The sequence below is a fragment of the Mesocricetus auratus genome, unplaced genomic scaffold, assembly GCF_017639785.1.
Source record: "Mesocricetus auratus isolate SY011 unplaced genomic scaffold, BCM_Maur_2.0 Super-Scaffold_100019, whole genome shotgun sequence".
Classification (NCBI taxonomy): Eukaryota; Metazoa; Chordata; class Mammalia; order Rodentia; family Cricetidae; genus Mesocricetus; species Mesocricetus auratus.
The window spans coordinates 23,349,623-23,421,711 of NW_024429200.1; the positions used below are offsets into that span (position 1 = coordinate 23,349,623).

The window sequence follows — 72,089 nt, forward strand, 5'->3', positions numbered from 1 at the left end:
GTTTTATCACCATTGGTTAATAAAGAACCAGCTCTAGCAGACAGAATAGAGCCAGGCAGGAAATCCAAACAGAGATACAGGGAGAAGAAGGGTGGAGTCAGGAAGACACCAGCACCTGTTGAGAAAGCAACACATGTAGAAAATGAGATAACACCACAGCAAAGTGGTGATACACAGATTAATGGAAATGGGTTCATTTAAATGTAAGAGCTAACCAATAATAAGCATGAACCATCAGCCAAACAATTGTAATTAATACTAAGCCTCTGAGTGATTATTTTTTAAATGACTGTGGACTAGGGTGGGACATATAAAAGCCTCCAGCTACACAGCCTGCTACATTGTCATATTCCTGCTGTGGTTAAACGTTTATTCCCTGCCCTGAGTTTGTATATTTTCTTTTAAATTACCTAAAGCAAATAAATTCTGTATATGCATTGGAGCTAGGCAATCTTACAGATAGATATTAGACAAACATCACAAGATATAAACGGAATTCCACTTTGGTGTTTTTACAGTCAAGAAGTAGTCAATTCAGTTTCTTCCTAAATGCGACTAAAAATGATAAAAATGTTCCTAAATAACTACCAAAACTTAATGAAGTTTTATAGAAAGTAAATATTATTCTCTTTTTAATCAGAGATTAGAAGAAGGGACCTGATAGATTATATCACTGCAACCCACAGGGACAAGTTAAATGGTACAGTTTATCATGTGACATTTTGCAATATCCGGAAGAAATGGATCATTTCCCATTGACTGCATACAATCTTTGCATCTATCAAGTTTAGTTTTTTCAAATCTGATGCCCTGACACCTAGTGTTAATTCCCAGTACTGCCAAATTTCCACATACGAATTTTCTGTATTAAAACCTCCAATTTAAAAAAATATTTTATTTATTTGTTATGTATACAATCTTCTGGCTACATGCCAGCAAAGAGCACCAGATCTCATTCAAGGTAGCTGTGAGCCACAATGTGGTTGCTGGGAATTGAACTCAAGACCTCTGGAAGAACAGTCAGTGTTCTTAACCACTGAGCCATCTCTCCAGTCCCCAAAACCTCCATTTTTTAAAAATTCTGTTGAGTTTCTTAAATTGTGAGATTTATTCTGGCTACGGTATGTTCTCAGCATAGATTTAGCTGACTTGTTGGTGTTCAAAATGAGCAATGGGACTTATAGTCAGGAACCTGGATTGTAGCCTCGTTGTTACTTTAAATCACCTGTGACCTTGTGCGAATTATTTTCTTCTCATTGTCTGGTGTCCTCGGGGGTAAAACGAAGTGCATGTTTATTAATTGCATGGCTGCTGTGACACTGAAGAGAACTTCCTTGCATTGCTACATGCTATAATACGGAGTGCAAACTGGACTTGGGAGGATTGAAGCAATGTCGCCTAACAGATCCTCTACTGTGCTGAAAATATTCCAAACTGAAGGACTAAAATTTAGTTGTATTTAATGTAAAGTGAACTTAAATATAAATAACTATGCATGAATAGTGGCTTCCATCTTAGAAAGTATAGTGTTTTGTTTGTTTTTGAGTATGGAATGGTGAGGTGTTCTCAATAAATGTGGGATTTATTTGCCAATATACCGGGTTTACTCTCCATACTGACTGACTTTGAGTCTGCCATTTCTGACTCATCACATTTTGGTGTGGATTCACCATGCAAGTATGTTAGGATTCATTCTATAGTTGTGTTCTTTCTCATGCATGGTCAACTAGGAGATATGATTCAACTAGAACGAGATAAAGATATTTTCTTTTCCTAGTTCATTAACAGGATTGAAATTGGAAAAACAAAACATTGAAAACTGCTGTCAATCTTGGTAGAGGTAAATTTCAAAGCCCAATTTCTAGTTGTTTTGTAAGGTAATATTCTACAGTTAAGAGATCAGGGTTTTAAAAGGTTATTATCCATGCAATGATATAAAGCTATGTTATTTTATTTGTTATGATACACAATATAGATTTCTATTGTTTTTATTTACTAAGTAACTCATAGAAGATAAAAAAAATACCTGGATAGTGTCATTACATTTTATGAAGCACTCTTACAAGCCAGACTTTCTGTCTGGCCAGAATACAAGGCATACTTGAGAACGATTACCCTATGAATTACCCAATGAATATATACGGATAGAAATATTTTCAAAAAAGTATATATAGATAACACTAAGGGATTTTGAATATGAATTTCATCTTTTGTCATTCATTCCTTATTATTTATCACTACATTATTTTATTTTGTGTTCTTGTGGCTGGAATTAAACCTACTCATCTAAATCTTTTCTTAGTATGCAATGTTATGATTTCTTTTGTTGGCTTTATCAAAGAGAATTAAACCATTGTCATTTTCCTAACATATATACATGCAAATTCACACACGCGCGCACACACACACACACACACACACACACACACACACTCCTCTAAGATTTGAGGTTCCTGGGAGTGACTTGTTACATGGGTGTTTAAAGTGCCTCTCTTAGCGAAATGGGAGTATTTTTATTAAAATAAGCAAATAAAATGTAATTTATATAATATATAATTAATATTATCTCTTTTACAGCCAGGCCTACTCCAAACTTCGCCTTATTATAAAATTATTGTAGGTCCCCAAAAGAATGGCAGGTCTATATGTGTTCCTAGCTACTTTGTACACTTTGGTGTGAAATATCCCTAGCTAGTTATTGGTACACTTGGAGTGAAATCTTTGTGATTTCCCATCTATTCAAACGACCACCCATTGTTATCTAGGGGAACAGTGCATGGAAAGGTCAGCTTGTGACAGTGATAGAAATATTCTAAATAATAAGTTTTAAAATGACCACAAGGTGTTGCAAGACCTCACAGTAGTTTCTGAAGTGAAGATGGGGTCTTTATTAGTAATCCAGTATGTGACTCAGCCCAAGTCCTTAGAAAACACCGAGTCCCCTTTACTGTACGTAATGGTCCCCAGGCTTACCAGGTATCCCTCCATAATGTGGGATTACAAAGAATACCATTCTGTTCTTATTCTGGGGAGAGGGAACGTTCCTAATATCTGTTTTTGATATATCACTCAAAGTTCTGAGACGTCTGTTCCTTGGGTATATCCAGGAATCACAATTTGAAAATCATTTTATTGTCGTAACTCTAGCGGCTCTGTACAAACATTGAAAGTGGAAATGTGCACTCCTTTGCAAATAATCATTTCAAACTGGAACATTGCTGTGTCTACATGTTCCTGTCTGTTCCCCTGTTCATATTTTTGCCTTTCTCATAACAGTGGTGATGCAGTACGCTTCCTCTTTGTTGCCCAGGGTCTTAGGGCGGCTCAGCAGTTAGTTTTCTGGTTGTCCAGTAGATGGCAGTCTACGCACTGGTTTTCATTGACCATCTTCCAAGCACGATTCAGCCTTAACCACAAAATAAAACATGTTCTTGTTATTTTGTGTCATTATTTTTGAAAAACATTTTAATACAATACAGTAAATAAAATATGTACTTAAAATACCCACAGATAATGGAATAATAAAAGCAGCAAGCAACTTTCCCCCCTGTAAGTTTTCTTGATTTGTTAGAGGTCCTTAAACATGACTATGAAATGCTAGATGATTTGTCCTCCTGGAAGCTTTTATTTATTTATTTTTTACATTGAAAGCACAGTTAGGGACAGATATGAAGAATGCCCCTACACGTCCCAGTTTCGGACTTTATCGCCAGCTTGGCACTGTTGGGGGGTGGGTAGTGAAACCTTTAATAGGGAGGGTGTAGCAGGGGGCATTCAAATCACGAGAGTGCCTAGGAAGGGCATTGTGGGATCTTTACTCCTTCGCTTACCCTGCCTGGCTGTTGTGAGAGTGGTCTTGTTCTTTGTGTCTTACGTTTCTGTCACATCGTGTTGTCACAAGCCGAAAGCCAGGGATCATCTGATCGCCCACTGAAATCTCTAAATCTGTGAGCCAAAAAGTTATTATTATGTAATAGTAAGAGGCGGCTCTTAAAAGGTGTCTAGAATGATTTGTCAAGTGAGACATCTGGGAAAAGGGAGAGACAGAGAAAGGGGGTGGGGAGATGGGGAGATAGGGAGGGCGGCAGGGAGGAAAGAAGAGAGGAAAAGAGGCACAGAGAGACAGAGAGGAGACAAGAGACACAGACACACGTGGACAAAGAGACATGGAGAAGGGGCGGACTGGAAGTGTTTCCCTAAGGAAGAGGAGGTATTCAGATTTTCACCTTTATGATGGAGCTCGTGTTTCTCAAAAGATTACACACTGATAATATAAGAGCAGAACTCTTCCTTGACCTAGAAGGACTAAGGAGGTGCCAGGCTCTGACTGTTGAAGATGAGCATGTGTTTGGGGTAGGAAAGCCTATAGTATTAAAACAGGGGAGGTGAGACCAGATTATCTGAACATTTCTTCACTTATTCAACTCTGAATGCTCGTTGTTACTGCACTTTTCACAAGGCCATTATCTTGTCGTGCTGTAGTCTCACTCTGGCAGAAAATATTTCTTTCATAGATAAACGAGGGCCTGATAATGCAGGAAAAATATTTCAAGCTTAAGAGTTTTCAGATACAGAGGAGGTGGCATCTACAGTGGCTGAGATAAAAGAGGGGGAAAGGCTTTTCTGCAAGAAGGTCGGTGAACGCCATCACTCTGAAAAGTGTGGAAGAGTCAAGGCTGGTCAGGAGAAGCCAAGGATGGCAGGAGGAAAGACTCTGAGGAAGGTGCTGCATGGGGCTCGGCGTGTGCCCAAAGAACCGATGTCAGCACAGTTGTGCTTCCGTGTTCACAGCAGCATTAGTTTTACTGAGACAACTGTATACCGATTACTGTGAACATGTTTCCCCCTGCCAGTTCCTCCCAGGATCTCCCAATTCTCTACCCACCCAACTTTATGCTTTTTATTTTTCAAAAACAAATAAAAACAAGAAAAAAAACCCCAGGAAACACAACCCTACACAAGAACACAAAAATGGAAAACAAAGCAAACAGCAAAGACCAACAAAGTAGAAAGTGCAAAACCAAAGCAAGATGGAAAAGAAGTCCACAAAAATGTCTTTGAGCTATTTTGGGTCTGCCAGCTGCTCCTGATCATGCGGCTGTCCCCGAGGTGTGGTTGATATATTCAGTGAGACCCCAGTGGAGGAAACTGATTGCCCATTTGCAAGATGGGTAACGATTGTAGATAACTTCTTGGTTTGGGATGGGACTCACAGTTCACTCCCCCATCTCAGTGCTTTGACCCTGCCCAGCTTCTGCAGGTTTTGTGTGCATCATAGCAACATTATTGGTAATAGCTGAAAGCAGCCCACATGAATGGGAAGATGCATGGATGGATGGATGGATGGATGGATGGATAGACAGATAGAGGGATAAGTAAAAGGATCAGTGGTAAGCCATGTGTACATATGAAGGAATGTTCAGCCTTAGGAAAGGACATTCTGACTGGGTGGTGATAGTTCATGCCTTTAATCCCAGGACTCTGAAAGCAGAGGCAGCTGGATCTCTGTGAGTTCTAGGTCAGCCTGGTCTACCAAGTGAGTTCTCCAGGACAGCCAGGTCTGTTACACAGAGAAACCCTGTCTTGAACAATCAAAAAAGGTGTGGGGGAAGGAGGTATTCTGGCATTATAACATGGCTAACTTTGAAGATGCAATGTTTAGTGACTAAACCATTCTCAAGAGAATAAAAACCATGTGATTACACTTCCATGAAGTACCCAAGTAGAACACCTACAGAAACAGAGAGCAGAATGGTGGTTCTCCAAAGAATAAATACCGTGATTCCTCTGCCATAAAGTACATAAACAGACAAGCCTACAGAGACAGAGAGCAGAGAAGTGGCTGTTCGGGACTGGTTGAGCAGAAATTAAACTGTCTAATGAAGATAGACTTTCAGTTCTGCAAGGTAGGAAAATTCTGATGATCAATTTTTAAACAGTATGAATGTACTCACAATTCTAGTCTGGAGAATATACTTAACACTACTAACTGTATACATAAAATGATATAGATAATAAAATTATGTATGTGTATCTTACTTCTATTAGCAAAAACGAAGGGAAAAGAAGGTGAATGGATTATGCTGGGAGTGCTTTGGATGTTACCCAGATCTTTCTTTCTCTTGGATCTGAGAGCATCACCTGTAGTTCAGCTTTGTTTAGATCCAAGGGATAGATTAATTTTAGTTATACTACCGGTGGTAGCTGGGTCTAGAACTTGTGGTATTGCCATCTTCCATCCCCCTTTGTTAAGGGCAGGTGAAAGGTGTGTGTGAGGAGGCCTACATCACGTAACAGACACTGACCTGATGCCTCTGAGACGGGGGTCCTGATTTGCCATCCCTGTCTCTTCTCTTATAACATATTTTGCCTCTGACCAGGGCCTAACCCAGGACTGAGGATCTCCCAAGCTAAAGCTTGGGATTCTAATAGGTACTGATTCCACCTGCTATGGAGGCGAAGACAGACATACTGAAGGATGGTAGGGCCTAAATGCAAGGATGGAAACAATGAAAATATCTCCTCTGATGTTGGTTATTCAAAAGGCTCTTGCTTCTTACCAACTACTGTCCATCAGTGACAGTCAAAGTTGACCGGGATTTGGTCATTGGTCCTTTTGCTGCTTTTAGACATCTTTTCCTAGTGTCAAGTCTTCTACTCACACTTGAGGCTGGATGTACCTGTTTCTGTACTTGTCCTTTGCACTGGGCTAGATCAGAATCAAGTGCTGGACACTTTCAGAACTCCTGTCTTATAAGTCATTTTGTCTTAGAATAGAATTGAATGAAGTAAAGCACCTCAAACAAAACAGGAATCCCCCTTTTCTTTTTCATCTAACTCTATGCTTTTGCCTTGTTGGAAAGAGCCAGAGTGATGGTCTTGATGTTTAGATTTTATATGTTGTGGTGACAGTGTCCCATCTTCTTGGGGGAAATAAATATTTCATATATATGTCTGGATGAGTTATTTTTAAGTCTGTATACCATAAGGTAGGCTATTCCTTTTGTATTTTCTCAAAGAGCATCAACCATATACGATGAAAGTAAGATATCCACGTTCGGGTGGGTTACGCAAAGTTCAATTGACACTGATGTTTAGAGAAGAGTTAGTGGGGAGCAGGCTTCCAGGAGAGAATTCACTCAGAGCTCCGAGTTTCAGTGCTTCCTGGGACATATACCTCCTATAATGTCCCTGGAAACAGGTCAACCTATAGACATGGAAACCAGTTTTACTGTAGCCTAACTTCAGGTAATTTGACTAAGACTCGAAGTCCTGCAAATGTAGGAGCTTCTCTCCCGCTTTGTGCTCAGCTGAAAAGACTTTATCATTTTCAGATTTCTTCTAACTATTCTCTACTATGAAGTTAGAACTTGAGTTGGTAGTTTCCTGGTGCTGGAAGACGTAAGTAAATTGGATGATCTTCTCGTACACACTTAATTGGTTAGAGAGGAATTATTTGAGTCCCTGTTTGTGGATGTGAAGTGGATGCAGCTTGGCCTCGGGACTAGGTGAAGCCCAGCATCATTGGTGCTGCCCCTTTCCCATCACTAAGTCAAGGACCAAAAAATCATGGGCACAGGCTATGATGACTACACCTGACTTCTCATCCCCTTGAAAGAATTCTGGTGTTGCACAGCTATTCCCATGTATTTACCCGTTGTCTCTGGCTGCTTCAGGGATAAAACGACAACATTTAGAAATGGTGACAAAAGGCCCTATGCCCTTTATAACTCCCAAAGACTATCTTGGCTCGGAAACCTCCCTAAGCTTGAAGAAAGTTATTTATAGAATTGGTTGGAAATTAGCCAATCTCTGTTGTGAAAATCCATGAGAGCCTGGCAAAGATTCTCAAGAATTTATTTAGCTACAAATAGGGTAAACACGCACTGTTACAGAACAGGTGAGATGTTGCCATTTGACCCAGATGCCCTCGTCTGGTTGTTCTGCCCAGGGGTGAAAAGTACCAGCCTGCTCTGCTCTGACTACCCAAGAGGGCCAGAGACCCTATCCCTCAGCTTATAAGTTGTCACATAGACAAAGACCACATCCTAGTGTTTGCTGCCCCGAAAGTCATTGACTAAATGCATTGAAATCCCACAACATATATCTCTTTAATGTCTTTTGGGAATCAAAACTAAAGTCAAACTGGCTGCTACTTGGCTTGCATGGAGTCTCCCATAATTGCTTTTCAGCTCTGCAAAGACTGTGGTCAATGAGACACTAAGCTCATCTCTGGTCAGCACTAAAGAGTGTCTCAGTTTTCAAACACTCACTAAAAACAAACAACAATAAATAAACCCCACAACCTCCCAGTTTCTAGTACTCAATGGAGATCACAAAGTTGGATTGGGTGCTATTTGGGCTTATGCACTAGGAAAAGAGAGCTTGCTGGAGGCCTCCTAGGAAACTTTTCCAGGACTTTCATCTTTTTATTCAGCCTGCAGGAATGCTCGCTGCCCTACCCCCATCTCTCTCTTTTAATATTTTTTTGGGAACTATGCTATCCCCTTGAGTCTTATTGTTCCCATTTTTTTAAGTTAATGAGTCAGAGCTCTGCTACAATGAGAAAAACGTTTGGCCTCACAGGGCTTGCCAAGGCTGGTGACGTGCCAAGGAGCAGAGTTGGTACTGCCCAACTGTTAGTATAGTACTGCTGTACTAACTGCAGGCCCATTAGTGGACTTACTTCAGGGTCAGGCATTCCTCTGTAGAGAGGCTTTTTATGCCTCATGCGACTCCTCCTCTCTCTCTGCCCTGTGCCCTTTACACTGTTGTTGGGATAGGGTTGATGTAGTATCCCCGAATTCTCCAAGGGTAAGGCAAGCTAAACTCTTTTTTTGGAGTAAATGCGGGGTCTTCAAGCACCTTGCTACAGTGTCTTTCTCTTTTCCAGGCCTTAAGTCATTTGCTGTGGATCTGTGTGGGAGCAGCCTCGCTGCTAAGTGCTCATTCCACAGGAAAGGACTTTTCAGTCTAATCCTGTGTAGATATAAGTTGGGCGACGTGGCTTAGAGACTAAATCGTGACAATGTGCATTTCCAATGACATGAAAATAATGATGGCATAAAGTCATCTGGACAAAAGATGGAAACAATGCTATATTTAAACCAAGAGGAGACTGTCCAGCTGCTTTTAAGTTTCCCTACTTGCCAGAAACTGCTGTGATTTGCCTTTCCAATGGTCTTCATCAGAAGGTAGGATCCCTTGCTCTGGTCTATTCTTACTATTCATTTTTCCACCATAACTCCACTAGTGGACACAGATTCCCATCATGCAGGAGGACGGATGCCCCAGTAGAAGGAGGGAAAAAAAGACACAAAATGCTGGCTTAGCAGTGACTCATTGTGTGACCATGGAAAATTCTAGTTATAAAGCATGGAAAAGTTGGACTTTCCCTGGAGAAGCATCTCTTGACAGTGCCTCCCATCCATCTACTCACCCTATATGTCCAGGGAAAGCAGGGACTTCCCTGACTGAGGTGGGGAGAGGCAAGCTGCAAACAGCTGGGGTAATCCATTGGGCATTGCCAGCATTGCCTTTGTCATGGATGACAATACTGACAATTCAATAATGTAAGGCCAGCTGCTGTAACAGATAAACCCTGAAATTCTGTGGGCCAGTTTGGTGGAGATTCTTACTCATACAGGAGACATTGGTGCTGTGTGGAGATAGATGGGCATGGCATAGGCCTGAGCTAAAGTAGACTTTGCCATTTCAGCACTGAAGTTTCACGGATTCTCTTGATTTAGATCTCCAGCCAACATCCAGAGACAACTGGTAGGTCATAGATGAAGGTGCCATGGTTCAAGTCTAGAAAGACAACATGCAGTTTCTGCTTAAGGTCCAGTACCAGATCTGAGTACATGGCCAACAGAAGAAATGCTGGCCCAGGGAGGCTATTGTGTGCCCAGGAAGAGAAGCAGATCTTCATACAGGAGCTATTTAGCCAGTTTCTGGCATAATGGCCAAAGTCCATTCCCTAGCTTTGTAGGTGTTTATTAACACACTCCCCAAGAAGTGGAAATAACTTGGGATGATCAGAGAGTGATGCAAAGCAGGAAGGTCAGAGCCACAGGATCTGAGTCTAAACAAGGGAAAGGGATAATGGTCTCGAGAACAATGTGGTGGAAGCTAAGCTAAGTTGTTAGTCCTTGACCAACCCAACCAATTGGAAGGGGCTGTAAGCTGGTGGCAAGGGGTTGCTGTACTCTGTGAGACTCCACACTTCTTTGGGAAGCTGAGTGAGGTGAGAGTCTCTGACTCCTTCAACTGACCAAAGTTGAGAAGTACAGCATTACCTACAATTCTGTCCTCCATGCAACCCAGGAAGCAAAGGCCTGTCTATGGGTTTGTGTCCATTCCAAACTCTCAGGCTTAAATTTTGACCCTCAATCCATTGGCATTAGGAGATGAGGACTTTGGGGTTGAGCAGGTTGTGCCAACAGAACTCTCATGGATGCTGTGTTAGTAGTTACTTTTCTGAGGCTATGATGAAATTCCATGGCCAAAAGCAATTTACTGAAGAGAAGGTTTGTTTTACCTTACAGTTCTAGAGGGACAGACACCACCTGGCAAGAAAATTTTAAAGCAACCAGCTGGTCAGAGGGAGAGCTCTTCAGCAGTTCTTGAAGGAAAATAGATCATTATACTATCTGTAAACTGTTATAATCCTATAGTGTTAACAGAGGGGTGTGTGGTGGGGGTTGTCATGGTAGTGGTGGTGGTGATGGTGGTAATGGTGGTGGTAATGTTGTCTCTGTGTGTGTCTGTGTGTCTGTGTCTGTGTGTGTGTGTCTGTCTGTGCCTGTGTGTGTGTGTCTGTCTGTGCTACAGAACAGCTTAGTGATGGACAGTTAATATGTGATTCAAGAATCATGATTCAGAAATTCATGATTCAAGAATCTTCAGCCAACGTTAAAAAGACACTAACCAACTGACTGTCCCGTTATAGTGTTATTTCCATCAAGCACAGTAAAGTTTGCTAAGTAACACAAGGAAAACTAAAAATTAATACCAGCTCATGGAATGAGTGGCGATCAAGATATGTGGAGTAGCAGGAAATACCGTGTAAGCATTTCTGCCCTTGTAAAAACAGCAGGAAGGAAGGAAAAAATCTGGGAAAAAGCGCCACAGACTGTTTCCTTCTTAGTGGTATTTTCCAACCATGGCTTCACCCAAGTCCACACACACTAAAGAGCCTGTGACCCACCAAGCTCTGACAAGTTTAGCCTAATTCTTCATTTGGGGTATTGATAGACCGAAACTTCCATATGGTATGACCTGGTACTTCATTGTATTTATGTGCCAAGTTACATTATTGTTTCAAAGCCTGTGTTTAGTATTTGATACATGTGACAAGTTTAATCTTAGATGTGCCATCAACATGATATGTCACCAAGTAAAAAGCTTAATTGCAATTCCCACCTGTTCATAGCTTTAGGCGATGATCACTATTTACTAGAGGAACATAGAGCTCATGAATGACCAAATTCTGTTACATCAGTGCCCTAACTATACTCACCTGGTCTAACAAACCATTTCTGGGTAAAAAGAAGCAGCAGTGAACACAGCTCCGAAGCACAGTGTAACTGACTTAACACCATACTCAGCTCTCTTGGAGGATGCGTGTGGTGCATGACAAAGAACGAGTTAAAAATCCACTTCGCCATGGTCTCTACAGGGGTGGGAAGGAAGGCATCCCTGCTTTGAATCACAGTCATAAAGTGGTTAGCAATATGATTTTATTTTAAAACACAGGATGTGAGTAATGTTACATTTCTTTCCTTTCCCTGTACAACTTGAACATGGTCCAAGCCATTATTCTGCCCATCTGGTGGAAAGGTCAAGCTTTATCATGACAGTGTCCTTCAGTGTGCCTTGTGAAGGTTCTATTTGATTTCTCACAAACCACAGTTGACACATTTGGTCTACGGAGCTGTGTCTTCCTTAAGGAAGCAGGCTGGGCTGCTCTTCCATTGCACTGAAGCCAACCCAAAGGCCCCTTAGGAGCAGCTGGATAGTCTCCATTGGGGTCATATCACATTGTGGGGTGCTGCAAGGAAACAGGGTACGGGCTGCCTGTGCCTGTGGTGCCCACACACTCTTGTTGTCTTCTCAGTCTTGGAAGACACTCCCCAGATTGCTATCATGTCTTGCTTTTCTCTTCCTTTGGTGCCTCGGAAGATCTTCTATGTTGCTTTTTTGAAGACCCTTTACAAACACTTGTGCTGGAGGAGCGGCTGGGACAAAACAAATCTGCACTGACTACAGAGATCCTCCCTACACTGTAATCAAGTTGTGTTGACACAGTCCAGGGAAATCGGTGCACTGGTAGTGCTTTTTGCTCTACAGCTGAGAGCTGGGTGCAGGCTTACCAAGGGATTGGTTGTGTGTGTTCATTTATTTTCATTCATTCACTAATTCAGATACATTCATATAGTAACCACTACGTGACAGTCATCATCTATAATCTATTTCTTCTCTGTCTAGAATGGTAATCATAAACAATGGTTGGACTCTACAACCCACCTTCCCTAGTAGATTACAGTTCAATAGAGATAAGGGCAAATGTCTCATGATCTTTGGAACCAGAGTATCTTTCTCTGCTTGGGAAAGTTATTAGAGAAAAACATAATTATGTCAATTTTTTTCTCTTTTCAATCAATGTGCATGCCTGTTCCTTGAACAACAGAATGTACTTTAATACAACTGTATTAACTAATGAGAAATTATTATAAGTTTGCATTGACATTCTCAAAGAATTGGGGTTCCCTTTGCTCCATTTTTTAAATGAGCGTGGACCACAGGGTGGGAACCGTGACAACACACATATTTGCTTAGCAACATTAATCATCGGGCAGGCAATTATAACTCATGCCAAGGATGCCTCTCACTGTTCTCTGATGAGTAAAGCTTCTCCCTTCCCACTCACACCCTCATCAGAGGTCAGGTGGAGTGTACAGTTAGGCTTCCTAATGGTCCCAGAGTTTTAAGGGCTCAGAGCAGTGACCTTTTATCGAAACCGTGTGTATTGAGATTCTTCCAACCTTAGCATTTTCATTTTAATCAGGCAGATAATGGAGCAGTTGCATCCTTTACAGTGAGATAACTAACTTCATTTGTAGGCAGTGCCTTGTGGGCACTGTGTTTTTGAGACTTGTATGAAACTGAAATCAATTATCTATTGAGTTGTGATGGCAAGGGAAGCTCTCCACTGCCACCCAGGCCTGGCCATGGATTTAACCCTCAGGTTCATTTCTTGCTCACATCAATGTCACTGGCAGACGTGAAACTGTTGCTGTTGAGATACAAGACTATTTTAAGATGCTTTCTCGCTTTCATATATGTTCATTTTCTGTGGGCCTGAGTCCACTTCTGCTGTTGATATAGATACTACATTATTGTACTTGCATATGTCTTGAAATTTTGCAGCATTGGTTAATAAGGAGAGAGCACTTGCACTGGAAAGGTCCTTTAATCTTGCTGGTTTTGTCTTCCTCTCTACAAAATGGGGTTGTAAGATTAGTGTTTTATGAATCTCTAGATTGTGAAGAGAGCTGTCTACCAGTTGTCCTGTCATATCCCGATTTCTAATCAACTTCCTAATCGATCCAAACCTGGGCACTTTGCTCCCAGGATGGAAAACAAATCCAAAGCAAGTTGACCCTATGATCTAGCTTGAACCAATAAAATGTCACCCACTGAATTCAGGAACGGTCATGGTAACAAAGCTGGTGCAATGTTAAGGTTTTAAAAAATCACATATATTTGGGGAATTGTTGGCTTGGGTCATATTGAAGAACACACAAACAGGTGTATTTTATGAAAGACGGCCAGAGAAAGATTTGGCTATGTTAAGAAAACTGGGTAAGTGACTCTGGGATTCTAGAAAGAGTAAATTAAAGTTCAGGTAGTAAGAGACAGCCTGAATCTTCCTTGTTCCAATGAGGTCTGAGTCTGTTTAGTAATCTTCAGCTTTTTCACTCATCGTAACTTAACAAGGTGGTATGACTTCCAAAGGAGAGTGGTGTGACTTATTCAAAGCCAAACTTCGTTCTGAAGCTAGCTTAGGCTTGATTATAAGTTTCTACCTCTAATTTAGAATCTTTTCCTGCCTATTTTCTTTAATCACTGTTTAAGGTTGGAGTTTAACGTCAAATAAGAGCTAAAGAAATTGCTCTAGTCCAACACACAAGTCAGAGGAAAGCTGACACTTCATTTGCAATTGCTTAAGCAATATTTTACAGCCTTTCAGACATTTGTCTGAGTGTTGATAACCTCACTGTTAAGTGTATTTCCTACCCAGGAATATGAAAGATGCTTCCGTAGTTTTCCTATTTGTCTCACTCAAGTCACTATTGGCTGCTCTTAAAAGGGTGTGAGAGTTTGTGATGTCATTATATATGTTAATGGATATTTATTTATGGCCCTGATACATGTTTCCTGTGTTTGGCCATCTACTCTGTTAAGACTTCTTTTTAAGAACTTCACAACTCAGGGTAAAGTTGTAATCCATCAGCAGTAATGGATCAGCCGTGATGCCCACAGAGATTGCCCTGTTTGGTTCTAAGCACCAGCATCAGGCACCTCGAAACTTCTAGTAACTCTTACTCTAATGGATCCAAAACCCTTTTCTATGCTCAGTGGGCTCTTTCACTCCTATAATATATACAATTAAAATAAAATACAAAATTAAATATTACTACCCATATATTTAAGTGGTAATTATAAAAGCACATACCAATATCTCCTTTAAGATCTAAGCCAGTATAAAATAAGCATTTTATTTCATCAAGCCACACAGTAGGTTTTAGAATTTCTCTGTGATGAAGCGTGGTAGTCAAAATGTAAGGCTGAGGAACAATACAAAAAGCAATTCAACCAGAACTTGTCTACAGAGAAGTGCCAGAGACCATTTTCCCACACCAATCCCTAATTTACCCCAAGGTTCTCAGGGATTCTACAGGGCAAACCATTAAGCTATACAATCTATTATAAAAAGTTTTTGTTTTACAAAAAGTTATTTTTTCCAGAAGACAACAAAATATGAATTCATCTGGTCTTGCAATTGCTGCCGTGGGTGTGTTACTAAGTACCATGCAGTCAAAGACCTTTGCTTCGGTAATCTTCTTATTCCCAATAATGCTAAATCAGTGTTCCCCTAATGCCCATTGAGAAAATAAAGCGAATAATGTGTTAACAGAATCACATACTAGATAATAAATACGTTGTTTCCATCTCTTCCAACCATTTACTACTGTTTTATTTTTCTGGCTGATGATATACAATGCCGCTGTGGGGCTTTAAAATGGAGCTACACTTTGGCACACTCTCTCGAGAATAATATGAGTTTTTCCACACAGAAAAAAATTTAAAGCTGACAGTCATGGGTCTTAAATTCATTAGCTGACCCAGATTGAGTTATTGACCTTCTCTGAACTTTGGTTTCTTAATCTTCAAAAGAGATCAATGGTATTGCTTGACTTTAGTAATTCAAAAGGCAGGGCTGTTGGTGATATTTGTAAAATGTTTAGCATATTTTCTAGAGTATGGCATGGGTTCAATAAATGGAAACTGTCATTGAGAGTAATAGAAAAGGCAACAAGGCAGAAGAAGAGTCACTGCTAAGCCCTAAATGACACCCTTCATGGCATAGACTGGCTGTGCGCATCACAGAATGCAGGCAACAAGGCAGAAGAGAAGTCACTGCTAAGCCCTAAATGACACCCTTCACAGTATAAACTGACTGTGCATATGGCACCCTTGTGTTACGCAGTCAGCCCAGCCCCCTGACTGAGATTTGGCAGGTAATTGAATGTCACCTGTTCCAAGACACTGGGCAATACGATATGGGATTCCAGAGATACATACTTGAAAGGAGTGCTGGCTAATACCTGGAATAGCTGTTAACACATTAATAATTGGCATAATTAATACAGTCGAAGGCAGGGAGCAGGCTCCTTTATTAGAAATTCATAGGATGGCTCTGAATGGCAGCTGCTGCCACACTTTAAACATTGATTTTTAAAAAAGAGAGGATATTAGGATTTTTTTCTGTTGCAAAAATCCTACCCTTTCCACAGTTTCCAGTCACTCCCAGTTGTACCATTAAAGCACTTGGTAGATACACCTTTTTTTTTTTTGCATGTGGATTACTCAGCTTCTATAGTATGCTATCCCTCCTTCAGTTGGCTACAATTTTTCATTTTCTCCATGTCTAACTCTTCCCACTCTTCTCATCAGGATTAAAAAAAAGAAAGAAAACCCCACACTTCCTCCATTGCAACTGTGTAGCTCTAGAAGTTAGAATGACTCATTACATAGCGGAATTGATGAAGTCAACAGCTGCTGGAAAATATTTCTCCTTAATATCCCTATCAACATGTGTTTGCTATTATCCCAATAAGAAAAATAGATGCATCAAACATCCATGCTCATCTTTGCTAAAATTTTCACTAGAGAAATTCAGGCTTCCAAAATAATTTCAGTTTTATTTTTAATTTAATTTTATGTGTATGGTTGTGTCTCCTGCATGTGTATTTGTGTACCATTTACATGCCTGGTGCTCATGGAGGCTAGCAAATGATGTTAGATCTCCTGGAACTGGAGTTCCAGATGGTTGTGAGTCACTATGTTTATGCTCGTAATCAAACTTGGTTCTTCTGGAAGAGCAGAGAGTGCTTTTAACCATCAAGTCTTGAAATTCACCTTGTGACACAGAATGTTTAAATGAGGACTGTAGAAGAAGTTCTGATGGAGAACAACATCATGGAGAAATAAACGAAATAGAAAAAGTATGCAAATGCCAAGGGTCTTGTTGAAAATGCTGTAATTCTTTCAGAATTGGTTAGGAGACTTCATGACCTTACTAGCGACAAGGGAGTAAACTTGGTAGTTCATGCTTTCATAGGCCACTGGACAGTTTGAGAAAAAATATATCCAACAAATACTATTATGGTAAAATGCATGTTTTCCGAACAGTCCGAGAAAAAGTGGAAATGTGTTGTGAAAGAGAAAGGGAAGAGGTCAAGGTGGAAATTGAGAAGAAAGGGCTTAATTCACTTAAGGAAGACACAGATGATCTCTCTGCTGACATTGAGGCTGGGAGCTAATGGGTGGGAAGGGGTAGCAGAGGCAGAGGAAATAACTGTGCATGGTTTTGCGGCCAGACCACTGGCCAGACCACTCTTTGAGATGGAGGAACATAGGTGTGTCTGGAGCACAGACAGTGAAGATGTGGGACAAGACAAGTCCACAGAAACTGGCAGGGATGGGACTGTGCAAGACTATGCAGCTCTAGGTAAAGGGATTCAATTTTATACCGAATGCCATGAGAAACCATAGGAGAGGTATAGGCTGTGTGTGTGTGTGTGTGTGTGTGTGTGTGTGTGTGTGTTCCTTTAAACGAAACTTTCAAAAGCCGAATGTTCCAAAAATGTAAAAATAGACTTAACTTGTTAGTCAAACAACAGACTGTCAGTTCTAACTTTGCTTTTTCTAAAAGACACAATGGATGAGAGCATGGAGCACTTATCCGTGTACAACCCAGGAGGTGCTACAATGTGTGTACTGTAGCTTTGTGTACTGAACCACCAGTGCAGCCAGCCTAGCAGCCCAGAAGGGAAAGACTATAAATGAACACATTAAACAGAAGGGTAAAGTCATATAAATATCTAGCAAAATGAAGTTTAACACACTCACAGGTAAGTCATCAAGTTAAATCTATCTATCTATCTAAACAATAAAATAAGAAATGCCAAGTGAAAGAATATCCTACACTGACGATGATGGCACCTGAAGTCAAAGGAACTTTAAAGTCTGTTCAGCTTAAACGTAGTGTTACTGAGGGCAATTGGCAGGAGGGAGGAGTGAAGGGAACAGAGGTTTGGTAGGTGACACACAGGGAAGGAGTAATATTACATTACTTTGGTTATGTAATAAAAGCTCAGTACACTCTGTATAAATTTTATGTGAAATGGGGACAGTTTTATCAACTCATCTAGTTTTAAATACTTTATGTACTCAATGATAAGTATCTGATAGGAATCAAAAATAATGAAATATTTTAATCAAATATCCCCTTTCTATTTTTCCAGCAAAATTAGCAACAAACCCCACAAGTAATTTAATTTGTCCAGTAAATTTTGTATTTTATTATTATCATGTGTGTAAATTATTTATGCACTTTTATTATCACATTCATTATCTTAATTGAGGAAATATATTGAATTTATATTTCAAGTATATTATAATGCCATGTACTACATATTTTATATATAAAGCAAATGGTTTTTGGTTCTCTTTGCAATTTTTGCATGTTTTTGATATATTCATAAAGTAAATCTTTGCTTTTGTGGCTTTACCCATTTTTTATAGTAAGGGTGTCATTTGTCACTCCTATCTCCTCAAAATGTGGAAAATTTGAAAGATAAAATGTTGGAAAATCAGTACAGAGATATATGAAGCTATTTATTGTCCATATGGAATCAAAGTCTTCCAGAACCATGCGTTTGTTTGTGTATCCAGTGATGGACCAGTTTCATGTATGTGGATGAACCAAGTCACAGTGTGATTTTGTTCATACCTAGACAATCAGACATCCACATCACAAACAGAAGGATAACTTATTCTTGTCTAAGGACGCCTGACTCAATCTCCTTTAAGTGGAAGTCCCACTTCTTCCTGGATCATGTGGTGATAATCAGGGTGTGTGTAGGGGAAACAAAATGATGGGTAAATTCATATTCCAGGCAGCGTTACCAGATAAGCACTTTCCATGCTTTCTCAGCAAAGAGAAGAACCCTGTCATGCTTATGAAATTTCTCAGCTAAAAGAATTTAGAGATTTAAATTTGGAAATTCTGCTGGCTAATTTTATTTGTCAAATTGACTGGACTTTAGGCTGTCCAGATTTCTGGTTAAACATTATGCTGTGGTTCCTTCAAGAGCAGTTTGAATGATGCTGTGTTTCACTTGCTAGACTGGACAAAGCAAGCTACCTTCATTCACGTGGATAGACCTCATTCAGTCTGCTGAAGGTCGAAGTACAATAAGAAGCTGGTCTTCCATCAAGACAGAGAGAGGTCCTACTGCTTGGATCCTTCCAACTGGTACATTCGTTCCTCCCACTGTTATTACTGGAAAAGTAGCATATTGATCCCCAGTATCCTGGCTCACCTTCTAGAAGTAGCCAGTATCCAAAATCACAGGGCCAAGTCATTCTGATAATCTCTTATTCTCTACTCTTTTCTTGGATTTTGTCTCAATCTCCATCTTTATCATGTATCTATCCTGTGAATTTGTTTCTTTGGAAAACTTTAATAAAGAAGCCCCAATATAAATTTAGGTGGAATAAGATGATAATATTAATATCTATTATACAAAGTTATTGGGACACAGGTTAACAGATAATAAATCATTGTGTGAATTGCTAAAAATGCTTTTGCTTTTAGTTATAAATTGCAACTAAATTATTTGAAGTAGTCCATGGATAGCAATGACTTTTAGTAGAAATATCTCACTTAAATTAATTTTTAATATTTGAGAAGTTTGCCACCTCCAAACACATTACAAACATGCAAATACACTTACACACATGCTTACTAAATACAAACACACACATACACACGCATACCTGTTTAACTGTTAAACATTTTTATTGTGCAGATTTGAAATCTTTATAGGACATGCAGCATAAAAAAGTGTAAAATATATCAGTAAGCATATAAAATTCAATAACCTTTTGAACCAGCAACTGACTTACATGAGACTGAGCATCTAGGAAGAACAGACATGTCTTGGGACACACAGTTTACAGACTGAATCACAGAACCATTTCCCAAGTGAGTCTCTTTCTATAAAGATAAAGAATATCTTTACATTTTAAAAGTATGCAGTATAGTACATGTTCAGTTATGCACACAGTTGAACAGCCAAACTGTGTCCATGCCAGTGTCTGTTTAAAATGCAAACTGATAATCAAAGTAGGTAGCAGGTTCATAGTTAAAGTGTCAGAAAAAATGAGAGAGGAAATGAAAGTCAAGCAGAATTCCAATAAATGTATGAAAATGAAAATAAAAGACTGCCTGGAATTAAGAAATATACTTATCCCCCCAAGGGCAGAGCTGTAATATGAGTGGGGAAATAATAAACAGTTTTTGGGTGTCTCAGGTAGGCTGTTTTCTGGAGGACTCAGGTATACAGGTGAAATTCCTCAGTTTGGGTTCAGAAGAACTAGAACTTATTCCAGCAAGAACATTACCTCAAGCTTTTGTTACTGTCCCGTCCCCCACCTTCTCTCCTAACAAAGTGATGCTTGGATTAGTCCAAAGGCTCGTGGCAGGGGGAGGGATCAAGTGTCACAGCATTACCGGCTATTGCAAGTGCTATGCATAGAAGGGGTCATGCTTGCAACAGCTTTGGCAGTCTCATTTTGGTGACCTCCTTTCTGAGACAGCCCTCCCTGGAAGCCCACTGATCAGCTGAGAATGGAGCACAGCATTGAGCCACTAAACCATTCCAGCAAGGGAGTAGCTTAGATTCAGAAAAGTGGGATTTTCTTGAAAATGAGGGAAGCTGAATAGACATTCAGTCTCCAAGAGGCAGGGACAGCTGGCTCCCACTTCTGCCAGCTCTAGAGAGAGCTCAGCCCCATTTGTCTGCTTTAAATCACTTCATTGGGTTCATGTTGACCGGGCTTGTCATAGAGAAAGATGCTACATGACCAAGCACAAGATCAATTTCAACAGATTCTGTATCTCAGAGTCAGAAGCCAGTATGGAGAACTAGCAAGCAGATTTTCTGTGCTTTGTTCTTTAGGAAAGCTACTGGCAGTAATGAAAGTTGATGAGTTAGACCCTATTGGAGAAGAAAAATTAGAAGGCACCCAGGTCTTAGTATAGGTATAACAAATATTCAGGCACACAAAATAACAGGTTAAAATGTCAAAATGAATAAGACATTACTGGTATCATGATATTATGGTCTCCAACTTGATAGTGATCGCTAGCTCCCACTAGATTGTGATTGTTAACACTAACTCTTCAGATGGTTGGGGAAGTATCTGTTTAAAAACTGCCCACTTGTCCCTAAACATGAGGCCTTAGCCTGGAATTCTTCCCTTTCTGTAACATCACCATTTTAGAATGGGCAGATGAGGTTGTTGGTCCTCATTTCTTCCTATTTTTTCAACAATATGTTTGTATTTTAGCCAATAAAACAATGGTCCACATATAAAAGAGAGGGTAGCAATGGGTTTAAACATTTCAGACTGTCAAAAATAGATGCAGTATCCCAAAAGAGACAAGTAGTACATAATGAAAACTGAGCGGAAAGACTTCTTTGTTCTGGACCAAGACAAACCATTCATAAATTGCTGCTGTGCTAGCAACTTGAAACTTGAAGTTGGCACCAAGGAAATAATAAGGGAAAAAAAAGAACTGGGAATGCTTCCATCCTTGAAATGTCACTCATATTTCTTTCTGCATGTTGATACGGATGCTGCTGAATATCTTGCCAATAGCTTCAAAGAGGGGATCACAGAAGGTGTGGACATAGATGGAATAAACGCGGCTGATGCATTGGATCTCAATCAGGAAGCTCTTGATGCACGGTACAACTGCCCAGATGTGCAGGAAAGAGAGAATGGCGAAGTATATACCCCAGATGAGGGCCATGGGGATGCCGAAGATGGTGGACAACAAGCGGTAAAACCAATATTTTGTCACAGTGAAGGTGGTAAAGCTGGCCTTCCAGATGCCGTCAAAACTGTGTGTCCCTTCTGGTTCTGCAATCACATCTTCAAAGTCGATCTGAAAGAAAGAAGGTGCAGAATGTGAGTGTGAACAGAAGAAAAGAGGAACACCCACTTGAGATTTATGCAACTGTCTAAGATGTGTTTTCCAGCCCTGTGACAGACAATATCAGTCGCCAATAGCATCTGCCTCCTTGGAACTCACTGGGAGCATGAATGTGTGGGTGCCTCTCAGATCTGATTAGGGTGGAGCCCAAAGGAATTTTAACATATTCCCCAGCTGTTTCTTTCCTGTGTCAACGATTGAGAACTACTGCTTCGATAACAAATGAATACATTTAGCGTTCTTGCTTTAAAGTAAAACACAGAAATATGGCTAAGGACACACAAAGCAGCCAAATGTAAAGAATGTGACATGGTTTTACTGCCTTCAAGGACAATCTTACATACAGCACCGAGGACTAGTTAGTGTAGAATCCATTAATGGCTTGCCAAACGGGATTAGCAGAATTGTGTCAGGAAATTTGCTCACTGGTGAGCTGAGGCATTGAGATGGGAGGCAAGACTCAGGAGCAAGCAAGAATGAAGACAGGGAGTGTCACAAGCAGAGGAGACTAGAGTGACCACGTCAGAAAGAGGATGATGCCAAGTATTTTCCATGAAGTGAGGGTCTATGAAGATATTAGAGCAGGGAAGTGCAGCCACAGCCACGTAGGGTTTCTTGGGATGAATTTGACAATGTATATGCATGTGCATGAGTGTATATGTATGCATATGTGTATATGAGTATATGTGTATGTATGTCAGTGTGTGTATATGTGTGAGTGTGTGTACACATATGTGTATATGAGTATGCGTGTATGTATGTATGTCAGTGTGTGTGCATGTGTGAGTATGTGTGCATGTTTGTGTGAGTGTGTGAGTGTGTGTGCATGTATGTGAGTGTGTGCCTGTGTGTGAGTGTATGCATGTGTATGAGTGTGTGCATGTGTGCAAGTGTGTGCATGTGTGTGCCTTGTGTGAGTGTGTATTGTGTGAGTTTGTGTGCATGTGTGTGCGTGTGTGCATTGTGTGAGTGTGTGCATGTGTGTGCATGTGTGTGCATGTGTGTGAGTGTGTGAGTATGTTCATGTGTGTGCATGTGTGTGTGCATGTGTACATTGTGTGTGCATGTGTGTGAGTGTGTGTGCATGTGTGTGTGTATGCTGAACAAAGGGGAAGGGAGACCAGCAGGGAGACTGTGGCAGAGCCCAAGTGAGGACGGCATAGTCAAGATGGGAAAGTGGTCATAGAAAGAAAATAAAAGGAAAAAAGAAATAGGGGAGAAAGGAGGGGGAAGCTGTGCAAGGAAAAGAGTAAAGAGAAAAAAGAAAATAATTTCTGTAAATCATGGGAAGATTTGGTGACTTCAAAGAGAGAAACAAAAGGATGACCTTTGAACTCCTGATCCGGCTTTTGGGGAGAAAACAGGTAGCATCAGAGCAAGGAGAAAAGTAGAAAGAAAACCACTTTAAATTAGCAGGAGAGATCTCACTTGGGAATTAGACAAGCTGAGAATACAGTTTTGGTAACGACCCATGGCCCAGGAATTATGACTACTTCAGAAATTGTTCTTGGGAAGCAGTCAATCTAGTTTGCCCTCACATAGCACTTCAGTCACCAGATGCTTCTGTGCATTGGTGATCTAGGATTTCAAAGCTACCTGGAACAGTAAGTTTCTGTCACTTTACAAAAGAGACACACGGTGACTTTCTAAAGACAGACATACAGCTATGGGAGGATGCTAGTGCAATCTTGGCCCCTTTCCAATAGCATTCACATCTAGGTACCTGTTCACTGCATAACTAATCCTTAGACTTTATAGAAAGTAAATGAAGAACAGGACTAAAAACAATTTGTCATCAGGAAAACTGGATAGTTCCAGGGCTACTGCTTCCTGGTGGCTGCTGTATGCAGGGCTCAGGGCTAGTTGGAAATTCACACAAACTCTTGGCTATTCCTGCAGCCACCAGAGCGCAGTGTCAAGGCTAGAACTTGGGTTACTTCTGGCTGCTGCGCAGTGCCAAAGAGTCACCTTTGATTTAACACACGAAATGTCTTTTGGAAAAAGTACACTATGCTTACCAGCTTTAAAGTTTATTTTCCAGAACATTCTGTTTCTTGCTCTGTTGCCCAATGTCCTAATAGTATAATATGCAAAAATAGTTCAGCTACAATTTTGTAAATAGTAATTGTGCTTTTCCTCAGCACATTTAGGACTAGACTCAGAGGTAAGCATTCACGTGTGTTTTTTCATGGCTTGTAAGAAGTCAGGAATATGGCTCAGCCACAAGCACGAGGACATCAATTTGGTCCAGAACCCAAACTTTTAAAAAAAAAAACCAAAACACACATAGGCTCAGCAGGCCAGTCGGCCTCATCTAATTGTGAAGTTCTTGACCAGTGAGCGACTTTGTCCTTAATAAAAAAAAAAGATGGATGACTTTGGAGAAACACTTGATATGTCCTTTATCATAAACACTACACATACACACACACACACACACACACACACACACAGGTGAATGTACGCACATACACACTACTCACAGGAAATACAAGGCAAATCAGATCAATACTTGAATATGTTACATATTCATCTATAATTATGAGAACTGACGATTTTCCTTCGATTCAACTAAAATATGTTCCTTTTTCTTTACTTTTAAAAGATGCTGTTATTTTGTAAGTAAAACTGAAATGTCAAAACTGCAAAATTTTCAGGAAAGTTTAGATCTGGGATCAAAGGCTAAAGAATGGCGGTTTGCCAATATCCTGGGAGTGCACACCTGTTTCAGGACACAAAGGCAAAGGTCCGTTGCTTTTATAAAAGGGGCCTGTGTTACCTATTACCCCAGAAATGACAATGAAATGCCCAGGTGAGCAAGAGGTTGGTTTGAGGTTCAAGTCTATTCTAAAAGAAGTTAGTATTTCCTTAAATACTGAGTCACTTTACAAAAAAAAGTACTTTTTGAAAATGCAGGGTATTTCACAGTAATGAAAAACCATGTGAGTAGCTGTGGAATCTTGCCACACTTACCCTTCCCCTAGCATGACGTCATGGGCAGTGGTACAGCATGGATGTGTATGGTCTAGTGTATACTTTTTCAGCAAGCATATTAGAAATTCTTTTTTCTCCTTTTAGGTACTTTTGAAACATTTTTCAGTGCCTTCCAAAAACAGGACTTGAGTACAATATTCAAATACCCTAGAGAATTTGGCACACAAACTTTTTGGAACAAAATTACATAGATATAGTCATGCTGCTAATTTAGTCTTAAGAATGTATGGTGGCTTAGAAGAATAAAATAGTGTAGGTAAATTTGGTGTAGCTGGGGGCAGAAGTAAGGCCAGCTGATGAAGCACTAAGACCAGAGGGCCGCCTTCTCCTCTCTGCATCCATTTCTGTATCAATACCCAACAGCTCACTGTGAGTTCAAAGCCCTGAAATGCTGCAAGTGCTAAGAAGCAAGAGACCCGACAGGCTCCTGGGTCTGCTGACTGCGCTTTTAGTAGATAAGCAGGTGTGGCTGACGCAGCCCGTGAAAGATGTGAATTCGCCACCTACGCCTGGCTCAAAAGGACTAACCTGTATTTGTGATCACCTTCCTTCCAAGCCTCTGAGATGTCCTCATGAGGACCTTGAGGGAAGTTAATAAATTGCCCCAAGTTGCCGAGACGCTGGAGAGCAAAGCTAGAATGCATCACATTTCGGGTCTACACTCCTTTGACTTCTGCATTGTGGGAATGCAAACTCTTACACTAGTCTTGGTGGTTAATCTTTGCCCGGTAGACAGGCACCAGAAGTGCTCACACTGTGCTTGTTGAAGGAATGGCTCTTGCTAACATTACCACTTTAAGTTAAGACGTCTGGTAACAGGGATATTTTGAGTTGTGTGAACTGATGTTATTTATATTGCTCTGAGCAGTATGTTCTCACAGTCCTGGGAATTCAGCCAGGGACTGTCAAGCTAAATTGTAGATATGGAAACTGAGGCACCAAATGATTAAAAACGAGGCAGTCAATCTCATGGTCCCAAGTGGACAGGTAGAAAAACTGAAATTAGAATGCCAATTTCACAATTCTCAAGTATACAAACAGTCAGAGGCCCCACACAACTCCCCTTTTTACACATACCTATTCTATCTCTAGGTAACCACACATCTCCCCTTACCATCTAAGACTGTGACTTGGCAGTGTCTCTGCATGCATTTTAGAGAGATGCCCTCTTAATTCTGTGCTCATGACATTTTCATACTTCTGCCAGGGTGAAGAAAACTTTCTTTAAAAGTTTGTGTGTGTGTGGGCGCACGCGCGTGAGTGCGCTTGTATGTGCCTATGTGTCTGTTCAGCTGGGTGTGCATTTCTGTGTGTGGCAGGTGCTGGAGTCTAAACTCTTATGTTCATCATTGTATACCAAGCACTTTGAACCACGAAGCCACAGGGAATACTCAACAAAACCATCTTTAGTGTCTATTTTGACTTGCATTCAAAGTTCACTGAGGTAAACATAGTTCTGCTAAATGAACAGTAGTCTAATCAGTGCAGGGCAAATTTCCACACCAACCAATCTATTTTGTAGATTCATAGAAATGTAAATCAAAGAATCTTAAAGAATTGGCAGTCCCATTTAAAACCCAGGAATCAATGGCCACCACTGCCTTGACTAGATCAAGACTTATCTATCTACTCATCAAATGACAGACACAGGGTTGGAACTCAGTCTCAGGAACTTTCCTGGCGTCTTCTACCACTCCATGCCATCACCAGTCATTGGTTGTGCTTTGTGACCAACAAGAGCAACTTCTGGTCTTCTATTTGAATTTAAACATTGTCTTGTTCTCCAGAGGCTTGGGGGGGGGGTCACTGTTTACATAAAGCATTTGACTGATTAACCTTCCATCAAAACAGCCACTCTTGAGTTCTGCTTCCCAAGGGGCTTATCCCACTTGTCACTCTCCATTGTGGCTGTACCTTGGTTGATGTGGAATTTTGCTCTGCCATTGAGTAGGTGACAGTTAGTGAGCCCTGTTCTGTTTAATGCTGTTGGCCAAGAACAATACTTGGTCTGCTTACTCAGATTTAAAATGGCATAGGGATTAGAAATTGGCTTTTCTCAAAAGATGACACAAGATAACAAACCCAAGTGGTGTGAGCACCCTGTGGGTTTTAGAATGGGATGCCTCAGATGAAGCTCCATTATTCCACCGAAGAATTGCTTTTCTGTTCTGCAATCCAAGGAACATGTTGCCATTTTGGTAATAATCATTATGCAGACCTACAGACCAAAGGTTTAGGGTTCAGATGTGATTCGGCAATATTCCTGTGTCTCAATGGATGCTTTCTCAGGAGGCAACAGTTTATATTACTAGAGTTTTATAAATGATGCTAAAATACCTTTGCACAGAGTCAGCTGTTTCTGAAAATAACAAAATCTAGCAACAGATGTCAAAAAAAGCAATCCGTCTTGATATGTTTTGATAATGTTTGGCCAATGCAATAAATCTCAGAAGATCCTGTCCTGTTAAATGTGTCTTAAGGTAATATATTAGAGGCAGTTTATATGTACACAGGATTCAGGAAACATAGTCAAGTTTTTTTCTGTCTCAAAATATGAATCACTGTTTTCTGATTAAGAAGTAGTCAAGGAAAATTTGAGTACCTTTGTGGTAATATGCACAATAATGTTTTCACATTTTGTTTTAGTGGAGGAAGATACATTTTTGTACTGTTAGTGGAAACTCTGATTATATTAGAATATAAGAAATATTGTTCTGTTTTGGTTTGTTGGGTATTTTTTGTTCTTACCTTTGCTGCTTACTTTGTTTTCTTTTGTGGGGAGCACAGCAGGGATGAGGGGGATATAGGGAGTGTGAGGTGAACAGAATTGAGGTACATAATGTGAACCCCCCAGATATTCAATAAAGGAATTTATTTATTTATTTATTTATTCATTTATTTGTTTGGTTTTTTTAAGGCAGGATTTCACTGTAGCTTTGGAGCCTGTCCTGGAACTTGCTCTATAAACCAGACTGGTCTCAAACTCACACAGATCTGCCTGCCTCTGCCTCTCAAGTGGTGGGATTAAAGGCATGTGCCACTACCACCATGCTCAACAAAGTAGTTAAAAAAAAGACTATAAGAAATATCTATTAGAACATTACTAACATGATCAAAATGTATGTGTAGAACCTATCACACAACAGTTACTAGGATGTTTGCTGAAGAGCTGTCTGTTGCCTGTTCAACACAACCACACTATAGTCCCAGAAGAGTTCTCGCCACTTAGGTAACTGGAAGGGTCTTCTGATCTCAGAGATGTGTCACGGTTAGTTTATATGTGGGATTATCATGTTAGTCTTCTTGGTGAGAGGTTTGTGGTTTGTTGAGAAAGTACATGTGACTCAGTTCTAACCAATAAGATTTAAGTTAGTCTCTTGGTTGGAAATTTCAAGAAAGCTTTTCTTTTTAAGTTTTACTTTTTATTCATTTGTGTGTGTGTGTGTGTGTGTGTGTGTGTGTGTGTGTGTGTGTGTGTGTGTGCGTGCGCGCTAGTTTTGGACATGTGTACAGGTACTGGAAGAAGCCAGGACAGGGCATCAGATTCCCTGAAGTTGAAGGTACAGGTGGTTTTGAGCTACCCAGTATGAATGACGGGAAGCTAAGTCTGGTCCTGAGAACAGTGAGCACTCTCAACTGCTGAGCCATATTTCCAGCCTCTAGGAAAACTTTATCTTCCTTCATAAAAAAAGACGGGGTTTCATGCTGCTTAGAATAGTATGTGGATGAGTAAAAGAAAGGGGATGGAAATATTGCTCCTTTTGCCACTGACCAGCTGTGGAAGCAATGCCAGCAACATTGACCACGTGGCTTTTCCTATGTGGCCTGAACATGACATTATTTTAATCCACAGATCGAGGTTTCATTCCTAGAACACACTTATTTGTCGGTAGTACACATTTAGAAACATGTTCCATGTCTGGCTTCAACCTTCCCACATTGCAAGAATTTCCCACAGAATGCAGCCAAACCTAATTCAGGAAATGTTTACTTTACATTAATATCAGAATGATAAATTAACTATGAATGGAGCAGTACAATGTGTTTTTCAGCTATAAAAATGAAATTTAAATATAATGGTATCTAAAATGGGTCTCAAGGATCCCTATCCAGCTACTAACATTCTTTCCATGCCTTCTGCTTGATTTGGTGGTTAGAACTCATGATTGTCCTTCAAAAGTGAAGGGTGTGATTTTGAAGATGTGTTTAAGAAACACGGCAACATCTCACTGGGTGTGTTTCTTGCTCTCTGCCTTGCTCTGCTGGAAGTTAACTGCCATGATTGGATTCCCTTAGAAGAGGAAGGCATGGACAAGAACTACAGGCAGCCTCTGGCTATCAAATATTGAGACACTGAAGTCCTCAGTCCAACAGCTTGAAAGAAATGGATTAGTTACCAGCCATGAGGAACAGTCTGGATGTGGTACCATTCCCTACCTTGGCTTTGAGGGGATTCTATCCTGACGGCTACATTGCACCTTGTGAGAGGCCCTGAACAACCACTCAGAGAAGTGACAGTTTCATTCCCACTACTCAGAAAGGGCAAAGTGATGGATGTCTGTTGCTCTACATTACTAAGTTTGAGGATAATTGGTTCTGAAGGTGTAGACTATCTAATTCTGGAGCAAATCACTCTTATGTTATCATTTTATTTTGTCTTTTACTTTAGACAATTCAGTTTTCATACCTATATAAAATCATGTAAAGTGAATATGCACCTAATTTCTTAGAATTTGGTGCTGAGGGAGATCAATAAGTATGTCTAGTTGGCAGGTGGTTGATGCTAGACTACCCAGTCCCTATGTATAAGCTGGTCTAATAAGCACTCTTCTATAAGACATACATTCCCTTGGTTCTATTTTTCAGGAGAATACTGCCAGAAATGTTGCTAGAGCCACTTTGATTTAGAAAATACACCTAGACAACCAAATCTTGACTTTTTAATCTAATATCCCAAACTGAAATAGTTACAGTTCTTAGTTTTCAGAAGATCTCAGCACGAGTACCATGGCAAGAGGATTTTTCTAAGGACAAGAGTGCTAAGATGCATATTCTCAGTTAACACTGTCATCAGACTCTGGGCTGGGATCTGGAGTTTGAACTTTTCTTATTTCAGACAGGGTCTCCTTGCGTCACTCAGGCTAGCTTGAGCTGAAGATCTTCTGAGTTCTAAGACTACAAGTCTGGTTCTAGGGCTTCCATATTAGTTTTAGTTTTCTTCAAAATCATTTGTGTGTACGTCTGTCTGCTTGTGAGTCAGTATATAAACATGAGCGCAGGCACCCATGGGGTCTAGAAAAGGGGGTGGCATACCCTGGAGTTGGAGTTACAAGTGATTGTGAGACATCTGACAAGGATGGTGGGAACTGAACTGGTATCCTCAGAAAGAGCTTTTACCCCTCTTAACCATTGAGCCATTTTTCAGCCCTCAGGGCTTTCTCTTTAAACCAGAATTCTTTTCTCAGTGGTAAACCTTAGTGGAGCCATGGCTCCTTGCAGCTAATGACAGCCCTGGCTTGCTTCCTTCTTTCTTCTCTGGGGTCCTCATATGCTGGATGCCATCGGGGTACTAATGGATAAATGAATGCAAACATGCTCAGAAAAAGTTTTCCTAATTTCAATCTACAAATACGGACTATTGGTGTAAAAATTACCATAGTCATTACGAAAATCCACTCAGTATAAATCCCAGTGTATTCCCATCACTCTACATTCAATAAAAACAAATGTATTTCTTTTTCAAAATTAAATACAAATTTCTAAAATTCTAGTGTGAGCACCAAATCCAGTCACACACACAGAGCGTGTGTTCCAACTCCGTTCTCTGTTCCCACACAAGTTTCCAACATGTTGAGAGGCCTTTGAAGCTGATGGGATAATACTGTGTATGAGCATGTGGGTATGGACAAGGATGAGAAGGAACACAATTAAATGTTACCAGAGCACTGCAAGTTTGCCCTAATTCCCATGTGTTTTCTCAGAGGCAGACTTTACTGGGTAAAACTGGCACCGTTGGGCAAGAGGGTGCGGTGGTTCCTGCAGCCAGCACTGAAGGCAGAGAGAGGGTCTGCATTATGTTATAATCTCCTACGATCACACGAACCCCACAGTGACCCACCCATAACTTCAGAGGAATGCAAATCTGCGGTAGGAACACTGATGCATTTTCTTGGCTTGAAGGCCTGCTGCTTTGTAGTGGAAGATGTCAAGTGACTTCATCTTTCAAAATTTCCTGGGACTGTCTCCTGAGGAGCTAGGGAGAAAGATGGATGCATCCGTAACAAGAGCATCAGTGGATGCTGACAAGTGTGAGCAGGGGAAGAGTTTTGGGGTGTGGGTTACAGGGCATGAAAGGGTGTGCAGCGAAAAGCCTGGGCTTCAGCTTGGCCTTGAACTCCCTCCCTCACATTCAATCCTCAACAACCTCGCTCTTCCCAGACCAGAATCTCTGGGGCCCTGGCCTCATCCTTCCTTTCTGTTGTCTCTTTTTTGTTTTTACCATAGCATTTTATTTCTCCTTTGTTTTTTGACAGAGAGTTTCTCAAACACTGAGAATTTCCTGGAGATACGGTGAAAACACAAGTTTCTGGGGCTTGAGTCAGAATCAGTGGTCTGCGTGTGGTGTCTGGGCCTCTTTCGCTCCTGCCCTGAATTTGATGTAGGATGTCTAAAGAAGAAAAAAAGCTGCTAGTGGAGAGGATCTCAAAATCTGGATATGGAGATCTGAATCAATGCAATGGTGTATGAGAGAATCATCTTAGAAATGCAGTAAGTGATCCAGGCCAACAACATGGATGCTGGATTTGCTTCCCTTCTTGACAGCATCACATCACATCAATGGTTAGTCTGCTCCTTGCCTTGGTTTCTTACTTAGAACATGCAGGTATGGTGGTGTCTGCTCCATGGGGATGGTTGACTTACAGAAAATGCCTAAGACACTGGCAGCTGACTCAGGAGCATTGGCCCAGTTATCTTGGTCAGAAAGGAGTGAGATGTACTCTGAGGTTCACATTCCATTTCCCTGTCATAGGCAGAATATCCCCGGCCTGATGACACAGGTGTACATTCCTAGTTTATACTTCGCCATGCCCCCATTACAAGCTAAATGAAAACCCCAATTTCCAGTAAACACCAGGAGAAGGCAAGTGATCGTGGAGTTAGGGAATTGTGTTGATCTGATGCTATGTAAAGTCTTCTGAGAATGCTCAGCAAACCACCAGAAACAAAGAAAAGGCATGGATCTACCCGAGGTTTCACAGGGAGCATGGTTTCTCTAACGCCTTGCTCTGACCCCTTGCCTTCAGTCCAGGAGACAATGGATATCTGCTGCTTTAAGGCCACCCAGCTTGTAACCATTTGGTGGTGGGAACTCCTGGGAAATGCATGTACATCCCCATCCATTTTCAGTGTCGGGGTTTGGGGATTCCTGAGTGTTTCCACACCTCTTCACATAGGGTATGCACTCTTTTGTTAGGGTGATCCCCCAAGAACCACACCATATAAGTGAGGCTAATCGGCCAGGAGTTTTATTAGGGAATCCAGGACACTTTGTTCAGACAACTTCACATTTTCCTTATCACAACGTTTCTAGTTGCAGATATCTTTCTACAAAGCAGGGTGAGTACCTCCTGGTGGCTTTTATTCTCCGCAGACTTCTGGTGTCCATTTGGTGCCACTTGTTGATGTTGAGTGCCACCAAAGAGGTGACAGAGAACAGACAACGGTGTAAAAATAGAATGAGAAAGGAGCCAGAGATAGGAAGCTGGAGACTGTGTGTTAGTGAACTTGGACAGAGAGAAATGACTGTTTGGTGCCATGCAAGAGGAGGGACAATGTAACCATCCAGGGCATGGCAAATGCTGTCTCCAATAGAAAAGGCCCGCCTCATTTAATGTATGGAGATCTTATTTTATGCAAACACCCAATTAGAGGGCTCACCGGGAGGCCTGGCTTGCTCCCTGAATTCTGTGTTTATCCTTTGACGTTTGTTGTTCTTTAAGCTTCTTTCGGGACATGCCATGAGACAGACATGAATGATTAGCATATTTTACAAAAAAAAAGGCTCTTAATATTTTATTCAGATACAGCAAGTAGAAATGTCTTTGCCATTTTCAGGCTACTCCTTAGTCCCTAAATGTGTTTGTTTGAGTCACATCTTTTGAAACTCCTTTTGCAGTTGTCACAGTGTTCTTGCTCCCCTTCAGCTCAGTCAAAGGAACATTACAAACAGTCTTCGTTCTACCTCACGGATGGAATATTTCCCCTCCAGTGCTTTTAGTCTGTTTATTAAACAAATAGAAAATGAATCAAATAAATCTCTCCAAGCCTGGATGCTACTTGGCAAATGGGGGAAAGGATACACACACATGTGTCCCTGCAAGAAGAATCATAGCCCATTGTACAGAACTGACACAGTCTGCAAAGTGACTATCCACACACTGACCCTGACCTTTATAGTGGGGTTTTCCACATGGACCCGATTGGCAGGTTGATATTTAGGTTTATGTAAGTCCACATTTGGGGGGGTGCACTGTAAGATGATTATTTGTGTTCCTGAATTCTGCTCACTAGATGACAGTAACATCCTCAAAATTGTGACAAGGAATGCTGTCTCCAGACATTGACAGATGTCCTCTTGGAAGGGAGGCAAATTTGCACCTGGCTGAGAATCCTGTCCTAGACAATCATAATATGCAGTGATAAGGCAGTACCTTAAGTTTAGAAGTATCTGTGGTCTGGAATGCCTCTGTTTATTGCAGGGATGTTTACTTTGTGAGGCCATGGCCTCATGGAACCATCTATTTATCCACCTAACATTTGGGAAGCATTTGCTTTTTGAGGATGGAATAAACGAAATGAAGAAACAGGGCCAGGTCAAGGTCATAAGGCTGGATAAAGGTCGTTGAAAAGGGGATAGTATAATTAAATAGACACGAACTTTGGCTTTGCAGACTCACATAAGAAACATTGCCAGGGAGGGGTGATGCTCTTCTGGGATGCACTCATTTGCTTTTAGGTAAGAGAGGAAGTCATTATCTCTCCTGATTCCAGATCATTAGCTTCTAGGATTTTGAGGAATTAAGGACGATATCTCCCAGGCCCATGCCCAAGTCCATGACCAAGTCTGTTTTTGCTACAGAGCCTCTCACTGGCTGTGGGATGTGCTTGGCTTGCTTCTACCACTCCCTATCTGGCTGCGTGTCTATTTCTCATCTTGCCTCAAAGATTTCATTCTTGCCTCTTTAATGGCTTCTCACTTGAAACTCTTTTTCTACCCAGTTATTACTTCATCACTCATTATTTAATGGTATTCTCTCTTCTCTCCTCTCTCTCTCTCTCCCCACTCCCGTGTGTGTGTGTGTGTGTGTGTGTGTGTGTGTGTGTGTGTGTGTGTGTGTACTGTTTCTGCTAACAGACTCTAAGTTTCTGGAATATAGTTGATCATAAATCAATATTTGTTAAATATATGAATGAATTAGTGAAACTTGCTGTCCTGGTTACTCTCCTATTGCTGTGAAGAGACACCATGACCAAGGCAGCTAATAAAAGAAACCATTCAATTGGGGACTTGTTTATGGTTTCAAGGGTTAGCCCATGACCATCATGGGGATGGGGAGAGCATAGAGCAGGCAGGCAGGCGTGATGGTAGAGCATTAACCTAGCTTCCATCTTGATCCAAGGTAGAAGGCAGAGAGAGCAAGTGAGACCCGGCCTGGCATGGGCTTTTGAAACCTCGAAGAGACTACCTCCCCCAGTGAGAACGCACTGCTTAATTCCTTCTCAACAGTTCTGTCAACTTGGAAACAAACATATAATTCGATCTATGAGCCTATGGGGACCTTTCTCATTCAAGCCACCACTGGACATTTCCTACTTATAAGAGCAATCACTGTCTTCATTCCATTTCCTTTTAAGAAACAGAGTTCTGAATGTGTTATTATCTGGCTCACAGATTAGAAACATTCACTGGTATAGTAACTTTTTTCAATCCAGGTATATATTTGGTAAAAGCCTCCACTGAGCTTGACTAATGACCACAAAGATGGCTTCGTTTAATTTTGCGTATTATGAGAATTTGTGTTCCAACCTACAGGTTTTGGTGTAGCTTTGGTTGTGGGAGCCGATGAGTCCCTTAGGAGTGCTCAGGTGGCCTAGAACTCAAGTGACTTCATGTTTAGCTTCAGATTCACACAGCTGGGGTGCTAAATGATGGGATTAAAATCATGTGGGCCTTAAAAATGCTAAACTTTATGTCAGTTGGAGAGAAACAAACTTTACAGCTCTGTGACAGGAAAATATGAGTCAAAGGAACGCTGCCTTTTTGCTGCCTTTTTGCCTCTTAGTCATCTGATCCTATTGCTCACAGATGGGCCTTAAAGGAACTCCAGAAACAAGGCCACATGGACTAGGTGCAGTTGACAACTGTTGGCTTTGTAGGACTTTTCTATTTAGCTAGGTCTTTACTGGGCCATTGCTCTAACTGAAGCTGTAATTATGCCTTCTCTGCTTCATGAGCTTAGATGAATTGGCTAGCTGCAAAAAAGGAAAAAGAAACCTTGAAGGTTTGTAGCCAGCTTTGGAACTGACTTCTGCTCCATCTGGGAACACAAACAGCCAATTTGGAGACAATGAAAGAGAAGACTGTGATGCATACAGTCCAGATCTGTGAAATGAGCTCCAGCTCTAGATCGTCTTCAGAACTAAGTGTGTTCTGTGGAACATGTGGGCTCAGTAGGCCTCCTGCAAGTTCAGTCTTTCAAAGACGATTTAATTAAGTGCCATAGTTGCAGTATTAAGACCAAAGATGCCAATTGGAAAAACTGAGGGAATTCATAATAAAAATACTATTGATGATTAACTGGGCATAGTGGTGCAAGCTTTTAATCCTAGTCCTTGGGAGTCAGAGACAAGTGAATGCCTGTGAATTCAAGGCCAGTCTTGTCTGCATAAAGGGTCCCAGGAAGAATGCTAGTTACTTAGTAAGAACCTGTCTCAACAAACAACCACACACACACACACACACACACACACACACACACACGCACAATTTATTGATTAGAAGTTTTCCACCATCCTCTCTTTCTCTCTTTGTCAGATGTGTGTTGGGGTTTCTACTATTGTATGAATGGTCTACTTGAATTATAAATCTTTTTTTTTGAGACAGGGTTTCTCTGTTTTGTTTTTTGGAGGCTGCTCTGTAGACCAGGCCTCGAACTCACAGAGATCCACCTGCCTCTGCCTCCCGAGTGCTGGGATTAAAGACATGCACCACCAACGCCGGGCGAATTATAAATCTTTAGAAATGAAAGTGACTTAGAGATTGTCTTGTTCTACAGTTTAATTGTTGTAGACACAGGAAGTGGATATGACTTTTCTAAGGCCAAAAGTATCACTGGAGATACATGTCCAAGAGAGGATTGGAATTAAGATTTATTTTTGAATTTAGTTTCCCATTCTGCTCTGAGGCATGACTGGTGACAGTAGATGTCAGCCAGTGACTAGGATCCTCTTCTCTGCCTTGTGTGGATTCTCTGAAGTTCCCCGTGGCTACTGGCACTACAGGAATTTTACATCATTTTTAGGAGAAAACCCAATGTGAGCTGTTAGCTCCAATGCAGGTAAGAAGGAGCTAGCGAAGTAATACCTTAGTGCCTTTGCGACTGTGAAAATCTTACTGTGACATGTAGCTTTGTTTTATTAATAAAGTCCTAGAGTCCAAACTAACATGGATTTTATTCTGACTATGTATCAGCTGTATCTAGGAGCTACAAAGGAGCTTGGGCTCTACCCTAGATCAATCTCAATGTGCAGTGCTTTAAATGTTCTCCAGATGACTTGAGGCCAGATGAAGAGCTTCTCTGTGGAAGCCACACCCTCTCATGAGGTTCCATCTCAAGGTTCTACCACAATGGGGTTTATATAAGCAGCCAGCTCTGTGACTATGCACTGTGTAGGAGGGAGTGGAGGGCGGGCTTGCCACACAGATAATGCTTCGTGCTGACCTTTTGGTCACTACAATGCATGCATTTTTTTTCAGTGTTCTGCTTTTGGGTGTTTACCACTTTCATTCTCCACTGCAGATTCAAAAGAGGCTACACCAAGTATTTATCTCAGCACACCAGGTTTTTTGCTGAAGTAGAGGAAGGTGCTCAAATATGTCTATGCTAGGCTCTGCCAAGTGCTGCCATACTCAAAAGTGCAATTGTAGAGGGAAGGATAGAGTTTTGAGAAGTTGTATAGACAAGGAAATTAACACACAACTATCAGGAAGTGGCTTCTTGTGACACATCCCTGGGATTAACCACTGTTATTACTTGAAAGTATTTTCTATTTCTTTTTAAGTGACTCATGTTAGCCTTCTGTTTTCCTGAATGATGGCTATGCCTGAATAATATTTTTCTTGTGAATATCCCAGTAACCTGACAATAAGCAAAGAGCTGTCATTCCAGGATCTTTTCCAAAATATCATTCAGACCAAACAGGCCCCCTCCCCAGGGGAGTTCTGTTTTCTCCTGATCACCTGCAACTTTCTTTTTTCCCTAGTCTCCACTTTATTTTAAGACCAAGTAGTCTGTAGCATAGTAAGGAATCTTGAAGGTGACATTCCTTTTGAGACATCAAATCATGCTGTCTTTAAAATATCATTTGATTATAGAGATGCTTAGTGTCCTGGAGCTACTGACAGATTTAATTTGCATCTCCCATTGCCCACTGTCTGTGAATCTAGTAAGGCCATATTGACACTAGTGATTCTCAAAAGAGGTCACGGCCCCCAAAAGAGGTTTTGGTCCCCGAGGGCTGTGGGCCCATTATGGTGGAGAGTTTATTCTATTTCGCTATGCTCAATAGGCATAATGGCTTTCCACATCACATGTTCCCTTGTATGACCATCTTTCCCTGTTGCTTTTCTATTTTCATGCTTAACTGATATATAATTCTCATTATATATTTTATTTCTAGTCCTTTAACACAACTGTGCTTTGTAATAGTCATTATTTTATATAGTACACGTGTAACTTGTCAGTTTTAATCACAGAAGTTAATGACATTGTCATATCTGGTGCCATGATCTGTGAGGTGAAAGACCTCTTGTCCACTCCAGTCTCTGACAAGACATTATATGTGCTAAGACTGTGGTTCTGGCCTGCATGTTTCAAAGCAAATCCCACATCTAATATTCTCATCACACTCCGACACTCTTTCTGGACAGCACCTCTTCTTCCTATATATTTATTTCTAACAGAATTATTTCTAACAGAGTGCAAATAATTTACACTCATCCTGTTGCTGAGATTCCTATTGGAAATCAAGGTAATTATTCTTAGACATATCCTAGCAAATCTATCTGCTATTACAGGAGACAAGTACAGGCTGCATATCTGAGATATAAGTTGACCTTTTATCGCACACGGCACAGACACCAGTAATGGTAACTAACGTCTGACCCCAGAGGTCTACTACGTTCTGACTGTCCTGGCTTTATTTTTACCTTTTTCTTTGAAAAGAGATCTGTAAGAGACCAGCTCTGGGGGCAAAGGACTCTGCTGTCGTCATAGAGGATGGAATTCAGATCCTCTCAGCTCTGCATGCTCACCACCTCAGATAAAGCCAAAGAGAAGGAACATGCATGCTCACCACCTCAGAAAAAGCTAAAGAGAAGAAATAAGCCAGGGGCAGGGGTAGGGGGAAGCCAAGCAGCAGCCAATGGCATCCTGGGAATGTGCTTGGCATACCCTGGAGCTTAGATTTGATCTGTGGCACCCCAGGAGGTCATCACTAGAAGACCCAAGGAAGGTGTATTACAATTTGATCATTTAATACTGGAGTTTAAAAAACAGATTCCAAATACGATTGAAAACTACATATTAAAATACACATACAAGTATTACAAATACAGGCAAATATGCATGTGTGTAGTCATACATACATATAGAATATAATTTCTTTTGACTGATAGTTGGGATATTTTTATCACTGCTTCAGATTTTTCTTTTCTTACAAGATTTTAAACTGTATTCATTAAGAAGGCACACAGGAAGCCAGGTGATAATGTAATTCAACTGCTTTTTCACTCAGAAAGGACCAAGTTGGCAAAGGAAGTTTAGAGCCTTGACTCAACTGAGCCTCTCTTTCCTGGTGGCTGACTCAGTGCTGAGCTCTAGGGTCCAGCTGGAAGTGTGGTGGCAGCTATAGAAGTGAGGGCCAATGCCTTGCTCTGGGGGACATAGGCATGAAATAAGGCAAGAAAGGGAGAGAGGTAGACCACTCTCCTCCAAAGGAAAGAGAGGAGAGCACTTTCCTCTTCGTGAACAGTGAGACTGTGACTGGAAAGCTATCCAGTGCTACAACAGTGAGGACATAACTACTAAAGAGCAGGTCTTGCAGACTTTCCTGAAGCACAGACATCCTAGGCTGCCACTGCAGGGTGGCTGGAGCCCTGTGTGTGTGTGTGTGTGTGTGTGTGTGTGTGTGTGTGTGTGTGTGTGTGTGTGCAGAGGGTGGTGTTCTGGGACTCCATGTACTCTGGGTCTGGTGGGGAGTTTGTCTTCCTTAATATTTCTTGCGCATGCTTTATGGGAACAATTCAGTCTCAGATATATTTAACTACAGAAAAGGGGTTTATCAAAAAATAATTTGGGGGATTGTTTGTGACTTGTCGTTTTTGTTTTTCAGTGATGCCCTTTCCAAAAAACAAAACAACAAAACAAACAGACAAAAAGCCTGGCTTTTTGAGGAACACACAAGAAAGGAGGATTTGTTGAGTTAACAAAAATAATCTGTGACAATTCTAAATAACGCAGTGCCCTTTCCTTGATATATCCTGGCACGCTCACTCCTAGGCTTGTTCTACTCTGTGCCCAGGGAAGGCACAAAGCCAGGCATGACTGAAGAACACTTCAGTTGTTTTCAGAGATTAATGCTGTCTTGTAAAATGCACTAGTTACTTGTAAAATGCACTAGTTAAGTCTATTTTTGTTTCTGGCATTTGTTTTTCAGAACAAATATGTAATGCCTAGGGAGGAAGTCTCAGAGAAACTCCCTGCAGAACTCAATAGACCTTTCTCCCGCCAGCATCTAACTAAGGTTCTTCTCGGTAGCTTCCTGTTTCCACAATGTATGGCTGCACGGCACGTATGTCTATACAGACAGAACAGGCAAACGGGGTACCTTCACAACAATTGTTTTGTACTTGTTGGGACCTGCTTGGTTGTTCTCTTGGGTTTACCCTGCCCTTCACATCCAGCAGGACCCCTCGCACCCCAGGTGCTTCCGTGAGCCTGGGTCATCTAGGTACTTTAACAGCTCTGCAGTCAACGCCATTGGTGCTACTTCCACTCACTGAGATGCCCCAGGAGTCCCTGCTTACCTCTGGTCTTTTGAAATTTAGTGTCCTGAGCCTCAATAAAATGTGTGTGTATGTGTGGGGGAGGGCTTTATGTCGGTTTGTACATCCATTTTTCTTCCTTCCTACCAACCCACCAGGTCCTGGAATCAGGTCCTGCAGTAATATTCCTATTACTTCCAACATAGACCACATCAAAAATGCCTGTTTGCTCAATGTGAGGTTGCCATCCCATATTCAGCTGTTTATAACAACACCGCTTGCCTGGAGTATGACCTGTTCCAGAGGGATATAGGATAACAGTGGTTAAGAGTCCAGGCTTTTGTGTTCTGCTGCTTCGGTTCTATTGCTGACTCTTCTACTTTCTACCTGTGCAGTTCTGAGCAATCTGTGTTTTCCTTTTGCTAACTGAGTGTGCTGTTGATAACAAGAGTATGTAGCTCTCAGGACCACTGAAGGAGGAAGTGCCGTTGAACTATGCTATGGGAGTGCTGGAATGGGACTCCCTCTCCCTCCTACCCACACATTTAGCACTAGGATGATGTAACCAGCCCTTAAAAGGGCATGTACCATCAGCTGACTCCGTGGCCCCAATGCCCCTTTGTGGGTCATCGATACCTATAAAGATCCAAATACTCTGGTTGGGTGAAAAACCCTGGTTGGCCCGGCTGAACTGGCTTCTGGTTTTGCTTGAGGCTCTGTCTACACTAAGTTGCTGCTGGCGCCAGCCATGCACCGTCACCTCCCTGGCTGCTCCCGGTGGGTACCCTTTGGATGGACACATGCCCTTGACTTTGAAGACTGTCAAGAACTCCCTGCTCTGTGCCCGACTGTTGTCTGCCCTCTAGTCACGCCCTTACTCACAATTACCTCAGTGCACGTCCCTTCCCTAAGTCCTGGAGGTGGGTCTGGGATTATCTACTCAGCTAGTGCCTGAGCCTGGCTGGCTGGCTGGATGTGTGAATTCATACACGAGCCTGCCATGCAGGATTACGTGGCAACACTGTGTAAAAAGAAGCAGCAAACGTGGCGGAAGGTAAAGCTGGGGTGTGTGCAGCCTGGCCTAGTAGCATAGAGCAAGTGGCCAGTGAGTAACAAGGATTTTATAAGACTTTTTTTAAAATTTAGAAACAGTCTTATTTTACGTATCAATCCCAGTTCCTTCTCTCCCCGGCCTCCGACTGACCACCTCCCCCACCCACACACACTGTCTCACCTCAGGGAGGGTGAGGCCTTCCAAGAGAATCATCAATGTCTGTCATATCTAGGCTGGGAAAGTAGCCCTCCATGGGGAATAGGCTCCCAGAGTCCATTTGTGCACTAGGGGTAAATACTGGTTTCACTGTCAGAGGTCCCATAGACTGTTCAGGTCTCCTAACTGACACCCACATTCAGAAGACTTGGTTAGGTCCTATGCTGGTTTCCCAGCTGTCAGTCTGGGGTCGGTGTGCTCACATTTATAAGACTTTTTAAATTGTTGTTTGTTTGCATTCCATCTCCTGAATTCTCACTATTTGGGCTCAGTGTCTTTCAATATTCAGTGTAAATGAGAAATACAATTGTGTTTGATATCTGCACCACACATGACTCAGTATAATTTCTAGACACAAGTATCTAGCATTGAATCTGTCAAGGTCTAGCTATAATATAATGCTGTTATTGGGTTCAGTAAAGGTTTGTATACTTAATGCAGCTTTAACAATTTAACTTTTAAATCACTGTTGAGATACAATCCACCAAACATGTTTAAGTAGCCTCAAAATTAAAAACGCCTGATTTTTAATTACCAAAACAGGTAACAATGGTTAAAGGGACGCTTGAACTTCCCTTTCCATGAAGTAATGACCAACAAGAGACATCCTCGTAAGATTCAATAAAGAAAGCAAGATGTATTTTATATCTGAACCTTCAACACAATTTCCGCGAGAGGCAGGAAATATGTACTCTCTGCAGGTGTAACAGTGCTCTACCAACTAAATCCCTTGGTAGTCACCCAGTACATGGATCATGCAGATTTCCTTTAAGATAAAGTTCAAAAACATTCCCCCTCCCTAAACAATGGTTCATGAGAAAATATGCAGTTTTATGTTTCCTGCACTAACTGAAAAATAGTTAAACATTTTAATCTTTTGATTGAGTCACTGACAAAGTATGTGATGGAGGCATGTCAGTTTATTTAACCCTGTGGTTCATGGAAAGTATCCAACAGGTTGGTATATGGTGATAGAGTTTAGAAACTGCTCATCTAAATAGTGGGGCAGCTTGCTGCCTGTGATGAAGGGCATGACACTGGGGAATGTGGAGGAGAGAGGCAGGGCCAATGCATCCTTGATCATGCTTTCTTCTTCCAAACTGAGGCACCTCTGGGTATGAAATACGGGGTACCATTCATAGCTGTTCAAGGTTTAAAAAAAGCCTGGCTTCTCAAGACTGATCAGTGTTGTCTGGGATGGGGCAACATGGAACATACAGTTGCCCCACTCAGGTTAACCTGGGGCTTTGGGATTCCAGTTGGCTCTAAACTCAAATGGCCTCAAGGGATGGAAAGCCATTGAGCAAGGCTGATTTGGGAGTACTCCACGTTGTTTCAGCATTCTCTAGTGATGTTTAAAGTTCCAGACCCTCAAATAGTGTTCTGTCAGAGAAGTCAAAAAACCAAACCAAGAAACCAAACCAAACCAAAAACCAAACAAACAAACAAAACAAAACGAAAAAGCAGAACCGCTACCACGTGACTCGTCTGTTCTCTTGGGGTAGAAGAAGGCAGAGCAAATATCCTTAAGACAACTTGGGCACAACCTTTTCTAAACCTGATTCCATGGTGTTATCATTTGATGAATGATCACTTGAGGTTCTGAAAATGTAGATACTCAGGTCTGCCTTCTGTATACTCTGATTTAACACATCTGGGGAGTCTCAGGTATCTGGATTTTTAAGAATTTCTCTATTGACCCTAATGCCTTAACTAAATCTGGGAAACCTCTAGGGTTTTAAAGAAGCTATGTATTTTTTAAGGCTTCCCAGTTCACATTTTCAATAGGAAAATTCAAAACCCAATATGGAAGGAGAAAATATCAAATATTAACTGCAATATTTTATACAATCTAATCATAGTTTACTGGACTCCAAAAGAAAACATTGTTTATAAGTATTTTTTAGCACAGTACTATTCACACTATACAGGGACATCTCTGAATGTGGGAGAGGAGAGCCCTTACTACATTCATTTCAAAGACATATATATATCTCAAAGACAAAATATCTTTGCAAGGATATTTCACTGGCATCATAGAAACTTTGTATCTATATCTGTATCTATATATGATGTATATATCATCTTATGTACAATGCATAGCACATTGTAAACAATTCCAGAGAATGCATATGTATACATATGTGCAAATACATACAGGTTCTCCAGAGCAGAATAAAGGTTTTATGCATCCTGGCATAAGCCTTCATAGGAATTCATCCTCCCTATCCTTTCCCTACTGAAAACATAGTATCGTGGAAGGATCCAGAGTCCCACAGGTTAATACACAGGCCTCTCTTCCTAGCTTTCTCTAGGCATTTCATCACAGAGGACTGCTATTTCAAAGTAGGGCAAATTATGAAGAACTAACCATGCTTGCTGTTGTATACACTTGACTGGAGAGGATGCAAAAGCAGGTGGCTTTTGAAATTTCTGGGCTTTATAGATCCAGTTCCCCACTGCAGCTGTTTCTAACTCAACCCTCTTAAAATGTAGCCAGCACTGCCTGCTGTTAATGGAAAAATATCCTACGTCATGAGCCCTTCATAATGCAATGATATATAGTATACTTTGTCATAATAAGTAATATACAATTTTATTCAGTTAAAGTCAAAGTTTAGATAATTCCTTACTGTTTTTTGACTGTTGTTAAGAGATGGAAATAAAACAGTCTACTTTTAAAAAGCACACACACACACACACACACTGCTGCTGCTGCTGGGTGCACTTAAAATCACTTCATATGCTTAGAAATGAATTATGTCACACATTTTAGTGTCTTTCTTTGCTCAGTAACATGTGAAAACTTGCAGTCATGGATGACTGCAATGTGGCTTTATAAACTGGACACTCTTAATTCCGGGTATGATTTCAGGTGTGGCAGAGTACTGATTACCATCTTAACAAAGTATCTTAAACAAACAAAACCCAAGTAAAACTCCTATCAATTTCAACAGAAGAGGAAGCCACCATGGCCCTGAAAATGTGCTTTGATTATATGTATATTAAAGTGGCTTAATTCTATGTGATGCTTATCTGACATTAATCACAGTTTTTCTAGACTATTTTCTTGCATAAAAGAGTTACAGATGCATCAGGGAACACCACTGATACTGATCTGCAAGCCTTCACTCAAAGATTAAAGGAAATAGTGTGCATGTTTAAGAATCATTTCATTTATGTCTTAGGGGAGAATGCTACAACCAGATATTTTTACTTTTGGACAAAGACTTCTTCCCAGATGTTCTGATTTGTCTCAGTGCTAATCTCAGGATCACTAAACTCACTTTTTCCCCATGACCATAATCCATGACTAATCATGTAATCTTCTCTATTCTTCCTTAGTCATACATTTCAAAATATCTGTTTTGAGCACTCCTTGAAATTAGGGAAAGCATTTTAAACTTTATTAGCCCTTAATTTTTATTAATGTCCAAAGAGGGGGGGACTATAAACTAGGCTGGTAGACATTATGTTTCCACAATTATTTTGTTTTGTGCTTAGATGATCCTATTCCCACTGTGTGTACCGTTCTTTTCATTTTCACATCTGGACCATGGACTAAATACACATATTTCTTAAATTACTGTGGGATTACATTTGATTAAGTTCATTATAAGTGGAAAATATTTCACTTCAAAGATGCATTTAGTGGACCTAACCTACTGAACACCATTGTTTATCCACATGGTATATGGTGGTATTGGTGGTTGTTTCTTCTTGTGATTGTGTGGCCAACTGGGAGCTATGGCTCACTGCCACTGCCCAGCATCACAAGAGAGCATTGTATTATATATTGCTAGACTAGGGAAAGGTCAAGATTCAAAATTTTGAAGAATAGTTCCTACTGAATTTGTTATGTCTTTGGAGCTTTGTAAAACTGAATAATCAGGGTGATTCACTGTGAGCTGTGGACCACTTGTATTTCAACACTTTCCTCTTTACCCAACATGGCGGCATCATGGCTGAGCTTTTACCCTAGTCTTTCCCAAAACTCCAGCTTCTCACACCAAGCCCATACTTGAATTCTTCCATAGCTTCCCAAGGCTGCCTGGGGAGCCTACACCCTTAAAGTGAGTATGAGATTCAGGACTGGACTCGGCTGTTTAGTTAGAGTCACTCATTTCATCTTTATTGTCTTCTTCTCTGCCATATGGATCCCTAGATTTCAAAGTGAGATGCTAACAATTGTATGGTACGCCTGCTCCTAAAATGCAAGGGTTGTTGTGGAAGAGGGGCGGGAAGGCTCTAAGAGTCAGAGGAACAGGAAGTTTCCTGTGACACTGTGTCTCCTAGAAATGTCAGAGTAGCAACATCCATGAAACCTCACCAACATGGCCGGCTGCCCACGACCTGATTAAGAATGACATCAGTGACATGCTAAGGAATGGGGAAAGACCATGAGGCCTCAACCCCAAACAAAGAACCACAGTAGCTAAGGAATGCTGGGAGTAGGAGAAATTGTCTTCCTCAGGGAAGAGCACACCAACTAGTTATCCAATACCAAAGGTCAGCCCTGAAAGCATACACACAAGTAACACTACATGGACTTAACAGGTTGTATTTACATATTTAGAAATATGTATACACACATATATGTAACAATAATTAAAGAAAAAGCGGCTATGGATCTGAGAAAGAGTCCAGGGCTACAATCGGAGAGACTGTGGGGTGGGGGTGGGAAATGATGTAATTATAATCTCAACCAGGAAAAAAAATTAAAAGTCTCTAGGGGAACAAAGAGGACAAATGGGAAGCAGGGATGAAAAAAATGGAAGGAAAATAGTAGGGGAGTATGGAAGAGAATATGCCCAAAATACGATATATATTAAATAACTGTATGAAGATTCTTCTTGGAAGGTTCTGCGTGAGACAGTCTCGTCTCTCTTCCTTACATCCTTCTGCACCTGCTAAGCTATTGCATGCAGACTGTGCTCTTCCACCGTGCCCTCCATGACCCTGTCCAGTAAAGTACTTTCAATGAATCTTCCTCTATCCACCCCTTGCTCTTTCCATAGCAGTGTCTTCCTGACAATGTCAATGGCAACCACTATTTTAAAAACACTTTCATTCTGCAATATGCGGTACTATTTACTTTGGCTTATTATAGCATATATTTTGTCTGTTTATAAAATGACAAGGTTTACGATGGAACCTCATAAAACTGCATGTCAGTAAAAAAAAGGAAGTGAAAACATAAAACCAAATGTGCTAATAAAATAAAAATATCTAGCTACATGTGTCCTTGCAGTCAAGGCAAAACTAAAGCACCTGTTTTGGTTGTTATAAGATTAAGATTTTAATGATATGTGCATCTTTGGTCTTATTAACATTAATATTCTTATCTGCTGGACTTATTTTAAGAATTAAATGACAAGCATCCAGCCTAAGATCCCAATGTAACAAGTTGATTGGTAACTAGTATGATATAAGAATCATACATTTCAAAGCATTTTATTTATTCTCAAATTCTAATCATATGTAATAAGCATATGAATGAACTTAATAAAAAAACCTAGAAATGTTAGAGGAAGAATTGTGGATCTAAGTTTTTACCACTTTGGTAGAAGGAATTTAAGAAAACATTCAAATCACAGTATTTTGGGGTAAGTGTGTATATGCAGAAAAATGATTATGTGGAATGGCAAACCTCTACAAGAAAATGATTTTTATTGGCAATAAGTTCTATACTTAAATTGATATCCATTTCACAAGTGAACTGGGTAATTGTGTTCTGTGTTATTGAAGCCCAAGTGTAGAGCACACAGTTTTTGGGGGGCTTGCCACGCCTCCATCCTCGATGTGTAGGCCTGAAAGGATGTGGACAATGGACCATGCTGTTCTTCGTATTTTAGGTTTGGGCCTCATTTCTTCTCTACATAGTGGGTTTGTTTAGTTGAAGTTTTCATCTTGATGCTTGATGCGGAGGTATTTGTGAAGAGCAGGGGCCACTCTTGCCAGACACTGTCCGGCAGAGATTTCTATGATGGTGGAAGATTTCTAGGTACTGGTGTTGGGGAGGAGAGGAGCAGAGTGTGCAGCCTGGATCTCTCTTTGCAGACGGAGTGTTTTCTGAAGACCTCCTCCTCGGCGGGGCTTCTGCCTAAATCCTGCCAAATTCTTTTCTCAAGGTGGGATTTCCTTGTCTGCCTAACTTTCCGGCTTTGTTCCTAGTTCTGTGAGCAAGTAGGCGGACACTGCTTTAGCGCTTCTAATTTCTCTAATTTGAGGATCCCCACACTCGCCCTTGAAATGATATTTTGTAAACTGCTATTTCCTCCAAGCCTGCCATGCCTCTTTTTCCATCTGTGTTGAAGTCTTTTTTCCCAGTGGGGCCTGCCTTCTCCACTTAGTCATGCAGTGTGTGGAGACCCACATCCACACGGCTGGCCTCTCTGACTCATCCCATGAGGCCGGTCTGCTCCAGGGAACCCTGCTCTCAGCATGGGGCAACAACAGGGAGGGTCCGGTGAAGGGGGCAGATCTGAGATCCTAGAGTCTGCTCCTATCCTTTGAGTCCCCCTCCATGACCAAAGCATCTAGCTAACATAAGAAAGGGTGAGAAGCAAAATGTCTTTTCCCCTTTACGGAAATGTGGCTAATAAACAGATTTTAGCAGTCTTAACGTCCAGTTTATGGGATGCCTTCATTGCTAGTTTGAAATATTCCACAATCTGGCCAGAGGAAAACAGTCCAATTTTCCTTTTCTCTCTTCCAGCAAACCAAGAGAGTAAATTTTCATAGGCACATTTTCCCTCCAGTTGTAGATTAAACCATTTCCCTTTCTAAAATATATTATTCATAAAGGTGAAACTGCACTGGAGCTCCTCCCGTCTACAGACAGGAGGCTGTGGGTGGAAACTCGGTGAGCTCCTCAGGGGTGCATGCATTAGGGGCTGGGCAGGACAGCGGCTTCCCACTGGAACCCCGAGACCAGGATTGTCCTTGGCCCTCCAGGCCACTCAGAAGAAATCCTCTGCCAAGGACAGCTCAAGTCCAGTATTTCTCAACCCACACAGACTCAGACAATACATTCCTTGAGCTAGAATTGCTAAAAGGGTCAAAGTTGAATAACAAAATGACAACGAAAATCAGACCACTGTGTCAAGTCTACATTCGGCCAACAACCCAGGAAAGCAATATATTTTAAATCCCAGCAAGTATATCCTGAAGGTGTAAAATGGAACTCCAACCTGAATGTTGTGCTAGCCCAGGGCAGGCTGACCTTGGCTGTCACCACAGATGCATCTTTCCACATGTAACTAGAGGGATCCGGAAGTCGAGAGGTGGAAATTATTTTCAGTTTGGTAAATTGGCTTAGACTTACACATGTGCTGTGTTTTCATTGCTAAAACAATATTCACATAAAAGTAACTGCATGCAAGATGTGTGCATATAATTATATCTGCCTATCTTATTAGTTTTAAGCATTTCCACTCATTTAATATCTTTAAGTTAATCACTTTAGATTGTTTTAGCTGAAGGAACATGCTCATTCTGTATTTTGACCTCCACCCGTGGTACAGTCACGCACAATTATTTACCTGTCACTGGACTTTTAACCTGGCAGTGGACCACAGTCATCTTCCTTTCCCAAGCAATGTGGGAGCCCTCCTGTGGCTGAGGTTCTGTGGACTCCCACAAGACTCACTTTAGCTAAATTCCTGCTCAACTAGCCAGGAGGAGGAAGGCAGATGAGACACTTCTGACAAGGGACACAGGGGTTCACATACAGCCAAGCCTAGGAAACAGCCAGTGTGACAAAACTATGAAAGGACGCCCAATTACTTGAGAGAGAAGGGTTGTGGGACCCAGATAGCCACCAAGGCTTACCTTGACCACATCATCGTTGAGATGCTTGGGGTCCCGGTTGACCAGGTCAATCTCCTTGGTGTGTGCATCATACACTTGCTTCTCATTCACCTCGTCTGCCATGGCCTTGTTATTGGGCTTATAGATGTTGCCCTGTTCCCGGATGGGAACAGTGTAGAGATGTCCCTGTGAGGGCAACCGACCAAGCCAGGGGAAGGCGGCAACAGCGGTGGGAAGAAAAGTTCAGAAAGAAAAACAAGCGTCAGAAGTCAGACTGCAGCTGAGGGAGCCTGGAGCTCTAAGTCTCGCTAACTTCAACCCCGAAGACTTCGCGCACAGAAAACTCCAGTGCCGCAAGCTTTTTAAGAGGACGGAGGGAAGGACACCACACCCCTCGGTACCAGGCAGGGAGCGCCTGCCTCCAGCGCCCGCCGCCAGGGGTCAGGGCGAAGCCCCATGCTCGCCCTGCTGCTCCCTGCCGCTCCCGGCGGCAGCGACTCCCCAGCCAGGGGGTTTGGGTTCCGCCTGCCCTGTACCCCTTCTTTCCTCCAGGCCACCCGCGTCCCCCAGCCTCACCTGCTCCCCTGTCCCGTCCTGACCCTGTTACTCCTGTCCCCGATCTCTTCCACCTTTATCTTCAAGATCCCACTGGACCATACTGACAGAAGCTGGTCCTGTCTTTTCTGTCCCCCGTGCGTCTTCCTCCGCACCTGCCGAGTCCCCAACCCTTTTAGCCCCTTTTGCTTCATAGTTTTCCCTAGGCCGCGGGGGTGGATTAGGTGCGTGAATATCTACCATACTTTCACCTCTGAGCAGAGGTATGTGCCCGACCCCTCAAAATGTTCTAGAAGGACATCTCACCTGCAGGACTCCCTGACCCACCCTTACTTAGATCACCTCCAGGCAGACAGAGGCTGTCTGCCGGAGGCTGAACGCTAGTCACGTTTGGGAAACGAGGTCTCCACCTTTAGGCTGCCTGAGTGCCAAGAAGTAGTTGCCAATGGTGGTGGTACTTGTTGAGCAAGGAGGGTCCCCCACCTCGGAACTCCCCACCGGCCGCCGCCCAGGGGCAGAAATTATTCAAGTGCTCTAGAACTTTGCTCAAAGTGCCACACACTCTCGCCGCCTCCCCAGACCAGCCACTTTAGGCTCCTGATGGGGACTGTCCTTAGAACTGTGAGCAAATGACGCCACCCCAACACACACACACACACACACACACACACACACACACACACACACACACACACACACAGCACCAGCTCTCAGCCTCCCAGTAGGTAGGGGCTTGTTCGCCCGCGGGGTTCTTGAACGGTGCCATCTGAAAAACTTTTTTTAAGGCCAGCAGACTACCAACGCAGGACCCCCGACTCTCCTTTGCCCGGTGGGCTCCGTTGGTCTCCTCTCCAAAAGGAAGCCTTAAAACATCCCTGGCTTTTCGTCACCTCCCCACCCAGGTCCATTCCTCAGCGGTGCCAGCACGAGGGGTGTGCTGTGAAGGTGGAGAGAGGGCAAGGGCTAGGAAAGCATTTGGAGTGGGAGATAGCAAAAGCAGGCACTTTGGAGCCGGCGCGCCCTGCCCTCACCCAAGCCTACCTCGGAGTCTACGTATTTGCCCCCAGACATGCTGGCGCGTGGCTGGCTGCAGGCTCTGAGGAGGTTTCCCTGGGCTGTGATTTAAGAGAACTGAGGAAGGAAGATCTTGTATTGTATAGGGGGGAAAAGGCGCTGGCGCGCAGGGCGGGCGGGGGGGGGGCGGTGGCTGGGAGGGAGCCTCTTGGCTGTCAGCCAGGGGTTTGTTCTGCTCTCAGTTGGCTGGGACGTGCTCTGCGCCCGGTCTAGGCACATCCCCAAGGTTCTGGCAACAGAGGGCGGGGAACGCCCGCGGGGAGCTGAGAGCCTGTGAGAAAGCCTTCATCAGCGCGCTAGGTTGTTTGGGCAGATATTTTAGACCCGGGGCAACGTTTTCCCAGCTATAAACCAACAGAGAGGCATCCCTGGGAGAGCGAATGTTTTCCTAGTGCATCATCGCAGCAGGGGTGGAGGGAGCATAAGAGTCCGCAGAGATGCCCAGTAAGGGCATCCGGCACAGCAGAAGGAATTCTGTCCTGTCCTAAGCTGCTTCCCAGCTTCGCCCACATTCCATTACCTCCCAGGACTGGTCTGTCTCCGACTAGGAACCCGAAGGAGCACTTCACATATAAACACAAGAAAGGAATCTGTGTGGGTGCCTGTAATGTCATTTTCGACCTCTACAAAAAAGAAAATGAAATTTCTACCAACAGGTTATGCCATAATCATAAGCACTTTGAATATTTTCAACTGCAGAAAATTTTACTTAGAGGTTCAAGTTTGTTACCAGAGTGGATTTTTCTTGCTGTCTTGAGATCAAACCCAGGCATTGTGCATTGTGCCTGGGGGTAAACACTCTACCACTAAACTCCATCCTCAGTACTAGAGGACCCCTGCCCAGAAAGATATGCTTAACTGTGAGAGGAGATGGGATTTAACAAACTGACTAGACATTTTTTAAAGTTAACAACTAATACATTAGCTTTAAAATCCGCTAACTTCCTTTATTTTATTGTAAAGAAAAAAATCAAACGAACTATAGTTGCTTTTTGCTAAAGAACTGAGTAACTAACCCAAGGCAGCAGCTAAGAAATCCACACCCTACAATCTGAGAAGGATGTTTTTACCTAAGTATCTGTATGCAAACACTTCCATAGCACACTGGAAAGGGCAGAGGATAAATTTTTAAAAAATGGCTACCAGGAAGTCAGAACACGGGATCGGGGGAAGCCGAAGAGGAGACACGTGTCTGAGAGTAGAGAATGGCACCCTAAAAGAACTGGTCATCTGACTGGAAAGAAGACACCGAAAGAGCAATGACATAAGCAGACTGGGCTCCTGCTGATGGGGACAAAAGGCAGTCCATTTTTTTAATTAATTATTTTGACTAGCATGTGATAACCATATTGCTAAAGATGTGATATTTCAATGCTTGCATGTATTATACTGATCAAATAAGGGTGATTAGCCATACACTGTAAAAATAAAAGGATCAATTTTAACTAGGGACAGCAAGGAAAAGTCAGTGTGATAAGCATGACTGATGCTAGCTATTATTCACCGTGAGATTAAAGATCTTCCAAAAGGCAAATTTCCTTGGCTTTATGCCTGATAAATTATCTTTTCTCAAGACTTTAATCAACCTGTGTGTCAACACACATGATAGACCACCAGGAAAAGGATGCTTTTTGATTCCAAGTACCCTGCATTGGCCACTTCAGATGACCTCTGGGAGTGCCCTTTCTCTACTACCTACATTTTCTTTAACTGATATTTGCTGCAAGGCAATTCTGGTTCTGTTCTAGGAGAAATGTGGTAACTGGTTCCCACCTAGTGTTACTCAGTTTTCAACTGCGGATGAGTAATTCTGACTGTGAAGAAGTCAACAGGAATGGGGAGAGCTTGTCTTGCTTTCCAGGCAGGAAGGGAACCCCAGGAGAGGTCCTCCAGTGAATGCCTAAGTAGTCCCCAGCAGAGGGAAAGCCACCTCACGGGGAAACCCACATCCAAGTCAAATCAACAGTGGCGCTTGGCATCGTAATGATCAGTGAAGCGTTGTCAATGCCAAGATGAATTCCTAATGAGTGGAAAAACCACAAACTGTTTAAGTAACCTGCCTCAACAAGAAGCGGGCACCAAAGACAAGCAGCTCTTATGCTGTTGTTATAGCTGGCTGGGGGCAACAACTCCAGTCCCGTGAGAAGTAAAGATGCAGGACTCACCACCTCAGTTAGGTGATTTCAGTGAGTAGACGACGCAAACAGTTCTTTCCTTTGATAGCCACACAGGTAACTGTAGGCTGGAAGGCAAGGTAATAACTTTCTCTAAATCACTTACTGGAAATGAACAGAAAGGGCAGTTTGCTTGCTTTGTTTTCATGTTAGAAGCAGCATTAAAGGTCAACTTGCAGGTTATTTGTTATGAACTAAGTAAGACATCAACCGATAATCTAATTCCCACTACTTTAGAGATGAAGAAATTGAAGTTTCCACACACTAAAAGTCCTTCTGAGGGAATTTTGGTGGTTAATAAATCATCTGTAAGTTGACGAATAACTGCACCTGGTATGCTCTGGGACACTAAATAGCGAATTGTCTGCTTTTTGTGTTCTCTCTGTTCCTCTAATATCATCCTCCTACCATGCCATCCTTTTCCTATTCATCATCCCAAGTCTCTTTCCTCTTCTCATCTAGTCTTATCTGATTTCTACTCTGTGCTTAGAAGCCTAGGTTTGACCACACACAGTCACATCAGTGTCTTAAGACACTTACGTGGGGCTGGAGCAATGGCTCAGGTGAAGAGGGTTTGGGAACTTGCTGCTTCTGTGAAGGATCTGGGCTGAATTCCCAAAATGGTAGGTCACACTGTCTGTAATCCCAGTTCTAGGGGGATCCTGTGCTCAAGTCTGGCTTCTTTAGGCACTGACACACACACGGAGCTCATACATGCATGCAGGCAAAACACTCATAGAGGTAAAATAAAACAAATACATCTCCAACAGGATGCAGAATCTTTCCAACTTTGTCAATTAGTTTAGAGAAGAGATTTTTGGCTCGGGTTGTAAATGGCTGTGTGCGTGCATGCGTGCATGCCTGTGTGTGTGTGTGTGTGTGTGTGTGTGTGTGTGTGTGTTTGTATGACAAAGTCACTCACCAGTCATCCCAGACTCCAGCTGTGACACTGAGGGCTTTTCTCAGGGCACTGCTAGTGGCCCTCTGGATAAAGGGTATGTGTCGGGGGAGCTACTAGTTACATGCAGGCATATAAACATGCCATCATTTCAGCAATTGCTCTACTGGTTACATGCAGGTATATAAACATGCCGTCATTTCAGCAATTGCTCTGTCTAGCTGAGTAGTCACCAGCTTATCATCATTGCCACCTCATGTACTTTCCCCGGCTTAACTTGTCTACCAGATACCACGGAGACCTTTCTGCATTTCCTGTTTTTACTTGGAAAGCAACAGCATTCTGAATGAGCACTTGCTATGTTGCTAATTCCTTTCCTATCCCCATCTGACTGGAAGCCTAGTTGGGGCCTTCTTTGGTTTAATCATTGTCATTATTATCATCCAACATCAAACTCCCTGTTCTGGCCTTAAGCTCCTGATCTTTCTGCTTCTATCTATCAAATATTGGAATGTATAGGCATGCCATCCCCAGCTTTTCTTCCAGTATTTTAAAAGTATTTTTTCTATTTAATTTATTAAAAAATACAAGCTTGACATTTCTGTATTTTTTTCTGATCAAGATGCCTACAGAGTATTGTTTTAGTCTTTTTTCTAATTAGATTTACATTATTTATTTTTAATTATTTTTTATTTTAACTAATATTTTATTATTTTTGTTATAACGGCATGCCATGTTTGGCTCATAGTCCTGGGAGACTTGCCCTTTTCTGAAGCAAAAGGAGGAGTGGATCTGGGGGGAGAAGGGATGGGGGATGGGACCAAAGGAGGGAGGGAAAATGGCAGTTGGGTCACAATATGTGAGAGAAGAGTAAATTAAATAAAAAGACACAAAAGGGAAAACATAGTTGATGCACACCATCAAGGGTGCAGTGAGCTGGGGAAGTAGCTGCGAGTTCCACATCTGTATCCACAGGTAGCAGGGAAGAAAGAAGAAGAGAGACACTGGGCCTGGCTTAGGCATTTTAAACCCCAAAGCCCAGCCCCACTTCTGCCAACACGGCTACACCTCCTAATCCTTGTCATGTAGTGTCACTCCTAATGACCCAGCATTCAAATCTGTGAGCATACGTGGCTATTCTTATTCAAACCACCACACAATATGTTTACTGTAAAATAATCCAACTATCCAAACTGAACAAATAATATGGGCAGGCCCCGTCAAGCTTGATTGTGTAATCATTTTGTCTTGTTTCTTATTTGATTTAGAATTTCAGTGGAAAACGTTATAGACACCATTAAAGTCCACTGTGAACCACACAATTCTTCAGTACAGTAGAACTAAATTTCTCTTAGAAACTCCCATTTCTTTAGGTGGCAGAAAACTCCACAGAGGGCAATTCGTACTTTCCTCCATTTTCTCAATAGAGTATCTAAAAGTGAGCTCATGAATTGCTGAGGAATTTCAAGGCACGCATATGGAGGGATCTCTTCATTTGCTTTGCAGCCTGACAACTGTTGAAGGGTACATCACCTGTCTGTCCTCAGACAGTGGATGCCCCTACACCATTCTTCACAATCCTTTGTACACCTCTTAGGAGACACTCTGATATGTGCCTTGAATGTCCCCCAGAGTCCCCAGGGTTGTGCTATTGGTAGGTGGTGGAAACATTATGAGGTGAAATCTTTAAGTCACTGTCATCAAACTCACAGAGTCCTGTAGAACTCCAGTCCTCTCCCTTCCTCCTGTTTACAACCCTATCACAAAGCCGACAATTTTGTTCTGTCTGAACAGTACTCCTGCCGTGTGCTGTTTTAAAACTGTCCCCGAAGCCATAGGAACAACTGACCATGAACTAGAGTCAAACTGGGAATGAGAACAATCCTTTACTTCTTACAAGATGTCTAGCTCAAATATTTGTTCCTGTGATGGGAAGCTGGCTAGCATATGACCGGTGATGCTTTCTTCAGTCTATCCTGACCCTAGGGCTCTGAGGGAAGATAATGAACTGGGAAGGCAGGAATGATGTAAGGCGCAGAGTATCCAACCAAACTACTTAGAGTCATTCCTGAGTCTAACCATGGCTCAGAGAAACACAGGATGTAGCTACCAGCATGAGCCCTACCCAGAAACAGGAAACATTATCTTTGCTCTCAGAACATCTTAAATTATCTGATTATGAAAGCACAATATCAAGTATTGCTGTTTCATTCTCCTAACTTCATTTGCCTTGAGCCGGAGGCCTAGCCTTGAGTAACGTAGTAATATTACTATGCTCTGAATCCCCAGGAACAAGGCTTTGGGGATGAAGATCTTGTCTCTGCTTTTTTTCCCCATTTTAGTTGATAGTCTTGCTCTGGAAAGGGAAGGAGAGCTCGAGGGGCAACGAAAAGGGCATCAGTAAACTTTGGAAAGTGTCGTCATTCTTAGGAACATCTCTGATCTCTATCCAGCGTGTCTGAACTGTAATAAGCCAGCAGACTCAAAGTGCAAACAACACTTCTGTTTCATGAACAGCCTCATAGTAAAGCTTTTGTCCCTCTGTTTAACTCAACACAGTAATAGTGGAACAGTCTGGTCTCGATTTAGATTTCACTACATCAGTTCACACTTGAATCAGTAAACCTTTTACTACACAATTCTAAGTCAATCTGATCAAGTGAAATCTCCTGAAAGCTTGTCAGTACCAAATCCTGTACTGAAAGTGAAATTTATTTTTAGCCAGGCACACCTTTAGTTCCAGCACTCAGGAGGCAGAGGCAGAGGGAGATGGATCTCTGAGTTTGAAATCAGCCTGGTCTACAGGAAGAGAGTTTCAGGACATTGAGAGCCACACAGAGAAATTCTGTCTCTAAAAACTAAAACTAAACCAAACCAACCAACCAAACAAACAAATAAACAAACAAGTACATTAATTTTTGTGTCCATCAAGAACAGCTTAAATCATGGTCACTCTGTGACTGCTAGACTGGCAGCCCATCGTGGCTTCATGACCCTGTGTACATGGTACAACAATAGCTAACTAAAAGTCAAAGTTGAAGGGATCTGTCACGATTTTACTACCATACATTCGATACATATCTAAAAATCTAAACTTCAGAGTATATCAATCAGTTATTGCTACTGCATGGCTGTATAAATAAGCCAATGGTTTTAAACAGCCACCATTTCTTCTGTAATATTCACTGGTTAGTTGACTGCAGTTAGATGATTTGGGGTGCTGAGGCTTGTCTGGAAGCTTCTCATATTCCTTGTACCAGCTAGCTGAATGGGACATGTTCTCCTCATGCTCTATTAAGTAACTGAGGTCCAAGAGGACAAGAAAAATGTGCAGTGCTTCCAAAGCCTGAAGCTGGAATGGTGAATTGTGACTTTTGCTTTGTCCCTTGACCAAAGGAAAATCACCTGGCTTACCTAACCTTAGGTCATGGGAGGAGAAACTAAAAGTCAACAATGAGAAAGTGATAGTAAGGGTATGAATAAAGGGAAGTCTGAGGAGTGTTAGGTGTTGCTTTTTTACGGATTTTCTAAGTTTTCAACTAAGTTTTGATATACAATCAATTGCTATCCTTTATCTCATTCTTAGAAAGCATTATGTAGTATACTAACAATATTCCAAGGTAGGGAGATGTGCTTGAAGCTCATGTAAAATTCTAGATTCAACTAATTATCTTATCATGAAGACATATAGCAAATTGCCATGAAATTGAGTGATCTATTTACCTTATGTTGATAACTGAATTATAACTGTACTGCCATTCTTCAAGACAAGAAATCTTAGTACGAATTTATAGCCTGTTGTAACATGACCAAAGACATACATTCTGAACGTATAAAGCTAAAAATAAATAAATATTTGGCTTATTCCTTCATCTCAGTAGATTTATATCAATAATAAAAATACAAATGCAATTCTATTTAGTATAAACTTGAGAATATTTACCACAAATAAATCTTAGGTGTTGAGGTTTTCAGAAAATATGAAGTCAAGTGGTGAAGCAAATCACTGCATTATATCTAGCTAAGAGATTATGAGTAGCACAATGAGGACTACATTTTTTCCTCCCCAAGCTAAATAAATTGTGATTTCCTTTTGAACATATAAGTGTCACATAAATGCTATCCAGAACTGACTACAAATCATGCTGCAATATAATATAAAGCAGCCTAGTGTACTCTGATGCAATAAAACAAAACTAAAGTATATACTGTTTTGAAGAATATCGCATAGCTCTTTTTGTATTATATTACAAAGTTACATATTTTATTTTTAATAATATTGGGTCAAAACCTATATTTTGATTATGAAGAAATGATAAAGAATAAAAATGCATGAGTTTTGATATCATAAAATTAGATAGGGGAGATGTGAGACTCTCATATCTTCTTTGAGCAAATATAACTATCAGGGAGGAGTCTTCCACAAGAGTTCCTTGTTTACAGACACACCTGGCTTTAAGTCAGTGCTCCCTTATCTAACAAAGGAAACATTCCTTCCTTTGGTGCTTTCCCTAGTAAACAAACTATTTGCCAGACATTGCTTTTACCTGGGGAAAATGTGTCTCCATGCACCTCTGCCGAGCTGGATTCCAGTGCATGCAGCACTGATGTTGATCCAATTTGCTTTTAGTCTCTGGAGAGCCTTCATCTTATAATCTAGTCCAAAATGTGTACTGTTTTTGTGACTCTATCTTCAAGCCCTGAAGAAGACAGTGTGGTTGTGTCTTAAGTTTCTCTTCATGTGTCACTGTCCCAAAGTTTCCTGTGTCCACCGTCACTCTCAACTTTGATATTGCTGAGTCTACAACTATCACTCTGTAAGAACATATATGTATGTTAGAACTATTTTAAACACATTCATTTTGTGGTTTCCTTATTTTGGTGTATTATGTCTTACACATTTGAATCAGAAAAACATCAAGTTGTGTTAGGACATTTAGGGCAAAGTTATTAGCAAACCATAATCATGTTGTGTAGTCCAATTAAATTTTGTCTCACAGCAAAATGGCGAAACTTTTTATCCTTTAGAGCCATGTAAATATTATGTTCACAGGATTGAGTGAGAAGGGGGAGGAGGGATGAAATAAAGGAAGAGAAGATTACATAGATATGAACTAGTAACAGCTAAGACTGAACTATAAATATAGTCTCCTTGCCCTATGACAGGAGTCTTAGACATTTAAAAATATTTATAGTTCTTATTTTCAATTATGCACGTGCATGTATCTTGCTCTATTCTTTGGGTCTACCAGAGCTGGAGTTCCAGGCCATTTTGACCCCTCTGATGTGGATGCTGGGAGACTAACTATGATCCTCTGCAAGGGCAGCATGTACTCCTAACCACTGAGCCACCTTCCTAGCATTATTACAGTCATTATTACAAAACAATGCACTGTTTTATTGCAGCAATTGAAAACTTAGAGTAAAATGAATGTCAGAATCACAATGCTCGTGATTAAATACTCACTTACTTTTTATACTTGCAAAATGATGCTAAACGTTTCTAGAGGAGGTGTGAAGGAATGGCCAGTCACTCCAGTTGAGCACCAAAATGACAGATTAAAGTTGTGATCTTGGTTGTTCCTCCCTATTGGCTGAGGTTCAACCTTACAGTCTGCTCCAGATTGGCTAGTTTGAAAAGTGACCTCAAGGAAAGGGGTAAGGCATTGGACCCTAAATGTTGTTAAGTTACTGGGCGTTTGTGTGGAAATGAAAATCATTAAATAGGGTACTATAGAATTGGCTTATTGGAAGCCCTGGGTTTGGTTTCCAGTGCCTACGTGGTGACTTTCAGGTTCCAAGTGTGCATGCAGTGCCCATACACACATGTAAGCCAAAACTCTCATGCACATAAAATGTAAAAATAAGTAAGTGTTTAAGATGTAATTTTAAAAGTTTGCATAAATGTTTGACTTGCAAAAAAGTTTTTGTAAGATTTATGGAATATTGGTCTTTAGAGGACTAGCCACTTTTGATAGATAAAACAATTTTTTCACAATACCAATATTGATAGCAAGATCATAATACACAGCCTAGCATGGTAGCTTATATCTTTAATCCCAGAACTCATGAAGCAGAGAAAGCCAGGCAGATATCTATGAGTTCAAAACCAGTCTGATCTACATAGTGAGTTCCAGGACAGCCAGGACTACTACATAGTAAGACTCTGTATTAAAATAAAGATCATAATAGCACTACTGATCCACTACTGTTACAATTACACATTGTATATCTCTATTAAATATTTGCATGACAATATAAAACTAAACGGATAAAACAATTGAATACTTCAATGAAACTCCAAGTTTGAAAATTATCAGAAAATCTTCAAAGATAGGAAAATAAACAAATGTGTGTATTTTTTATTTGAGTTTCAAAAATAGAATGACAAAGTTGAACAACAATTAAAGGTTGAACACACTGAAAAGAAATTTTTAAACAAATAAAGATACAAAATATGTTTTGCTTAGCGAACTAATTATCCTAAATAGAAATTGATGCCATTGTTAAAATGTGCCAATATGCCTAGTATTTAGATAAATCACTGTGTTGAGACAGATGGTAGAACAACTTGAGAGGGACATTTGATTAATACTTTTCTGACACTGGACAGGATATAAGAAGTATGATTTAAAAGGAACGAAAGGCTGTGCCTGAAGAAGCAGGATATTGAATTGTATTAGAAAGAGACTGAGCCAGGGCACTACCTCTGGGGTCCTGGACTGACTCTGATGGGATAATGAAAACACATGCTTCTGGAAGGTTCTACGATTGAATGCTGATAGAAAGGACAGGAGAAGCCATGCACAGAATCCTAGGAAAAGCAGGTGTCTCCTTGGGGACAAACTGCAGACTTGGGTGTCATTTTCTTGGCTCAAATCCTAATTTCAGTGGTGATCTTAAGCAAGTCCCTCAACTGAGAATCATTTTCATCATGCAGAAAATGGGGACAATAGAATTCATCTCATAAGATACAAGTGAAATTCCCAGCTCCTAAGTACTTAACCAATGTACACTTTCCTGTCTTTGCGTGTACTGGGAGCACGACTCTCAGCTTTATGTGCGTGAAGGGTTACAATAAGCATGCTAATCTTTGCCACTCGCCTCCCTGAAAATAGCCTGGTTCTGCCCTGGAACTTCCCAAACAACTCCTTGTTTCACTGTCCCAGTTAGCTGAGACCGCGGTCACCTGGAACTGAGCTAGCATACAACTGAAGCAGGACCTGCCTTCTGCCCTTCTCTCCCCTTTTGTGACTGGATGGCTCTCACTGACAAGTGGCTGGGAGGCAGGGAAAGAAGAGAATGCTCTAGAGGTGACCTGTTGCTCTCATCCCTTCCTGTTCCATTTGTATCAGAGAGAAGTGTCTGCCCTTGGCGACGTGCGGTTACCCACTGAGTCTTGTCTCTTCCCCCTCTCTCACCCCTCTCCACCTCTACCGTTTCTCATAATGGCAGAATGACTTCTCCAGCCGTGCAGCCAAGCTGCGTAACATAACACGTCCAAGTACAGGCACATAGGTGTCCTTGTCCTATTTTGGGGGCAATTGTTGAAGCGGTGTCCTCTGATTTCTCTGACTGCTCCGTGGGATCCTTTCTCTATCACAGACACCATAGCTGGGGTCAGCAGTGGGGCAGGGCAAGGCGAAAGCGACACAAGCGGTCACAGCTGTACTTCCGTTTTCATCCTCAGAGTTGCTCACCGGATGGTCTTTAGGGTACATAGTTCCTGCGGAGTCCCCAGGCTCCCTCCCAGGCCCATTTTCATTCAATAAGACAAAAGCAATTCTTCTTTGTGGAGGAAAAAGGAGTCTCTTTTGTGGACTGAACTCTCTCCACTCCTATTCAGTTTTCCACTGAGCCATGCTTAGGAATGTGAAGCAGAGGTCTCCAAAACAGAGCCGGGAAGGGTTAGGGTCAGTGCCATTGCAGCCGCCTGTCTTTGTGTCGCTAACCTGGCTTTCTTCTTGGTCTGTGTATGTGCGCCATGCCGTACTCGGGGGCTCTTCCTGGGATCCCTTCTGCCGTGTTCAATATCCCCTTTAGACTACCCATTCATACTGAAGTCTAAAATATAAGGCTGCAATCAATTGAAATGTGACCCCACTCAAGGCTATTTTCCACTTTAAAAACATCAGAGGTAAGATCCCTGTGGTAGCGTGTCAGATGTTACCCAGAGAAAGGCTAGAGGGTACAAAAAGGTGATTTTAAACTCTGTGGAGGGGAGCCTTCTTTTGCTCATTTTACTACTTAGAAGGGAAGAGAGAAGACACTGGGTGAATTCAACTGAAATTATTCTTATTCATTAAGTCTATAGCCGAGTATCTAGCGCACTGACAGCCCTTGTCTCCTCCTCTTTCTGCTTTTTAGGGGAAATATCCTCTACCCTGATTTGTGATGACTTGCATTATCTGTGCTATGTTCTCGCTGTGGCTCTACCTACTTTTTCTCCTGCCTGCCTTGTGCAACCCTCGAGAACCGCTCGAAGCTCTTGTTATCTTACACAAACACTCTGCATTGATAAAGTTGCAACCACAGGAATAGAGCCATTTGGATGCTCTCTTCACTGTCGTTTAATTTGCCCTAGAACTCAAATGACGCAGTGTATAGGCTGCGTTCTCTGACAGGTAGAATTTTACAGAAATCAAGTTTCAGTTGATTTCAGTGGGAAATGGGGTAGCAAAAGCGACTACAATTCTCAACGGCCCACAAGCAAGTTTCCAAAGATTCCAAAGTAGGTTTCAAGCAAGGCAATGAAGAATGAGATAGGCGTGGATGGCTGGAGTGAGAAATGGCAGGTGTTCGAACCTTTTGTCCCCTGCCGAGAGAGCTGCAGGAAGCTATAGACCTTGAGGGGGGTGGAGCTTGGCTGGAGGACATAGGGCCTCTGGGGGTGGGTCTAGGGTTTCTAGCTGAGCCTTCAGGCCTGCTCTTTGTTTCCTGACTACAAACAGGACCTAGTACCTTACACTCCGTTTCCATGCCTTTCCCACTATGACAGAACATTTCCCTTCATAAAGCACAAGTCAAAATAAACCCTTCCTGAAGTTGTATTTGTCAGGGATTTTGTCACAGCAAGGAGCAGAGGAACCTGCACCACCGGTGTTGCCCCAAAGGAGGGAATTCAGCTCTTATGTCTTACATGGGTTTAGTTTTTCCTTGGTGGCTCATGAGCACGAAAATTCGAGTATGGAACTTTTACCAGAATCAGTGTGTTTCACCCTCCTTTTGTAAATAAAAAAAGGAGGCTGAAATGTGACTCTTACTCCTAATTCTCCGAGTACCCCAGATTCCCCTTAGTTATTTATTCGCCTAGTTGTTCATCCAGAAAACATTGCCCGAATGCATTTGGTGCTGCCACCATTCCAGTGGTGGAGAACCGATTGCAGGCAGAGGGTGAGGCCAGCTGGGAGGTTCAGACTGACATCCAGGCTGAAGGCTGAGATGCCAATGGGCATGGGTGCTCTCAATCAGGTTTCTATTGCTGTGGTAAACAGATGGGATAGCTTTGAGACCGAGAGGGTTACTTGGGGCTCATATTTTTTGTTTGTTTTTAGATGTTTCAATTGCTCGGCCCCATTGTGATTAGGCTATACTGAAGAATAGCCCCTGTGGTAAAGCAAACTGATCACTTCATGGTAACCAGGAAGTAAAAGGAAAGAGACGGGAAGGGGCTCAGATGCCAATCTTCTTCCATGCTGTGCTTCCAAGAACATGATTTGTTTTGTCTAGATCCAGACTCCTAAAAGTTCTACCAGCTCACAATAGCACCACAGGCAGGTGACATGAGCCTTTGGACATGTTCCTTTTGGGGACCTTTTAAAATCCAAACCATAACACTGGTAAAGCATTGATTTTGTTGTTAAATCTTCAAATTAATCTGAATTAATTAAAGCATGCATAGCAACATGTTAATTCAAGGGATAGAATAATAATATTTGAGCTCATAAAGATGTAGGAATTCCTGTCATAAAAAGTCAAAGTTACAAAAGGAGTCCTATGATCAGTGAGAGAGTGAAAAGTGTATCTGTGGGTATATATTTAGTATACCTCCCAACTGAATGATTGACAATAACTACATTGCTTTATCATTATCATCATCATCATCATCATCATCATCAAAGTTCCTGGACTAACTAGCTAGATTTGTAAGAAGAGACAGACCCACGTCTTGCTATTATAGAAAACATTGGGATGTGGAGCTCTTGGGAGACCATTTAATCCAGTCTTTTCACTACAGATAAGAAATCTAAGACACAGAGGCTAAGCCATTTGCAGGAGGTAAACCAAAGGTATCACAGTGGCGAGTGTGAACCAAGATGCCTGGTTCCTAGGCAGGGGTCTTTTTCTTACAGGCAACAGCTTCCCAAGAAAGACTCGGAAATAAGTTAGTGGGATTTAGATGACTACTAAAAAGAGGGATTTTTAAAGTTCTTTCAGTCTATAAAGAACATTTTAGAAAGCCAAGTATATGATTGATTATCAGATTAATTGACCACAAGAAGGTTTCTGCCAACATCAGCACCTGCTCTTCACATATTTACTTTCCAAAAATAATTTTGGATAAACCTGGCTTTGGGATACAAGGTATTTTAACATGTGATTTATATTGTTATTACTATTGTATTTAAGACTTAGAAATAGAGACAGCAGTTTATTTAGGACTAGTAAAATGAGGCTTTACAAAGATGAAGAATGGTTGGTTTTCGAGCAAGCCACTGCATATTACTCATCAAGTGACAGAAAAGCTTATGCAGAATCTCTTTAAGTACTAGAAAAGTAGAGCACTAAATGAGGAGTCTCATAATTTTTAAGAAAAACATTCTTTTTCTTATGTGTGTTTGTGGTGTACGTGTACATGCTCTCTCATGTGTGCACACACTTATGTGGTTGTGCATGCATACACATGCTTGCAGAGGCTCAAGGTTTGGTGTTGGAAGTCTTTTATCTTCACCTTGTTCATGGAAGCAGGGTTTCTCCATTGAACTCTGAGCTAATGGAGCTGACTGGTCTGCTAGTCTATAGAGATGGAGCTAAAGATGGACTGCCAAGCCTATCTGACTTCTCTGTGGCTTCCGGGGATCCTGATTCTAGTCACTAGGCTTACATGGCAAGTTCTTTAACCATTGACTGATCGCCTCCTCCCAACAGACTCATCTTGGAACAATAACTCATGTTCTTGTTATTGGAGGTCTTAATAAGTTGAACGGGATTTGAAATGGTTCTCACTCTTCAGTTCCAGGTGTGTGGAGTATGCAGCAGAAAGATAAAATATAATAAAATAAATGAACTCATTTACTGTTTTTTAGATATTTATTCTAGATAATGAGGAATTATTTTTTTGCCTCTGAATTCCAACTGCCCCAGATAAAAGACCAACATATGTGCATATTTAACTTTAATTAGCTTTATCCATAATTTGAGTTTTTTGATGCAAAATGATTCATGAAAAGTTTCAATAAACATTCACTTGAAAATAATCACTACTATTCAAAAAAGGAATTCATATATATTAGAAATTAAAGGTTTTGACATATAATTATACATAATTGTCTTTAAAATCTGTCAGCATTTTTAAAAGGTTGAAGCTTACATTTTATTATTAATTCTTTTGACTAAACTATATATCCAAGTGTTTAAATCTCAAATTACAAAAAATAATATAAAGCCATGAGACTGACCTTCGAAAGTAGCACAATTCAATCTCCATAGTCATGTTAGTGGCAACACTGTGGCTATCACCAGGCTATGACCTCTCTTCTGAGGACAGTTTGAAATGTTCCTTTTGTGTCTACCTTCAAAAATGTATGAGCTTTACAACTTAGTTTCTTGACATGATCTTTTGATCTGGTTTGCAATAGAGTTCCAATTCAGTCACCCACGCATAACACTGACCAGAATTGGAAATACTGAAAATTTTTTCTTAATTTTCATTGAATGAAGATTTTACACCCTTGATGATATTTAAGCAAATGATAATTAAGGTTTTGATAATAATTCTAGAATTTGAAAAATTATAGTAGTTATATTGTAAAAACTGTTTACATGTCAATTTTTTAAAGACCATAGTGAGTATATGTTAAATTAGGGCTCTATAACTGAAAAAGCATAGGATAATGTTTTATCAGTCAAAAAATTCATACCAGAGAACATCTTGAAGATTTGTAACTGTTAGCTTTTAATTTGTGTTTTAGTATTAAAAATCCTCACAACTGTTAATTTTCCTATGTTTCTCTACGTGAGCCACTGTAGTAAAAATTGTACTTAGATGTTAGTTTGTTATAAAAATATTATTAACTAGCACCAGAATTACTTGAATGTAATTGAATCATTCATAGGAATGTAGAATACAAATTAAGCTTCTAACTCTATGGGAGAAAAAAATAATCCAGTAAATAAAAGCAAATACATGTCTTACAGTCATAGTCAGATAAACCCCAGTCGTAAAACATTTGCTGGGAAAGTTGGAGAGGAAACCTAGGCAGTTCCAAAGAAGCTGCAAAAGTCCTCATATGTGACAGCCTAATCTTACATAGAAAGTTACACTGTGGAATCCATGCTTAATTTATATATCAAATCAATAAGATGATAAATGTAATAAAAACATTACAAAGCACTTGGATTAGAGGAACACTTGCATCAGGTACAAAATATACAGAAAATGAAATAAACATTTTGTTAAATATGATTGCAGGCTAATAATAACTAAGAGGGACACAGTTTCACATTTGTCTTATATTTTATAGTTATTATCATAAGTATATTCATTTGTTACTGGATGGAGTTTCTAGAATGTTTGTATATATTACCTCTCTAGCCTTATGACGCTATCTGTAAAAGTAATCTGAAAAGCATTACTCCTAGAGTAAAAGAAAATAAGAAACCCCATACTTTTATGAGAAGTTATGCACAAAATTACTGTAGTATCTGAGGAAATTGCCCCTTGACCATTATCAACTCATCACTACAAATGCATGTTTTCTATTAAAGCAAAACCTATCTGTTCGTTCATTGAGTGTTGCCAACACTTGTTATAAAATTAGATGTGAAACCCTGGGCTGTTAGTGGGGAAATCATTATTTGTTACGATCTGTCATTGAACACTTATGAACATGGCTCCCATCTTGACAGTCTTCTTGATTATAATAATTGGGAAATAAAGAGCATGGCAGTACTTCAGTGTTACATCAACAAGTGGTACAGTGTCCAGTTATCTGGGCCTGGGCTCTCAGTTGTCAGTCGTGGCTCAGCTGCATGCTCACAGATGAGAAACAGCGTCCTACACTCGTACACAATGGGCCAATGACAACATCTGTCACACTTTTCCATATGGTCTGCACGGAAGGCAGGACCATTAGGCAGGTCTTCACAAAAGGCATTAAGATCCTGGAATGGGGAAAAGGGAAACAAAAGCATTGTTAGTGTTATCACTAACAATTAGTGTTACCAAGGGGACTGACACACACACACACACACACACACACACACACACACACACACACACACGAACAAACATTATAATGACTTAACTTACTTTAATATGGTTCAACAGTTCAAAATAAATAAAAGGACAATGGCCAGAGTGATAAGAAGTGCAAGGGGTAAGCTGTTTAAAAAATAAACGGGCACACAGATGATAAATGTTAATATTCTTTCTGCTGGTTGAATGCTAGTGGAAACGATGAAACAAAAATAAATAAACCAGTTGATTTCTCTGCCAGACCTCTGCTTTTAAACATCAACCTGGTAGCACTTCCTGTTTCTCTGAGAATCTACTTCCTGCCTGCCTTTCCTGTGGCCTCTCCTTACCTCTCCTCTTAGCCAGGCTGGGTGGGAGCCTCCTGGCTGTGCTTCTAATGTACTGAAACAAACCTCTTCATTTTCAAATGTATCAAAAGGCATGGTACTTAAATCTCTGTCTTTCCTTCTGGAATATATCCTGAGCTTCATCTTCCATTCAGATTTGAATGGAAACGCATTTAATATTCTGCCAGCTTCACACTGTCATCATCATTTAAGTCTTTAACTGCTTCATAGTATTATTTTTATAGGAATTGCACTTGCTAGTAAGGGCTGTGTGGTGTAGTTCAAAAAGGTGCATTCCCACACTTTTGTGTACTTTTTCTCAAGATAGCTTACTATTCTTATATTGCCCAGGAGAACTTCCTGTGAACAGTACTGCCTGTGAGCATAAAAGTATTGTGAGTTTTGGGCTCTGGGGAAGTCTTAGTGGAGCCTTTACTATTCCCCAGGTGGAGGGTGGAGCATGAGGTTGATTTTCTTGGTTTGTTCTTAAAATGTGACTTCACTAAATACCTATTGCATTCAAGCCAAAGGATCAGTGTGTTTGTTGGATATATTTTTAGAACGCTGAATTATTCATACTGACCATCTACATAAACTATATTTATGGTTTTGTTGCAACTACTAAATATTTGAAACAATTGTATATGAAACTTAGGGGTGCTTTTGAACTAAACAGCTGACTGAAAGTCGAGTCATTTCCTGTCCCACATGCCTCTCACTCAATGTCACTTCTGCACACTACCACAAACTAAAGAGACCGGAGATATTACAGAGCCAGTTATCTGGGCTAACTTTTATTGCAAGTCTCTGAGATGTCCACATGGTACTGTCATATAACAAATAAAAATTGACAGACCCATATTGAAATTAGAATAGATAATGAAAAATTAACCTAGTGTTTGTTGATCAAATCCACTTCACTTTGAATGAATTGTGCTCTCCACTCTTCCTTAGGCTAATCCTTTTCTATCTTCACAGTCCTTGTATCTCTGGGCTCTAAAAGGCATTTAAATATTTTTCATTCAACAAAGTCCGGCTGCCTATGTTTAAAGATTTCAGCTCATTGGGTATTATGAACACATTTTATTTTCTTTAAATTGTTCCCTCTCTGTGTCAGGGAGCTCAATAACCCTTGGATATAGAATTTGAGTTACATTCTCAACATTGTGAATCATTTCTCTTCTAAAACTGCACCCAGTTTAGACTGATTATAAATGACAAATGGCTGAGCATAGTCAACTAAACGCTACTCATGCAAACTCTTTAACCTACAGATTCTGTATGTTGCCTTTGGATAAGCAGCCTGAGGTTAAGGATTGTTATTTGTCTTTATATAACAGTGTCTTAAAGGCTGTGTTGTCACAGCAATGTGCTGTACTGAAAACAACTAGAATGAATCTCTGAGCACTGGATTTACAGCAACTGGAGGTCTATTTGCATCGTATTCCAGGAAAATAAGAGTATAGATGCCCCAGTCATATTTCTTTGGTTATGATGCACTTATTTACAGTGAGCTTATTTGCCAAAGTACCAAACATAATCATCTCACAAATCCTAAAGACCTGAACATTTGGCTGAAGGTCCAATATAACTAGACGTTTATATTTTACTTTTTGTTATTTATTTGGGCAAAGAATCCAACTGTGGTGGTATATAGTTGTAGTTCCAGATACTAGAGAGGCTAAGGCATGAGAATTCCTTGTGTCCAGGAGTTCAAAACCAACCTGGGAAACATGGCGAGTTGTGTGCTCACAACCAAACAAGACAATTAATAAACCACCAACCAAATGCCCCCTAAATAATAACCACAATCAAAACACAAATCTAAAACCAGATGCCTGGTGATATTGTGACTTGGTTAAAAGCTTCTTTAAAATATTCTCAACTTTGGCTAAACAATGAGCAATCCCTTGTTTAAAAAATATAAAATATAAAATAAACAACTGAAAAAAGAAAGAAACAAGGAAAGAAAGAAAGCAAACCCCAAACTTGCTCACACAAGTCTACTCTTCAATAAAGCATCCCATTGATCCGGCTTGTCTGTCAGGGGGATGTAATCCATTAATGATAAAGCAAGCTGTCTCATCAATGCACAAAGTAACAGTTAAGCATAGATTCATAGCTACCTGACGACAACTATGTGGTAGTTAAATATTAATGTCCCACATGAATGCAGTTTGAAAAACAAGCTGAAGTTAAATAATACGTATCATGTGGCTGAAAGGGAAGGGGAGCTGATGATTCACCAGTGGAAGCCAAACCCAAGATTCCTCCCACTCTTGGGAGAGCCAGGTGGAGAGAAGCATCATTTGGGCCATTGTAGTACTGTTAACATCTTTCCACCATTTGGCAAATGAAAAATTCCCTTTCTCCCAATTCTTCCACAGGAGACTAGCATGGTCAATAAATCTGCACTCCACACTCCCAAAGGGCATCAAAGCCAGCATATCATAATACGTGATGGAGCCTTTGTTTTTTCTTTTCACAATTTTGAAAGTGGAAGAAGAATTGACTTAGAGGTCCCATTGGCGGTTTAGTTAATGAGGAACATCCAATTGCATGTGTTGATTTAGACAAGTGAAATATCATGTGCGTGGGAATGTCAGACATGAGACAACTGTACATCTGGCTTGTGGATCTGCACATGCATAAAGGCAGAGGGTTTCTCTTTCTGGCAATCTTTTGGCACTTTCAACATGACTGCTTACAACCTCAAGTGATTAAATTGGTGTTCTTTGTTTATCCTTTGGCCCTCTCAATTTATGTTTATCTTTTACAAGACTTTTCTTTCAGATTTCGTTCCCTCACAAAGTAACCCCCGTTTTCCAATTTCTCCATTAGAATTCAATGATGCTTTCTCACCATGCAAATCTATATCTGAATCCTCTTCCCAGGCAATGTGGAGGCTGAAGAAAATTTTGTGTACTTGCCCAGCAAGACTGAGCACCTAATAGACTGAGTGTGCAGAACTAGCTAGCTAACAGTAGCTAAATTTAGTTAGAGACTGAAGGAAGTAATGGATTTGATAGCTCTTAATAGTGAACACAGAATATATAGCGGTGTGGCAATGCCATATAACATGAAGAACTGTATGGTGGCATCTGTGGTTACATATGTTACAGGACCACCTTGAGGAGCCAACCTGAGAACTATTGTGACACTGTGGATGATTCTATGAATAAAGTGATTAACTTTTAGCATAAAAGCATGTCTTGAAGGAACACGCTGTTTCCCTTAAGAAGAGTTTCAGTGCTTAAAAATGCTCTATAAAATTTATTATGCATTTTGAATGTGGATAATATTACTCACAAACATCCCACCAATGTTCGTTGGGTTTCCATATTTCTTTTTCTTGTAACTAGATGTCATACTCATTTGTGATACCAAAGTGATCACGTAATGGCCTTATTTCACTGTTGCATTTCCTTGAGTTTTCATTCATCCACGTTAGGTGTGCAACACCATTATTGTAAGCACCTCCCATCTCCCCTGGTTTCATTATAACCGTTCATCAATAGTAAAACTTGAGTGGCCCTGGCCGTAGCTGTTTACCAAAGCTTGCCAATCTTGTTTGGTCAGACCGACAGTGGTGTTCTGCTCTGAGATCACACTTGTTTCTTGTTTTACCCAAGCACTTGGTGACTGAATAAAAGGCAACGAAAGAAAGACCTGCCCAGAACCACAGGCACAAGTCACAACAGGGCCTTGAGAGAGCAGCCGGTGGCAGGAAGCCCCCACCTCCGCACTCAGCTCAGCCTTCTGCATGGGAGGAAAAATCACACCCAGGAAAGAGGCCCTCGCTTCCTTCTGTTTAAACTCTCAGCCATTATTCTAAAGGACTATTATTCTAAAGAAAGCACGCTGCTGCCCTTCAAGCTTTCTGGAGTCTTGCTACTGCTTGGGAGCGAATGCAAGCATTCTCTAGAGCTAATGGGCCTGGGGGCAGGTGGCAAAACTATCTGTATGCTTCAGAAGGCAGATCCGCCCCTTGTGTCCCCTCTCACCAGATGTGCAGACAGCTGAGGGTAGCAAACAGGATTCCTGTAACAAAGGCCAAGGGGATGGCCAGAAACACCGTCAGGAACTTGTAGATCACGTATTTGCTGATTTCAAAGAGGGCATGGCTGCAGATCCACACTTTGTCAAAGGAGTGTGTAGTCTCCGGTTCTGCAATCAGATCCTCGAAGCCTAGCTGCAGAGACAAGACACAGGGACCCATGCTGTCACCCAACCTGTCTGGGGGCGGGGGAGGAGGCACGGGCGAGAGCAGAGGCAGTATAAGCAGGGAAGTTTGCAGCTAGAGTATCCCCAGCTTTTCTTAGGGTGGC

General features: G+C 41.2%; 2 protein-coding genes across 4 annotated transcripts in view; both read right to left on the minus strand.

The window, feature by feature from the left end:
• Positions 1-19,635: 19,635 nt before the first annotated feature.
• On the minus strand, positions 19,636-50,993 carry Cav1 (caveolin 1). Of its 2 annotated transcripts, none has more exons than XM_005080934.4 (3): positions 50,854-50,993; positions 49,279-49,443; positions 19,636-21,808 (listed from the first exon to the last, which is right to left on the minus strand). In XM_005080934.4, the coding sequence occupies exons 1-3, from the start codon at positions 50,881-50,883 to the stop codon at positions 21,467-21,469; spliced, it is 537 nt and encodes a 178-aa protein (XP_005080991.1). In that variant the 5' UTR covers positions 50,884-50,993; the 3' UTR covers positions 19,636-21,466. The 2 variants fall into 2 exon arrangements, with proteins under 2 accessions (XP_005080991.1, XP_040584415.1); XM_040728481.1 differs by lacking the exon at positions 50,854-50,993 and adding an exon at positions 50,119-50,245.
• Positions 50,994-65,254: 14,261 nt separating this feature from the next.
• The window catches only part of Cav2 (caveolin 2), a 7,372-nt gene continuing 537 nt past the window's right edge, over positions 65,255-72,089 (minus strand). Inside the window, exons 2-3 of one of the 2 annotated variants that reach the window (XM_005080936.4) lie at positions 71,766-71,953; positions 65,255-67,341 (exon numbers count right to left, since the gene is read on the minus strand). In XM_005080936.4, coding sequence (XP_005080993.2) covers positions 67,191-67,341; positions 71,766-71,953 — 339 coding nt within the window. In that variant the 3' untranslated portion in view covers positions 65,255-67,190. The remainder of the gene's footprint in view (positions 67,342-71,765; positions 71,954-72,089) is intronic. The other variant, XM_013121145.3, reaches the window with a different exon arrangement.

Coding starts and splice junctions, on each gene's coding strand:
- Cav1 (XM_005080934.4), bottom strand. CDS start 50,883: ATGTCTGGGGGCAAATACGTAGACTCCGAG. Junction 49,444..50,853: donor GCAAATACGTAGACTCCGAG/GTAGGCTTGGGT, acceptor TTGCCCTCACAG/GGACATCTCTACACTGTTCC. Junction 21,809..49,278: donor TCAACGATGATGTGGTCAAG/GTAAGCCTTGGT, acceptor TCTTTCTTTCAG/ATCGACTTTGAAGATGTGAT.